Below are 72,089 nucleotides of genomic sequence, written 5' to 3' on the forward strand. Positions count from 1 at the left end.
AAAGTCCCTATTAGCACTTGGTTTGAAATCAATGAAACAACGAATATTTTATTTGATCCTACAGTCTTCGATCGGCACAGTGTAAGTATATCCAACAGTATAAGACAATAATCATCGTTGAATCCGTTGAGTTCTCACTTCCAAGGGATGATTTCTTTAATTTTAATTGCAAAAACTACATAATAATTTGAACTGTGATTAAGAGAAACAATAGTTATCAAAATTCTGAGGGAACCTTGTGACGTTCCACGACATAATCATTCACATTTCTTAAAGCCAAAGAGCTCTGAGAAAACTGAGTTTGAGTGTGGAAAAATATAACTGCACTAGTTTACTACTACAATTTTGTCTCTTTGTCTCACCAATAACTTGTGTTATGGCCAAATACAATATGACAAATAAAGTCTTTGACAGAGTCGTAGTTTTACTGGTATAGTGCAACTACTAGAGATGCCATGCTTTGTTTTAATCTCCCTTTTTCTTTATCCATTCAATCATAAAATGTCAACCCCTCTTGAGATCCCTCTATAAATTCCAACAAACATGTATTCATTCTTCAAAGTCATTCATACAAGAGAGAAAAAGGAAATCTTGTGTAGTGAAATGTGAGAGCAGCATTATGGTAAAGGTTTAGTTTTGTACCTCTCTAGTGTTGCTTTTGTATGAGATCAATGGAGAGTAGTGAGACACGTAGAGTAGAGGGTCAACGAGGGAGAGGGTTTGACATGTGGAGAAACCATTGCATGGGGGTTTTCTCAACTTCTGAACGTGAAGAAGATGAGGAAACTCTCAAGTGTGTGGCAATAGAGAGACTCCTTGCAAGGGCATGCACCAAGAGAAGTGTGCTCAACCAAGTGGAAGGGAAAGCAGAAGAGGTTGACATCAAGCAATTGGAGTTATCAGAGAGAAAGAGCCTTCTAGAGAGACTTGTGAAGATAGCAGAAGAAGATAATGAGAGGTTCTTGTTGAAGCTCAGGGAAAGGATGAACAGGTGAGTCTTTGTAGGATTCATCATTGACACTACCAATTGGATGAGATGAAAATGTTTTCTGTCTGTTTTTATTTCTTTTTCTTTTTACTTTAATTACAAAGTTGTCATATCATGTTGTTTGTTGTTCCATTTTCAATATTTCTACCTAGAGAGAAGTAGAAAACAAAATGAATTAACTCATTTTAACTAATGACATAAACTTGATTCATTTTGGAGTTTATTTTCTTTTCCTGTGTACTTATTTGAGAAGTTTATCAAATAGACATTTTACTTAATTTTCTGTTTTCAAACTTTTTTATAGAAAACACTAAAAGCAGGTTTGTTTTTCCATTTTCACAGTTTCTTATATAAATTTTTGAAAACTAGGTGACAATTTTGTATTAAAAGTAAGCTAAAATCAGAAAACATTTTCACAAACTCTAGAGAAAATTACCTCGAAAGAACTAAATTGTTTTGTGTGTAATTTGAGAGCTGAAGCATACAGTGTTTTGAAAGCATCCAAATCCTAAAGTTTTGCTATGTTAAACTAACTCAGAGTTGGGCTTGAAATTCCAACAATTGAAGTTCGATTTGAGCATATAAATGTTGAAGCACAAGTTTATGTTGGAAGCAGAGCATTGCCTACCTTACTCAACTTCTTTGTGAATGTGCTTGAGGTAATTCAAATCTCACATACGGTTCCTTTATTCATATAATAGTTTTGATCTATTTATTTTTTTCGGTCTTTCTTTTGTTCAGGGACTCTTAAATTCTCTTCACATGATTAAAAGTCCAAAGAAACCGTTACATATCCTGCAGAATGTTAGTGGAATCATAAAGCCTAAAAGGTGACTTCAAAAAAATCTTCTTTGTTTGTTATTTTGCAAAAGAAAAATTCTTAGCTGAAAAAACTCATGGTAAAAGTGAGAAATTCAAGTGTGGATGAGTGAGGTGAACAATATACAAAAAGAAAGAAAGGCATACAAATCTAATGTTTAAGGTTTTGAATTGAAGATGGTATCAATATTTATAGATTGACTCATGGCTCGAGACTCATTGGATCCATGTCTCTTAGGAACTCATCAACAATAAAGGAGCATCTAGATATTTTCTTGTTCTGATGTTGAGATTTTTGCAGAATGGCATTGCTTTTAGGGCCACCAGGATCTGGAAAGACCACATTGCTGTTGGCATTGGCTGGAAGACTTGGTAAAGATTTGAAGGTAAGGAAACCAATTTTAGTAATAAATTTTGAGAGAGTAACTGTTATATTTCTCTAACTATAGTAACCATAGTTTTAGTTGAGTACTTCCTGAATTATAGTAATTAATATGATTGGAGATGAAACCTCAGCATTCTGGGAGAGTAACATACAATGGACATGGGCTTGAGGAGTTTGTGCCACAAAGGACATCAGCTTACATAAGTCAACATGATAATCACATTGGAGAAATGACTGTGAGAGAAACACTGGCTTTCTCAGCAAGATGTCAAGGGATTGGACACAATTATGGTAGTTGTGAACAAAAGAATGCATAAACCTTTTAAATATATCTAAAAAAAATAGTGTTCTTAATCAGAATTTTGAAATTTACTACTTAACAGAGATCTTGACTGACCTACTTAGAAGAGAGAAGGAAGAAAACATTGAACCAGATCCTGATGTTGATGCATATATGAAGGTGAGAAATAAGATCGAAAAGGAAGCCTTGAATCTTTATGTTTGAAATGGAGAACACACTGAATTTTGAAGAAGCTGCATTGTTTCATTACTTGTTCATTGCAGGCAGCAGCACTAGAAGGGCAGCAGAACAGTGTGGTCATTGACTACATACTTAAGGTAAAAGTCCAGACTCATCAGCTATAAAATACTCGTGAAACAAGAAAAGATTTACATACTCTCTTATGGAATATTGCAGATTTTGGGACTTGAATTGTGTGCTGACATTATGGTTGGAGATGAAATGATAAGAGGTATCTCAGGAGGGCAGAAAAAGAGACTCACAACAGGTAAACTCTATTTGGCAAGAAAAAACATGACAAAATGAAACTTATAAGGTGATGTTGATTGAACAAAATTGTTTGGTGAATAATGCTTAGGGGAGATGCTGGTTGGACCTATAAGGGTGTTCTTCATGGATGAGATATCAACTGGTTTGGACAGTTCCACAACTTTTCAGATAGTCAACTCTATCCGGCAATCCATCCATATTTTGAATGGAACTGCACTTGTGTCCTTGTTACAGCCAGCACCAGAAACTTATGAACTATTTGATGATATAATATTATTAACAGATGGGCAAATTGTGTACCAAGGTCCAAGAGAAAATGTACTCGAGTTTTTTGAATCAATGGGTTTCAAGTGTCCTGAAAGAAAAGGAGTTGCTGACTTCTTACAAGAAGTATGAGTGTGATTCACTTAATCTTCCTTTCAAAATTTTCCCTTGCTTTTGTGAAGATAGAGTAAATTTTTCCCTCTTCATTAGGTGACATCAAGAAAAGATCAATGGCAATATTGGGCACATAAAGATGAACCGTATAGCTTTGTCACTGTCAAGGATTTTGCTGAAGCCTTCCAGTCATTTCACATAGGTAAACAACTTGGAGATGAAATGGAAAATCCTTTTGACAAGTCTAAGTGCCATCCAAATGCATTGACCACAAAGAAGTATGGTGTTAACAAGAAAGAGCTGTTGAGGGCTTGTGCTAGCAGAGAATTTTTGCTTATGAAGCGAAATTCCTTTGTCTACATATTCAAAGCCACACAAGTGAGTAACATTATCAAACTATATTTGAAGTTCAAAAATGCTTTTTTGTTCATGAATAAAAGGTTAAAAACACTTTATCATTTTCTTCTTTTTTATTTGTGTTTTATGTGCCCTTAAGCATGTCTTGTTCTGCCTTTTCAGCTTACTTATTTAGCTATCTTGACAACAACACTATTTCTCCGAACCAAGATGAGTCACTATACCAAGGCAGATGCAGAAACTTACATGGGTGCTCTATTCTTCACAGTCACTGTTGCAATGTTCAATGGAATATCAGAACTGAATATGACCATCATGAAACTTCCTGTCTTTTACAAGCAAAGAGACCACCGCCTTTATCCTTCATGGGCTTATTCTCTTCCACCATGGATCCTCAAAATACCATTAACCCTTGTAGAGGTTTCCATCTGGGAATGTATCTCTTATTATGCCATTGGCTATGATCCAAATATTGTCAGGCAAGAAGAAACTAAGGACTTGTTTGATTCTCTTATTACATTTTTGTTTTAGAAAGAAAACAATTGTTCTAAAACGAGTGTTTTGGAAACCAAAAAACAGAAACAGATGGAAGATATTTTCTCATCCTCTTTTTTTGTTCTCTCCAAAAGTTTTGTTCAAGTACTCAAGAAACAAACTTTTAGAAAACAGAAGTTTCCTTAGAAGGCAAACATTTTCATATGTGCTGGAGGGACAAATAAATTTTAGAAAATAGAAAACTGTTTTTGAAAACAATGAACAAGTAAGGCCTAAATCATTTGTCCTCATTCCTCAAATATGCTATTACTCACTTACTTTTGGAATCTAATGAGAAATCTTATTGGCAGGTTTGTAAAACAATACTTGGTAATCTTTTGCGTTAACCAGATGGCATCAGCACTGTTTCGGTTGATGGCTGCAATAGGAAGGGATATTGTCGTGGCAAACACTGCTGGCACATTTGCACTTCTTGCAGTTACAGTTCTCGGAGGATTTGTGATTTCAAGAGGTGAGAAAATGGTAGTGTAACTTCAAAGTTGGCTAATCTAGTGAACCTTTCTAATTTGAAAACTTTCATTTTTTGCATTAGAGGATGTGCACAAATGGTTTCTGTGGGGTTACTGGTCCTCACCAATGATGTATGGACAAAATGCTATAGCTGTGAATGAGTTTCTTGGGCATAGCTGGAGAAAGGTAATCAATACCCTTTGTTTTTAATGGTGAAGAAGCTCTATGAAGAAGAATGAGCTAAGGAAAATTATATTTATGTAAGATAATTGGCTGAGATATTTTTCAGGTTAGTCCTAATTCCAATGAAACATTGGGAGTATTGATACTGAAATCTCGTGGATTTTTCCCACAAGCGTATTGGTATTGGATTGGAATAGGAGCTTTGATTGGTTATGTTTTTCTCTTCAACTTTCTCTTCACCCTGGCTTTGCAATATCTCAGTCGTAAGTGCCATCTTTAAGCTGTGATCTTTAGTAGAACTTCTTTTCTGAACACAAATGCATTCTGATAATTGAATATCTTGCTTAGCATTCAGAAAGGATCAAGCAGGGCTATCCGAAGAGAAGTTGCTCGAGAGAAATGCTTCAATGGCTGAAGAGTTCATTCAGTTACCAACAAGAAAGAATTCTTCTGGTGAGTACTTAAGTTCTAAGCTATAGGTTCTGTGCTTATAACTTGAAGTTCTAAGCCATAAATAACATAACATGATGATAAACAGATACAAAGATGGACAAAGAAGCAAGTCCATCATCCAGGCCCTCTTCTGGAGAAGTTGATAAAAACAACAAAGCTAGTGATAGTGGAAGGAGAGGCATGGTTCTTCCTTTTCAACCTCTATTCCTCACTTTTGACGAGATAAGATATTCTGTAGACATGCCACAGGTACCTATGTTTAATATATATTTCAATTAACCTTTCTGTTTATGCTTAATTAGTCACATTTAAAAGGTTAAATTATTCATTTAGTCCTTGTAGGTAACACTCATTTAGGAATGTGTAAAACAAATTAAGTTTTAGTTCCTAAAAGGGTGTATAAGGATTGAAACATCAACTTTTTGAGATAAAACTTAAGAAGCATAGTAATAACACATACCTATCTTTACCAGTACTAGTAAGGTTGTATGAGGACTAAAACTCAACTCTTAAGTGTCATTTATGGATCAAATACTTAGTTTAACCTGTTTAAAAGTATCAAAAAAGCCAGCAATATACTCTATAATACACTTTTTGACTATGTTATCATAATTGTAGGAAATGAAAAGTCAAGGAATCAGTGAGCATCGTCTTGAACTTCTGAAAGGTATTAATGGTGCTTTTAGGCCAGGGGTGCTAACAGCTCTGATGGGTGTAAGTGGTGCTGGCAAGACTACTCTACTGGATGTTCTGTCTGGAAGGAAAACAAGTGGATACATTGAAGGAAGCATCACAATATCCGGATACCCAAAGAAACAAGAAACATTTGCTCGCATATCAGGATATTGTGAACAACTTGATATCCACTCACCCAATGTTACAGTTTTTGAGTCCTTGCTATACTCAGCATGGCTTCGTTTATCTCCAGAAGTTGATAAAGAAACTAGAAAGGTAGCTTTAGGACACTTTTGTTTTCAAAACTAGAGCCATGAATTTCATGATTTAAAATAAAACTGAATCAAATATCATATAATTGCTCAACAACAACAACCTCAATAGTCTCTGTTTATGTAGTACTTTGAGATTCTCTAACCTGATGGACTAGTATTTCAGATTAGACTCTCCTCATATGCTTAAGTCCTCTCAATTGATGTTTCCATTGAGAGTTGTACTATAGAAAGGGTTACCTATAGGCAGGATTATGGTGTAAACCGATATGTGATAGTAAAGTTGGCGAAGAGAAAAGGTTTAGCATCAAAGTAAAAGTTACCATGGAGGTGGATTCTTAAAGTGTGTAAAATAAACTACTTGATATAATAGTCTTTGAGACTCTCCACATAAAAGACAAATCTTTTGCTTTGAAATCTTCTCAAGTATTCAAGTTCTAACAGACTTGGTTAAGGTCCAAAATATCATAATATTGCTCAAAGTGCACAAAAGTTATTCAGGGATCAGCAACCTTTGACAAGCACTAAAATGTATTATTAGAAGTATTACAGCTTATTGACTTCAACTCACTTATGCAGATGTTCATTGAGGAAGTTATGGAACTTGTAGAGCTTAATTCATTAAGAGAAGCACTTGTTGGATTGCCAGGACAGACTGGATTGTCAACTGAACAGCGCAAGAGGCTTACAATTGCAGTTGAACTTGTAGCCAACCCATCAATAATTTTCATGGATGAGCCAACCTCTGGCCTTGATGCTAGAGCAGCTGCAATTGTGATGAGAACTGTGAGGAACACTGTGGACACAGGTAGAACTGTGGTGTGCACCATCCACCAGCCAAGTATCGATATATTTGACGCCTTTGATGAGGTAAGAAGTCTTACTGTTAGGATCAATTGCATGATATGCAACTTAAGTCCTACATTGAAAAGCATGAGATTCTAATGTAAAGTCTATGAGGTCTGAGACTCTCAACTCAACTATAGTAATTATCTTTCCTGATGTGATTCTTCCAAGGTTCTTACCATGCTACATATATGAAATAATAATTAAGCACTTCAATACCAACCTTTGCAGCTGTTACTTCTGAAATTGGGAGGGGAGCAGATATATTCTGGTCCAATTGGCAGCAACTCTTCCCATCTGATCCAGTACTTTGAGGTAAGTCTCATGTCAATGATTAAACATTGCTGGAGAATCTGGCTCAAATACCTTTTAGTGTAAATTGAGCATACTAGTTGCTGCTATATCATTAACATATTTACTTATTGATTACCATAGTCTGTTCAAGGAGTTCCTCAGATCAAAGATGGTTATAATCCAGCAACCTGGATGTTGGAAGTCACATCAGCGGCAAAAGAGGCAAGCCTTAAGATTGACTTCACAGATGTGTACAAAAATTCAGAACTACACAGGTTAGACTCCTTAGTTGCACCACTATCATTTATAACATATTACCTGAACAGCAAATATTTGGCTGGAAATAAGCAATAATTTTTGTTTCTTTAGATGTCTTGAGCCAAAGCTTCATAGTTCAATGTTCCATATTCATGAGAACATGAGGGGTTTTTTTCTCAAATTATTGCAAAATGTCATCTTATTTTACCTTCTCTGATTCTAAAGTTTTGTACAAGAAACATGCTGCTGTTGTTTTCACTGTCTCCTTACAATAAGATGACACATTTGTCAGAGATTGTGAAGACAGGAAATAAAAACAAAGTGTTTTCTCCAACCAAATTGGCCTTTTAAATGTTATATATTCCTGAGCTCAGGATCTCAATGCAAAAGTGCTGAAAGATCATGAATAGGTTCTGATGCTTCCCATTTATTAATCAGGAGAAATAAAAGAGTGATTCAGGAGCTTGGTGTACCATGTCAAGGTTCAAGAGATCTATATTTTCATAGTCAGCATTCACAGAGTTTCATGGCACAACTCTTAGCGTGCCTATGGAAACAACACTTGTCATATTGGCGGAACACATCATATACTGCAGTTAGACTCCTATTTACCACAACAACAGGCTTATTGTTTGGACTGATATTTTTGAACGTTGGCTTGAAAAGGTATTTGGAAAATAAAATAAAAACTCATCACAATGTACTATTGGTTCAAAGATCTCACATGGGTGTTCACTATTGGTTTGAGTAAATTTGAAAAAAAAAAATCCAAAACAAACTAACTTTTATTGATTCTTACTTTTCAATTCTTTTATCAGTAAAAACCTTCACAGGGTCGTTCTGTTCCAAATTAAATGTATTACTAGAGGGTGCATATGGATTTAAAAAGAAAAATTCTCAACATTTGAAACAAAAAATTTCAGGAAAAAGGAACAAGATCTTTTTGATGCAATGGGTTCAATGTATGCTGCTGTTACCTTCATTGGGGTTGTAAATGGTGCCTCAGTGCAGCCTATAGTAGCAATTGAGAGAACAGTCTTCTACAGGGAGAGAGCTGCAGGAATGTATTCTGCTTTACCATATGCTATTTCACAGGTATTAGTACTCCACTTCAATTGGCAAATAGTTATCACAATCTCTCAAAATAATAAATAGTTTTAGTCTTCAATTTACATCTTACACATAAAAATTTATTCAAAATGAGGTGTTATACATTCTTAATTTAATTTGGTCTAATTTAGTCCTTACATAAACAAATTGTTCCGACTCAAGTTCATTAAAATGATATAACAAGGGTCAATCAATACATCTGAAATATTATTCGCTTTAGAGTTTAGAGCTTCATCACAGTTTTGTCCTTAAAAGATATCTCAGAGATTTAAGGATGAAGGTAGATGAAGGTGTATTTAAATTTTTCTTAATTTCGTTTCGACTCCTAGGCGACGTGAGACTATTGGATATATCGGAACAGAAACAAAATTAAAAATGTGTTAGAGTTTATAAAGAACAAATTAAAAATATGCAAGGAGTTAACTCTGACACAAAGACTGAGTTGATATAGTATGTTTACATATATAGAAACTGATGTAGTAAGTTTTTACATACAAAGAATGAATTGAAAATCTGGTAGAAAATAAATTATATGTTTAACTTTGAATTAAAGTACCATGTAAACTTACTTTAAATCAAAAGTAGACCATACTTTCTGACCTGATACAATTTCTGGGACACATATGATGAGATTTTAAGGGTTGCATATGATGAAGTGCAGGTTATTATAGAGCTTCCCCACATCTTGGTTCAGGCTCTGATATATGGTATCATAGTATATGCCATGATGGGATTTGAATGGACAGCATCAAAGGTGTTCTGGAACCTCTACTACACCTACTTCAGTTTCTTATACTACACTTTCTATGGTATGATGACCATGGCCATAACTCCTAACCCACACATTGCTGGCATATTGTCCACCTCATTCTATGCAGTATGGTGCCTTTTCTCAGGCTTCATCATTCCCTTATCGGTTTGTTACAACTTTCCCTCTAACTTTCACATCTTTTCAAAGATATTTATTAGGCATATGCTAGTTAGTGCATCAAGAATATTGGTTCTAAAAACAGAACAAGTGAAATTTCTTAAAATAATTGACAGCAATACACATTTATTCGGATCTTTGATGTATTTTTGCATGTGAATTGTGTGAATTCTAATAGAAACTTTTGTTAGAGATCCACGTCGACTAGAAATGAAAATACTAATATGGTATCAGAGTCATTTAAAACCTATCATAACGAGTGTTTTTTGGGCTTATTGTGTCACTCGCTAACGGGTCGTTATCGGACCACCCATAATATGTTATCTCACACACGAGCTGTTATGTTCGGCGTTAGAAGATGTGTTGAAGATCCAATATCGATTAGAAATGAGAATATTAATATCTTTTGAATTCTCAGTAAAATCAAAATTTATTACATCAATACAACTATAAACAAAAACACTTAACTTTTGTTATTAAAAACACTGGTTGAGTTCATTTAGTTTTCTAGATTTCATAAAATAAAATAAAAAAATTATATAAATTACTCTGTTAAGTTTATTGAAGATGGTGTATAAGTTTAAACATGTAAAATCATTAAGTAAAGTGAAATTAGTTGAAATGTGTTTATATTTAAAACATGATTATTTTTTCTTCTATTAGAATATAAAAAGCATATCTTATATACAATGTTTTAAAGTAATTATTGTAAAATTAAATAATCTTATAGCACATTACAATCCTTGGATGTCAGTTTGAAGAAAATGGATATAGTTTATGCATTCTAATCAAATTTTAAAACTTATGTAACATCTTTTACCTAACATGAAATTCATTTTGGGAACAAAACTATATATGCAGAGAATACCAATATGGTGGAAATGGTACTATTGGATTTGCCCTGTTGCATGGACCTTGTATGGATTGGTGGCTTCCCAATATGGAGATGACATGAACACACTTGAGAATGGATTAAGGGTTGAAGAATTTGTGAAGAGTTATTTTGGGTTTGAACATGATTTTCTTGGAGTAGTTGCAGTTGTGGTGGCTGGTTTCTCAGTTTTGTTTGCACTTATTTTTGCATTTGGAATCAAAGTGTTCAACTTCCAAAAACGATGAAATCATCACAATGTTTCTCTCTCTAAGTTTCAAGCTATGCTCTCAAATCACTGAAAACTTAGGTGGCTGAACTGAATTTTGCAATTCATTTGTAAGATTCTTTCATAGTATGTGCATTGGTCCACTTGTATTCAAATTTTGGCTTGAAAAATAAAACTTCTACATTAGTCCAAACTCTAAGTTGTAAGTGAGCACCATTTTATTCAAAAGTGAATTTTAAGGTTAAGGTTAATTCAACCTCGTATAACTTATCATAAGATGATATTTGCATTCACTTTTATACTATGAAATGTCTTTCTTTATCATGTGGGATCTCCCACACATATTAAACTCATTGATTAACAAGAGTAACATTACCACTAACAAATTAGTCATTGATTTAGTAGATTAGTAAAAAATATGTGACAAAACAAAAAGAAAGTTGCATTGATGCTGAAATGGAAATTAAGAAAAATTTACACAATCAAATCTCTATATGTACCAATAGGGAATGATTTATAACACTTGGTATTGAAGGTTGTTCGACCGGATAAGGATAAAAGTCTCAAGGTAAAAAAGAATGTGCAACAAATAAGATATTTTCATTTTGATGATTATAAGCATTAAATATTGACCATCAATAATATAATCCATAACAAACTATATAAATAAGCACATCAGACAAAGCAAAGGTATGTAATCAATACAACACTCATTACACATCAGAGTACCTTTTGCATGTACATTTGCGACCGAGAACCAAAACTCGAGACTTGGGAGTGAAGGAAATAAAAAGTGAAAAACGGTCGAAGAGGAGAAATCAATTGTTCAACCGGTTACCTTTATTGTCTTAGTCCCATATACAAGAACATTATAAGTTCAGTCAAAGATCAAGACATAAAAGTACAATTCAAAATAAATATATATATATAACTATTTTGTTATACTTTTATATGACTTTAGAAGAAATTCAAGAATGAGTAGAATTAAGTTTGACATGATATATGATCGCATTAAATAATTTCGCATCAACTAAAAAATATATATGATCGAATTGTATTTTATAAATTAATTTGATGAAATTAGATTCAATTTTATATTATAAATTAATATTATATTATTATTTATTTAACAACAATAACTAAAAGTGATAATAGAGACAAATTATTAGAAAAAAAATAATAAATTCACCTTGTATAAGTTTCATATTTTGATAGATTAAGGTGAAAAGCAATTTTAAAATAATTTATTTTATTATAAAATGATTATCTTATTTTAAAATTTTAAGAAAATATGACTTATTTTATATTGGAATTGATAAATTGTATGTGATAAAAATAGAAAAAGTAAGAATTAACTAAAAAGTAATGTATTAACTGTTGAATCTTATATATGTTCTTTTTTATTTAGGCTAAAATTGTCATAAACTTTTCCATTTTGAATATTTACAAAAACACACTCAATACATCTCTAAAGCTAAATTTAATAATAAATTTGATTGTTTTAAATATGACAATATAAATCTCATTCATTGTTTTAAGAGTAGTTAAATTGTATGTATATATATAAAATCAATTTGTGTATAGTCAAAGTGATTAAAGTAATTATCAAATATTTTATTTTGTATAAAGAGATTATTAAAACAAGAAATGCAAAAATTAAACAAATATTCTATAACTTGAAAAACAAATAAATAATGAAACTTTAAAAGTAAATGCAAGAAATAAATTATAAGAAATATAAAGGCAAAGGGTGAAACATAAATCAGCAAAGGAAAATTGTAGATTTGGTAATTGATAGTAGTAACCTTTCCAAATTTTCAATTTTAATTTTCCCATCAAATAAATAGGCTTGGAAGATATTAAAAGGTTTTTTTTTTAATATTTTAAGGCTTAATTATATTTTTATTCATATGTGATTTAATTTTCTGTATAAATTTATATTTAAATTTAATTTTAATCACTATAAAAAATTCTTTTTGTCACTTTTTGGTTTATAAATCCCTAAGATTCTTCCTTTATAATGTTTAAAAATGATTACAAAATTACATTAAAAAGAAAGTTAAAAATTTAAACAAACTTAAAAAGCATTATATAGTCTGGAATTAAAGGATTCAACATGAGATTCTTTTTAATGTCTTGTGAAATTGAAATTTTGATTGATGAGTTTTGATTAGAACAAATTGAAAGCAAATTAATAAATTTAGATTTTTGTTGATAAAAAAGAGAATTCAAAATGTCAGGTAAAAAAATCTATTAAAAGAAATAATTATAATAAAATTAAAAATTAATTTTAAAAATTAAAATATGTAGATATTAATTTAAAAAAGTACTAGAGAATTGTAATTATAAGTTAATTTAAAATACATATCAAAAGTATATTCAAGACAAAAGAAACTAATGGGCCAAGTTTCTGAATTGGGTATCTGTGGATTTAAATCATGGAAGTTGCATTCCACACCCTCTTATTTTCAAGCTGCACTCCCATAAAAGTTAAAATTTTTAAATTTACATTTTAAGTTGTACTATTTAGAATATAATTTTTATTTTGTAATGTACAATTCAGAACACAATTTTTATACGTATATTCTTAAATATAAATTTTAAAAAAAAATTATTTTTAAAAAATAAATACATTGTACATTTTATAATTTATTTTTCATGAATGCATTTTGGAATATCAAATTTAAAATATATTAATATATGTATTCTGAAATACAATACAGAATTAAAATATATTTGTTCTGGAATGTGTCTAGGTCTATTTTTTAATGATGGATTCAATTTCAAGAGAGAGTAGTGCAAAATAATAAAATTTTATAATAATTAAATTAGAAAAGGCTTACTAATTTATTGTTGGTCCCTAAAACTTTTTTTCTTTGTTTTTCATCATCCCAAAATTTGAATTCACTTTTATACTCTTTTTGAAATATTTGAATTTTGGTTTTAGTCCCTAAAATTATTTTTCTTCAACATTATTTTTAAAAATTTTAAATTATTATTTTTTAACACCTAAAATTGATTTTAAAATGCTTAATTTAAGAATCTTAAGAGCTTTTTTTCAGACAATGCATACAAACATTAAGTATTGTTCTTTCAAAATGATGATTAAACCTTTCATTGAAAACATAAATAACTAATTAGGGTTCTTAGATAAACTAATGAGAAAAGGAGTGTTTAAGATGTTTATGGGAATTGAATTGAATGAGGGTTCCATTAAGAAAGGTGAGATGCATGCATGCATGCCTGAAATGGCAGGAACAAGGAAAAGCAAGATGAGTCAGTTATGGAAGAAGAAACAATTAAATTGAGTGATGATGATGATCATGATGATATCACCAACACTTTTTGGAACACTCCCAGATTATCTTTTTCCAATATCACAATCTTTTTTGCATTAATTCATCTTTTTTCTTTCTTCTTCACGCATTCTTCTCATCACAGGCCTTCCAAATTCCAATTCAATTCATTTATAACACCTACTTTTTTATACTCCTTAAACATCTAAGATATTAATGCTGTTCATAATTAATAATTAATGTCTCTTCTTCTACCCAACAAACCCTTCAATTCAACTACTTTAATTCAATCTTCATGTCATCTTTAAAAAATATATTAAAATAAACAATTTTTTTAAGAATAAACACTACTTTAATTTCTTATTATTCATCATTTTATATAATTTTTTAATGATTTTACCAAAATAGTGTAACGTTATTTTTATTATTTTTCTAGTGCTGAACTAATCACTTTATAATCATGGCAATGAAGACGATGAGAAAGAATTTCAAAACAGGTTTCTTAAGATGATTATGAAAATGTGTAGAAGAAGAAGAAGAAGAAATATGGTTATAAACACATTGAAGATAATTTTCTGAATTGAATATTTTGTCTTGTTATGCAAATATTCTCAATAAAACTATTTTTTTTATTATTTTGGCCATATTATAGAGATAGTAGATATAGTAGGATAAGAAATAAATCCTCACATAAAATTAAATTGAAAATATATCAGTTTTTAAAAAAGAGTTTATCACTTCTTTATCATTATTTATCATTAAAAAATAATTTATTTTATTTTTAATAACCACAATAATTTGAACACCTTGTATCCTATTATTAATAGATAATAAAAAAACATTGATAGTTTTAATTTACATATGATAATAAACCCATATTCCTTGTTATTTTTGGTGTGTGGTGTAACTTGAAAATAACAGTGTGATGGAGAAGAAGATAGAGTAAAAATTCCAGTGACATCACTTTCTGGGGATAAATGAAAATGCAATATTTTAATTTTAATAATCGAATTAATTTTGTCAGACCTATTCATAACCAGTCAATACTATATAGTATAGTTATTATATAATAATAATAATTAATAATATTATTTTGAAATAATAAATACGTAGCGTAGAATAGCATAGCACGCTAACTAGGGTCCAAGTTGGAGCGTGTGATGGCAGCAGGTAGAGTCTCGTAGTCCGTGCGATTGATCGCATCATTTCCATCTCCATCAGACGGACCCTATTCATGCATGCCTTTTGTGACGTCAAGATCCCTGATCCTCAGCCTCTGCGCGCAGTCAAATCATTCTACGACAGAGGAGGGAGCAAATGAGAGGCCGCCACGTGGAAGGGGTTGGAATTACGAAAAGGTCCCAGCGTCAAATCGTGGTACCCCAATCCTAATATGCAGAGGGATAGCATAAGGGTGAAGTTGCCGAGGTCGTTTTGGTCATTGTCAGTGCCAGTGGGACCTTCTTGACTCGTTCCACCACGCACGCATGTTTTCAAAGGGATTCTTCTATTGCAACTGCGTCACAGACAGGGGAGGTTATGTCACCTGACGTCACTCTTTTTTTTTCCAATTTATTTATCACTCCAAAAATATTATAATAATTAATTTATATTTAATTCTGTTTTACCCCTTCTCAAACGCAAGAAGAGTAGAACAAAACAACACCAAATAAAACAAACACATAAAATACTAAGATCTTTCAACCTAGGTCGTACAGTACTCTAATTCATGCTAAAAGTTTATGCATACGTAAGACAAATTCACATTCTTGAACTTACTATATAATATACAAGTTACAATAATTATCATTTTGTAAGATGATTTTGCCAAATAAATTATAATTAATCTTACTTTTTTAATATATAATTAAAGATATTAATGGTGAGGAAAAAAAAAAGAGTTGATATAGATTGGTGTGGGTAGGTGTGTAAGGTAATGTTTGGGGGGTGTGTGTAACGAATCGTGTGTCCTTATGGCACAGTAAGTGTGATGTTTTAATCATAACAATTAGGTTGATGTGACTGTATGGATTATGTATAGTGATGCATGAATGAGTGATTGTTATCATGGAACCAGAAGCTCGTCTCCCAAAATTTTCATTTTTTTTTATTCTTCAAAAATTTATTCAAAATTAACATTTTCATTTTAATTTTGTTCTTTTCTTTTCAATCTACAATTTTGGTTCTGTATATTTTATTAAATCTAGATTTTAATTGTCCATACTTTCTCTAATTTTTTTCTGTTGAAAGATAATTTTTTCTTATTTTTTTAGTAAATTATTAATTGTTTTTAATGTATTTATACACAGACTTAATAAATGGTATTTTTTTCATTTTTAAGGATAGTTGCTTCTAAAGTTACAGATTTAACAAAATATAAAAGTGCCAATTTTTTTTAAAAAAATTCAATAGAAAAAAATTAAAGATTTTTATAAAACTTAATGATCAAAATAATAATTAAGCGAATAATTAGTTATATTTATTAAAATTTATGAATTTCCACCTTCAAGTGTTATATTTATTATTATTAATTTCTTTTGAAATAAGACTGAGTTTCACTCAAAAAAAAATTGGTATTTCATACGATAAAAAAAATTGTGTATAGTAAAAAAAATACAAAATTCGTAGATAATGGGTTATATATATATTTTTCTTAATTTTCTATAAAATTGAAAATGACTATGTTTGTTTCCTATATCACCATTCCAAGGGACATATCATTACTGAAAAATCATGAAATAAAAACCAATTTTAGATATGAAAATGAATTAGTTGCTATACTGATTATATTAGAGATTATTTTAAAAATTAAAAAAAATCTAAATTAATTTTTATTATTGTTAAATGATTTCTAAATTGGTATCTAATTAAAGTTTTTACTACCAAATTTAAAATTCAAATAATTGATACTTAAAACTCCGGTAGCTAATTAAATATCAATTTAGAAACTATTTAATAATAAAAATTAATTTAAAAACTAATTTTTTTTAATTACTAAAATAATCTCTAATTTAATTATTATAATAACTAATTAATTTTAATATCTAAAATTAGTTTTTATTTTATGATTTTCTGATATAATGTTGACGTATTAGCTAAGGATAAAAGAAAGAAGTGATTAAGTTTAAAAGAATTGAAAAGTTGTTTAAAGGTTATTTGATTATGATGATGAGATTAGTGATATGGATGAAGAAATATATGAAATGTGAGGGATGCAGAGTGAAACAAAAGAAGTGATGCATGCATTCTATATATATGTGAGTGGGGGACCCTTTTGATTGATGAGGAGTTGTCAGCATCAATGTGCCAGAATCAACTGTGGCTAACAACTACACTACGTTTATGTGTTCAGTGTTACAGCATATATTCCCCCCTTCCCTTGCAAATTCCCTTCACGTGTTCCTTTTTTTTTTTCTATCACTCTCTCTGTTATCCTATTTTCTATATCCATGCATGCATCAAATACCTTTCTTCCTTATCTTCCTAATTTCATTTTCTTTCATTACCACACTCTCATTAAACACACAACAATACATGTTCTTCTGCATACAATGAACAATTTGCAACTTCCATTGCCATTTTCAATCCTATGCACCTCCTCTCCCTACAATATTATCTACTTTTGAATTATGTTTTGCATGGATGCTAATTTAAATTAATCATCATTCAACAAGATACATGTATAACTTATAGATATCAATCTCATCACACTATTAACATGTCACACGATATGAATAACGTGTGACTAAATTATTGGTTTAGGGTTTATTGGTTCATACTTTGTATGAACCAATAAATATAATATATATATATATATATATATACTTAATTAAATAATAAAATATAATATAAAGGATACTTTATAAAATTTAATATAACATTTATTTGCCAAAATAAAAGATAAATTTACTACTTAAAATATGATGATATATTTTTGTATAAATTATTCTTTTAAATAATATTTGTAAATCAATTATTCGTTTTTTATTATAAAATACTGATTTCTACTCTAATGAATAAAATGTTATCAAAGGTATCAATGTACTATGTTATATATAGCTTATGCGATTCAATTTTCAAAAAATTGAATTGTGATAATTAAACTGTTATGTTATTAAGTAGATAGAGTTATAGGCTAATTAAAAGTTATAACTACTACTTATAGTTTTTGGTGTAGTAATAAAAATCCAATCCAACATAAAAAAATCATATAAATCATATTATTTATATAATTCTAACGATACTAATATATTTTAAAATTGTTTAGAATGAAAAAAAAAATCATTTTATTTAATAAATATACATGTCATTTAATTAAAATCCAATAAATAAATAAATAAATATATACAAAAATATTTTCAAATATTGTAGACCTACTTGATTTATTCAAATAATAAGTAAATAATAATAAAGTTTACTATCTTTTAGACACAATCAATTCAATTCAACACACATACCACCTATACCACCTATGATATGATTGATCTCTCCCATAAGCGTCCTTACTTCTCATAGTTGAGGAATGTCTCCTCATTTTAGTAGTCTCACACTACTTAAGTGAGACAAATCCAAAGAGCATAGTTAAATAGTTTGATGAATCACTTAAAGGATAATGTTGTTGAATATTGATTGTTTTGATGTCGATTTAGAGTAATTATCCAACTCTAGCAGGGAATTTTTTACTTTGGTTTATAAAATAACAATTTGAATGAAAGTATGAGGTACTCTCGGGTCCATTTTCGCTCAAACGAAATGAGGTTTCGTTTAAGCGAAAATGGGGAAATTCTAGGTACATGTTGGTTCATTTTCACTCAAACGATTTTTTTTTCGCTCAAGCCATTTGTTTTAATATTATTTTTTTAAAAAACCTAATTCATTATTGGTTATTATTGTTAAGTGAATTTTTATATATATTTGGAGTGTTTAAAAAGTTCAAAATATAATGTGATTGAATGATGTATTGATGTGTTAAATGAAGCATGCACTAATGTGAAAGTGTAATACCGTGTTAAGACACATTATATTTCTAAACCTTTGGATTAAAAATAATCTACGGTTCTTATTTGTTTTCATGAATGCACACAAATTTATAATATATAAACTAGAGTCAACTTAATCGACGCTAACTTAAATAAATATTAACTCTATATTATATTTGTGTTGAACTAATCAATACTAACTTAAAAAATAAACAATAAGATGAATGAAATTACTGTCGAATTAACCATTACTAAAAATAAATATAAATACTAACAATAAATAAAATTAGTGGAAACTAGCTCAAAGATAACCTTATTTATTTTAGTTAATCTTTCAATAACATATATATTTTTACTTGTTAAAAAACAGTTATAATTGACTTAGAGTTGGTTTAGCCTATTTTATTAATATCTAATATTAAGCAGATTCTCTTATAGTCGGTTAAAACTATGTTAATCCGACACTAAAACAACTATTTATTTATTAGAAAATAAAAAATATTTAGCACCAACTTAAACTTGATTAAACCTACTCTATCAACAGTTAAATCATTTAAAAATAATTTTACACTTTAAAAAAAATCAACATTTGATGGTATATTAGACTTCAAGGTGACTTTAATAATGATACAAATTTAGTAATACTAATGTTTGAAAAAGAATTTGATGTTAAATTTGCCCTATTTAAGTGGATAAAGGATTATAAGAAAAAGAAGCTCTGATATAATTTTGAAAGTAGATTCTGAAGCTAGTGAATCCAATTACCTGTTCCTATAGATCCCCGTATCCAAAATGATATCATATATATTATATATACAGATTTCATTTCTTCATTTATAGCTTATTATATCTGCATGTTCTTTAGGTCTTCTTCTTCTTCTCTGAAGATCTACTAGCTTAGATGAATAGGCTTTTTATTGTGACATAGCAAGGTTAATGTATAGCCACATGTTGCTGCTTTTTCCCCTTTCCCATTATTCAGATCTTATCTTGTAGCTGTTATGTACGTGCATGCAAATTGTTTAGGATCCTAGCTTCTGAGTTTCTCTCTATAATATTTTTCTTCTTTTCTTCTTTTTACCATTTCTGATCATCTACATTCTTTCCTATGTCTATCTCTTTAAAAGGTTAGGTGGAGCTGGATAAACACATCTCTCTTATTTTAAATTGATAAACATCTCATCAAAAAATAATTTAAATTGATGAATTTAGTTAAATAATCTAAAATCTGTTCAACACTGTTCAATCCCTAAGAAAAACTCTTGTCAAGTCTTTCTTATCTTCATTTTATTCATTAGATTGTGAGAGAAAGAGAGATAAAATGTATAAAAAGTTGTGAAACTATCAATTTTAAGTATAATAAATCGTTTAAGAGTAAGTTACTACAAGAAGAAATAGTAATGATAGATTTATATAAAAAAAAAAGTAAAAGAGAGACGTTAAATTGTTTGACTAGTTTCTTTCTCTATTATTATTCTAGATATTTTTTGTAATAAGTATCAATTTTCGTATTTTTGTTTTATATAATTGTTTTGCTTCAGTGAAATTGTGGTTATATGTTTTTTTAATGTGAATTTGGTTTAGTCTTTTTATATTTTAGTATTAATTTTTTTATAAGTTATTTTTCATGTTTTTTTCTTAGTAAATAATAAAATAAATAAAAAAATACTGTATTTCAACCTATATAAAAAACCAAAAATTACAATAATAAATAAAAAATGCAGCTCAAAACAACTCAAACAACACCAAAAGTTTAACCATCCTAATATTTTAACTATTAATATAAATTTCATTAACTAAAGTTACAATGTAATGATATATGATTATTAAATTTGAAGTATGAGTTCACTTAGAATATTAAGATTCATAATAATATATAATATGTGAATTTTTGATAAAAAATAAATAATATTAAGTTAAAATTATAATTTAACATTTTCATTTATAATAAAATAAAATTATAATTTTAGTAGTGAAACAAGTGAACGCCAACAGCAAAATTTGTTCCATATATTTTAAAATAAATCATGTTTGATCATAAATTTATTTATAGGAAATAACAATTTGTTAAAATTAATAATGTAAGGTGCTTTGATTTGACAACTTTTGGTGTACTTTTTGAAAAATAGAATTGAAGGTAAGTTTAAAAAATTGAAGGTTTCAAATGCAACAAATAACTAAAAGCCAACCTTTTTTTGTTTTTTTTTTCTTTTGTCTGGAGTTTTGAACCTTTTAACTACATTAATGCAACAGGGGAAGAAAACAAATGTGTTTTCTTGGATTTAGCTCCAAAAGGTTTATTTTAGATTCATCATTTAAAATTTGTGATGCAACCTTGTACATCTTTAAATATAATTCCACATATAAAAAAAAGTTAATAATACAAGATGTTATTGTGGTTTTCTGTCCATATCTGGAATCCAACTTCTTAAACAAAATTAACTTTGAACTAATTTTGTTTTGGTAATATGACTGAAAATAAAGTAAATGATATTCAAATTTAATTATAAGACTTAAAATTAATAAGCTAGGTTGCATATTAAAATTTAATTTTTGTCCTACAAATGTGTGTATTAAGTTCATCTTAAATTATATCAACAACTTTACTTATCAAATATATGATATAATTTTCTAATGTGACTAAACTTTTTTTTTACATAAAAGTTTTCATATTAGGTATTACTATGCAACTTGACATCTCAATTAGGTTAACATCTCAAGTAACAACAATCATCTGCCATCACATAAAAAAAGTATTATTAAAAATCAGAAAAAGAAAGAAAATACAAAAATAATATGGGGACTATATCAAAACTTATGTTAATAAAAACGATACATAGATAAACTATACATATTCATAAATAATTCTAAGAACAGACTAGATGGAAGCCTATTATACCAATGAAATGATTCTCATAAATTATTCAACTTATCAGCACACGCATCCCCTTCACAAAAAATATGAGTAACTCTAAACCTGATTTTTTCACAGTAATTAATACAAGTATTTCATCGATTACAAAGCAACCACGGAACATTAGTCCTAGTAGAAAACGCCGCACAAACCAAGGCAGAATCACAATCAAGTCATACATTAGTGAGCCCCATCTTTTGAGTTTCCTCTATAGCATGTATAACTCCATAAAACTCAGCAACCACAATAGTCCGACCTTCAAGAAACGCAAAGAAAACACTAATAAACTTCCCCATACTCCCACGGGAATACCTCCACAAGTAGCAAGACCATGATATCCCCTAACAACCCCATCAATGTTAATTTTAACCAGTCTGGTGAAGGGAACTCCCATCTAACAAGAAAAAGACGTTGTATTAATACCAAAAAACTTAATCACGTTGAAATCCAACATATCATTCTTCATTGAAACTTTAGACGAATTTTCCACTAGATAAGTTAAATCTTTAATTACCGAAATAGCCCTAAAAAATCAATCTTATCCTAAAATCTAACATAATTCCTCATACGCCATATCATCCAAATAAAAAAAAGTTATCACAACAAACTTAATCAATTTAACCAAAGGACTACCATCACTCTTAATAAAAGAAAGAAAATCATTCTTATTAGAGAAATGAGAAGTAAGAAAAATATGTCGAACCCAACTCCAAATATGCAAAACATTAGAACAATCAAAAAATAAATGTTGAATAGATTTCCCGTACTTTACAAAGCGTACACATAGAACATATATGCAAACCTTTATTCTGAATATGTTGATTTGTAGGAAGGCGGAATATATGAAGACCAAATGAATTTACCTAAACCATAGGGAGTCCTGGTTCCAAGAAAAAAGTCATATCCTATTTAAGAGTGAAATGACCAGACTCATCTAGAATGCAATTAGGAATATCCTGTTCCTCCCTAACCATAATATGATTAAAAAAATGAGACATTTGTTGTAAAGACAATGGAATATTCCAATTACAATCAATCCAAAATTGGGAGACTGTATCTGGAATGCTAGCACCATCAGATAACCCTGCAATATTTGTTAAAGAAGTAGTAGAACATCATTTATCATTCCAAAAATTAATAAAACTACTTCGCAGTCCAAGAAGTATTATCAAGTATAGTAGAATAAAACTGCTTAATTTCAGGCCAAAGAGATGAGGATCTATGAACCATTCTAAACTCGTATTTTGATTTAAGAACCCTGTCTTTCCGGAGAAAAGACCAACGCATGTTGCTCTAAGCAAAGTTCCGGAGAAAAGACCAACGCATCTTGGAAATAATTTTAAATTTGAAATTAGCAACAACAATTGGTCTATAATCTTTAATGGAGTAAGCACCACGAATCTTAGGAATAACACATACCACATTACTGTTCATTCTAGGGAGAATCCAATTTTGTTTAAAAAACTATTGAACAATATTGCGACATCTGTCCCAATAATTTCATGACAAGAATGATAGAAAACACCACCAAAACTATCAGGGTCAGGAACACTATTACCATTAAGATTAAAAACAACATTCTTGATTTGCAAAAAATCAGGACATTTAATCAACATCATATTCTCCTAAGAGGAAACCAGCTCAGGAATATAAGTACCAACAAAATCTTCCATATTGTATTGTTTGTATCCTGAACATTAGAAATAGACCCAACAAAAATATTTTTATAAAAGTCCAAAATATGATCCTTAATGAGTTTAGAATCCTCAATAACCTCATTATCAATCCGTAGAAGATGAATCTCACTAGAATTATTTCTCCTCTTGACCACAACATGTGACTAAACTTACCAATCAATATTTAATTAAAAATACATCCAAAGATTAAATAAAAAAACATAGTTAAAAATAATATTTATCAACATAATATTTTAAACATATTCTCTATAGGTTAAACTTTACTAAAAATTACACAATTAAAAAATAAATACAAAAATTGTTAAAATATGTAATTATAAAAAAAAATAACCTCCTAGTGTAAAACATATTTTAAAAAGTGTATAATTGGCATTTTTCTTATTACAGATAAGTAAGTAGGGCTTAAAAACCTACTAGATTCAAAATAATTTTCTTTATACTTTAACAAGACTTCTATGTTAGTTATTAGAGCCTAAAACACTACTAGAAGACTTGTAAGCCTAAAACACCACTAGTAAATGATAGGTTCAATTCATAAAATTAAAAGATAAGAACATTTATAGTTAAGCAAGAATGTTTAATTGTGGATGGTAAATAAATTTGTATTAAGGATGTACATTGAATCTGTTTTGATTTTGACAATTCATAAAATTAAATGATAAGAATATTTTTAGTTAATAGTTAAGCAAGACTAATTGTAGATGGTAAATAAATTTATATTAAGGGTGTACATCGAATTTGTTTTGATTTTGAGAAGAAAATTTTTGTATTGATTAAGATAAAGGTATTTGTATATACAATACTTATTTTTTTTAATAAAATATGAATACTATGTATATATCATGTCTTCATCTATTTTAAATTATTAAATACTTTAGTTTTCTAAGTAATTTAAAATATTTATTTTTATTTATTTATTGTTATCTTTTATTTCGTTTCATTTAAATAACTTTGTTCTTACTATACAATTCGTTATTGTTTATCAATTATTTAACTAGTTCGATCATCACTACATTCACTTATATCTTCTTTAAAATATTTTCTTTCTTATCACAACTCCAATTACACATTTTTTTTACAATTTTGTTCAAAATAATATGTTATATTTTATAAACATAAATTTTAATTTTATTGAATTAAATGAAATTAAGTCATTTTTAAAATACATATTTAGTTTATTTCTTTTTTATCAAATAATATATTACATTTCATAAAATGTAAACTCTAATTTCATAAAATTAAATCATTTTAGATACACCATTAGATTTATTTATTATTTATTTCTCATTAAATCTAATCTTATATTCAATACAAAATCTTATGTATTAAGCAAAATACATAAAATTAAAAAAAAAACAAAAATCTCAAACACACATTACTTTATGGAAAATGATGGTTTGATAATTCTGAGAATTGTATACAATTTTAATGTGTAGATTTATATATAAATATATATAATAAAGGATAAATTTAATTATATAAAAAATATTAAAATGATAATATTGATGATAGTAATCTAATTGTATAAAAAAGATAGATTGTTAATGTATAATTATTTTTACTTTATTAATACACTTTTATCTAAATTATAAGCTTAAAAAACTATAAAACTAAGAGAGGGAAAAACAAAAGTCTCAAACAAACATTACTTTAATACACTCCTATCTAACTTATAAACCATTCCAAGATTGAAGTTGCACCGATGTGGGACATGTAATCCAACAAGTCATAGTTAATTTGAAGAAATTTAGTAGTGAACTATAGGGATTGATGAAAAATACATATAGAAAGTATAGAAAGTGAAGTAGAAAAAGGAGACGGTTGTCGCACAAAGAAAGTATCCACGGTGTTTCCCAACATGCAGCAGCAACTTTTTCATTGTGCCTACCATTCTCACTCACTCACTTAGAATCTCTTCTTCATCTACCACTAACACTTTCTTTCTCTTCCTCCTTCTCTTATGCACTTCTACTTTGACCCCACCACACCAACTCCTCTATCATTCTCCTTCCACTTTGGAACCTTCAATGCCTCCAACATCTTCCTTCTCACCCTTCAAACTCACCACCTTACAAACCCATTATCCATATATGTCACACTTAACTTATCCTTTCTTCCACTATTTCTAACTATGCTTTCATGTGTAGAAATTTTAAAATGCAGATAAGTTGGGGAATGAAGATAATATGTGAGAAGAGTATACATTCATGGTCACCTTGAGCAGTCATACAATCCCATTTACCAAAGCAAGAAGTTTTTACCATCACCTCAGTAAAAAAAACAAAAAAAAAACATTAATGTCTTTGTTACAACTTTTGAAATTACAGTTATTGAAAAGGGGTGTGAGGATAGTCCTAGATAGAATACAAGTTGTTAATTGAAAAATAAAAGGGGGCCACAGAAACTACAGAGTCCTGACAAAGCGTGACAAAGTTAAAAAACAAGACAAAAATTTAATCGTATGATGTGCAAGTGCCTACCTAGCTCTAGCTGCACTCTTTCAATATTCATTCCCATAATAAAATCAAATTTTCAAAAAACCATTCCCAATAGATAATACAACAATGCATCCTCAATGCAAACTTTTGTCCTTTCATAACAGTTCATTGATTATAACTTCTATCTGTTTTAATATAGCATTTGCAGTGTTTTATTCATCCAAACATATCAGAAAATGGTATTACTTTATTTAAGATAACTCAACTGATAAAATTGAAACTTGTGAGACTAACAACACAATTTACATATTCAATATATATATATATATGAGATTGTCACCCATTTTTTTCCTATATGAGTTCTCTCACAGCCTTCTGCATAGAAACAAGAAGAAAGAGCCTGGAGAGAAAGAGAATCAAATCCTTTCCTTAAACTTTACGCCTCCATAACACACCAGCACAAGAGAAAAGAAAAACAAAAATCAAAGAGTCTCTTCTTCTTCTCTCTCTCTTTCCCATGCATTAAAATCTTTTACAATTTTAACTTTCCCACTTTCCCACTTCCCCACTCACACTCTTTAAATTCCCACAAGAAACCGAGGTTTGGCTTCACTTTTCAGTCACCACTTCAAAACTCTCACCTTTTGTTCTTGCTCTTGTTTTGTTCTTCTTGTTGTTGCCTTTTTCTCTCCCTACAGCACACAAACAAACCTATCTACATGGGTTCTTGCAAACCCCAACAAGAGCATGTTCATGGGCCTATCATCATAGGTGCCGGACCTTCAGGCCTAGCCGTGGCTGCTTGTCTCTCAGAGCACAAAGTCCCTTTCGTGATTCTTGAGAGAAGCAACTGCATAGCCTCTCTTTGGCAAAACAAAACCTACGACCGTCTCAAACTCCACCTCCCAAAGCAGTTCTGTGAGCTTCCCTTGAAGGGTTTTCCCCACACTTTCCCCAAGTACCCCACAAAGTACCAGTTCATATCCTACATGGAGTCCTATGCTTCACACTTCAACATCCACCCCAGGTTCAACCAAATTGTGGAGTGTGCTGAGTTTCATAAAGGGTCACAGCTTTGGGTGGTTAGGACTCAGGAGTGTGAGTTTGTGTCTCCCTGGCTTGTGGTGGCCACTGGAGAGAATGCTGAGCCTGTGCTTCCTCGAATTCATGGAATGGACCATTTTTCTGGCTCCATTGCTCACACTAGTGTCTACAAGTCTGGCTCTGAGTACAGAAACAAGAAGGTTTTGGTCATTGGGTGTGGCAATTCAGGAATGGAAGTTAGTTTGGACCTTTGCAGACACAATGCCTCACCTTACATGGTTGCAAGAAATACAGTAAGTTCACCCTCATTTCTATTCATTCAATTTTTCATCACCACCCAACACAGATATCAGTACAAACAAATGCTTTTGCAAAGTTAAACATCAACTTCTACAACTCACCTTTTGACAGAAGTTAATTCAAATAAATTTCTTTAAAAACTTCAACTTATGTTTTCTTCTTTATGAACAAAAAAATACTTCTTTCAATGTGTCACATTACCATGAAGAGAGTAAAGACTACTAGTGACACTTGTGTTTTCTTTTTCTTTTTTTCATTTGGGTGACCCTGTGTAAATATTTTCCAAGTTATTGGAGTGAAAATTTCAATTTTGGTTAAAAAAACATGGATAAAATCACTTTTTTGTAGATGGACTAAAGAAGTTTTTTTTTTTTTTTTCCTTTGGTTAAATTTGAGTGTTAATAATGAGAGTGTGATGAAATTGACGTCATTTATGTTCTTTTTTCCCATTTGGGTAACTAACAATCAACTTTGGGGAGAGTATGCTCTTTGCTCACTTTGTTGCATGCTTTGAATGATTGAAGGTGCATGTGCTTCCTAGGGAGATGTTTGGATTCTCAACTTTTGGCATAGCCATGGCTCTTTACAAGTTGTTTCCAATCAAGATTGTAGACAAAATTCTCTTGCTTGTGACCAACTTCATGTTGGGAAACACCAATGACTATGGCATCAAAAGGCCAAAAACAGGCCCAATAGAGCTCAAATTAGCCACAGGGAAAACCCCAGTTCTTGATGTGGGTCAAGTGGCACAAATCAAATGTGGCAACATTAAGGTATGCTGTGTGTGGAAAATGAAGTGATCCCAATTTGTTGATTCAGGTGAATTTTGAGAATTGTTGAGGGTAACATTGAATGGGACTGTGTAGGTGATGGAGGGTGTGAAGGAGATAACAAGAAAAGGTGCCAAATTTATGGATGGACAAGAAAAGGAATTCGATGCTATAATCTTGGCAACAGGGTACAAAAGCAACGTGCCTACTTGGCTCAAGGTTAGAATTTGTTCTGTTGTGTTGTGTTACGTTTTTAGCTCTATCTTATTATCATGAACCACTCATGACATGTCACTGTCTGTGCTTGGGACACATGCAGACTGCACAAACCTACAAATCTCTTCTTTTCTTCATTCCAAAGATGAAGAATAAAATCAGTTCCTACCCTGTTCTTGGGTTCTACCACTCCCTTTTTCTTCATCACAAAAAACTTTTCTTTTTCACTTCTATTACTAAACAATCACCAAATATTATAAAAAAATGATTCTTTCTAAGGGAAGACACAGAGAAAAGCAGTAAAAGGTAAAACTTTTGCTTCAAATCGATTAATAATCAGATTATGTGTTGTGGGTAAAGGGTGTGCATGCATATTCCTAAAAGTAATGTTGCAAGATTCTATTTTAATTCTCTTTATGACATGTTTTTTTCTGTGTGTGAAAACTCAAAACTTTTTTTTGCTACTTTAGGGTTCTGATTTTTTCACGGAGGATGGAATGCCGAAAACGCCCTTTCCCCATGGGTGGAAAGGGGAGCAGGGATTGTATACGGTGGGGTTCACCAGAAGAGGAATACAAGGAACATCGTGTGATGCAATCAAGATCGCTGAAGACATTGCCTCACAGTGGAAAACCGTAGAGAACAAGAATCAGTGCAATTCACATGTCATCATTCTCACTTCATAGACCTCACTTACCCTCCAAAAAAAAAATGCAACTTTTTTTTTTATTTATTAGGAGAAAGGAGAAATACGAAGTTAGGAATTAGTACCCATGCAATTAGGCTAGTTTTTATTTATTTATTTTATTTTATGTTAATTTAATTTTTATTTTATTTTTTACCTTTTTACCCCTCTCTTTTGCTGGCATGTACATGCAATTTTGTATCTTTAGGAGCATAAACTTTAGCTTTGTACAAAACAGTTTCATAAATGGAATGGTAACTTGGTTAACAAAGTGTAGTTGTATCCAAAAGAAATTTGTGAATGTGAAATAATACTATATATGTTTCTTATTATTATATCTTTTTAATTTTCTGTGAAATGTAAATTAAATTTAATGTTCAATTTCATTTTTTGGTTAGTACATTTGTGACATGAATGTATTTGAAAACTAAGTGTAAGAAGTGGTACACACACGGCAGGCATATATTGTTCTGGTCTTTCATTGAATGTACCAATTGAAAAATTACTTAAAAAGAGGAAAATTTTCTAAAGTTAACCATAGTTAATACTAAAAGAGAAGCACTAGTTAAACTAATTAATTAATTTAGTGACAGAATAACGATAATGTAGTTTGTCTTATTAATGTTAGCATTGATATTTTCTAATCCTGATGCATTTTGGCTTAATACTAATTGTAGAATATGTACTTCTATGATAACATAATAAAAATAATTAATTCAACTTTTTTTTCTTTAAAAAGAGTACTATTAATGTACTAAGTTCATCCTCATTATCAAGTCTTCTCATTATTCATTGATAAATAATTTTAAAGGGAAAAATAAATCTAATGTTTTATAAAAATTATAAACAACTTATAAAATATCATGTATTTCTTTTAAAATGAAATGTCCTATATTAAGAAGAGTTCAACTCTTTTGCCTCAATCAATCACTTTTTTGTCAAAATCGAGGTTGATTGGGTTGACCCGTCAAGATTATATGAGTTGAAATTGGTAACCCTACTCGTCATGTCATAGGGTGAGTTGGTCGCTTGACTCCTCACTTTCCAAAAAAAAATCAATTTTTTTATTTTTATTTTTGGATCTATTTATTTGGTTGTAATCATTGATATCACTTTTTAGACAATAAAAATGTAAGGAGAACAATAAAATTGAATCAAACTTTAATATTCTAATAAAAAAAGATTTAATGTCTAACAAAGTAAAGTAAATATCAACAATACTTTATTGAATCAAATTATGTATAAAAAATTAATGTAAATAAAATTCTATATAAAACATTGACACCCACAAATTTTAATTCCAAAAACATGAGATTCCTCTTTAAAAGTATCAAAAATAAATAAGGGCGGGATGGCAGGCTAGTCCACCCTGCCCCGCCTGTGCTTGTCGGGTTGGTGGGTTAGGAGGGTCAGGCCAATGCAGGCTGGCGGGTTGACGACCCGACCCTTGTCATCCTAAATATTAAGAATTTGAGTACAAGAGACAATTTAAAGTCTTATTTAAAAAGACAAATAAATTTATCAAGTGATTTTGGTTTAAAAAGTTGAGTTAGTATAGCGTTACTTACTAGTAACGTTCTTTTTTATTGTTTTTTTAAGTATTTATTAATTTCTTTAGTTAACACCTATAAGATATCTTTAATATTTAGTAAGTACTTTTTATGAAATGAGAATGTATCTTTGTTATTATTTTGTTGTTGATCTAGTTGCCCTACTTGTTGATTTACTCTCTGGTCTCAAGAAGAGTGAAGATATCTGCAAAATGATCTCCAAACCTAAAATCAGTATTCGATGGTTGGACTATTTAATGTTATTAAAAACATAACTTTTACCTGGATGGTGTCAACATATTTATAGAGGTGAGTGAGGGTATCATTTAAGTAAACTTACATTAACACGAATTTCAAGGTTATTTTGACAGTACAAATTGATTAGCATATTCTAATCGGTTTCAGTTATTCTTTATGTATTTTTCGTTTTAGGTCCCCAATATGTGTTTGACGAGGTTTTCCGAGATTGTTTTAGGCTTATTATTTCTGTTTTGGTTTATCAAGATGGTGTTGACCAAGCATGATCTTGGTCAGGTTGATAATGTAAAATATTAACGGTCTCTGCCACGTACATTTTTCAAGTTTTCTAGGCTTCTCATCTCAATGACAACTTGTTTGTCGGGATTGACCCCTATGCCTCTATGAGTGAGTATAAAATCAATGAACTTTATATCATCCACCCCGAATATGCACTTTTTGGGGTTCAATCTCATGTTGCTTCTTCTAAGCGAGACGAAAACTTCACCAAGATCCTCCACATGTCGAACACAAAATTCAGATTTGACAACCATGTTGTTCACATACACTTCGACATTTTGTCCAATAAGGCCCTTGAAGACTTTGTTCATTAGTCTTTGGTATGTTGCTCTGTCACATCTTCTCGATGGCTTTCATGGATAGGTGATGTCCGAATTTGGGTATACTGGTTCTTCTCTCATAATTGTAACAAAGTAATATCCTCCCTAACTTCCACTAAGACATCATTTATCCTGGATCATGGTCAACCAAAGCAATAGTATGGTCCTTTCTCATACTTGTTTGATTCTGGTAGGCCAAATAATCTCAGCTAGCAACATAACAATCTTTCGTTGTCCTCTTATCCTCTTATACGATAATGATGTCGCCTGATGTTGAGGGGAATTTCATCTCCAAATGAGGGTAGAGACTATCGTTGCCAATCAGTTAAGGGTAGGCTTCCCCAGAAAGATGTTGCATGATGTGTTGACATCGATCAAGAGGTATTGTATCTTGATGATCAACTCTATAGTCCTCCCTATCTAAATAGCTTGTAAAGGTTTTTGTATCCTCTTGTGTCAACTTATTCACCAAATAATTTTACAATTTGATCTTCTTAGGGTTAGATCTCAGACACGAGTATCACAAGCTTCTTAAAGGTCTTCTGATGGTCTTCTTCTCCATGTTTGTATGTTTACTTGCATTTTGATTGTGAAAGTTGTGGAGGAATAAAGGAGACGATTCAAGAATTGGAGTGGAAAGGTGCAAGATTTCCTAGTGAAAGGTTAGGCCTATTCACTAAGAAATAGTCTAGGGAGGCTATCAAGGAGACTACCCTAAAGAGTGAGCTTAAGCAAGTGTTTAGGATGAAAAATTGGCAACATAACACTATCATTCATAAGATGATTTTACAAGTGGCTAGCACACTTATTTATAGTGCTAGGGTCAACCCAAAAGAGAGTTAAATTAAGAAAATTCAAATTCAAATGAAAAACCCGATCTAGAAGAGCCAATGAGAGTGTGTCATGTGACTAGTCACACTCTCCATGCCTTCTTCCATATGAAGCACATGTTAAATGATTTTTAAGTGCAGTTACTGTCCCCTTGTGTGTTTACTCCTTCCCTTTGATGTTTTAGGGTCTACATTAGGCTTAAAGAAGCCCAAATGTAACCCTAGATGGCTTATGCTACCTTATTCTACTTTAGACCCAAATACAAGGCCCAAAACCTATACTACTTAGCCTAACTACATGGCCTGATTATTATATGCTACCAAGAACAAGACCCCTTAAATCCTAAACTACTTTTAACAATTATTTAAATTAAATTTTGGGCCCAAAATGATGTTGACTCGTCTCTTCAAGTCAGTTGAAACTCAATCTTCTTGTGGCTTCTGATAAAAGCTATAGTTGAAGTTTTGATGACTTGGAGGTCTTCTTGGATGCTTTGTACATTCCTTCATCCTAGAGTTGTCCTCTTGATTAGGCCTACAAAGATAAACAAAAAGCCCAATTAGGCCCATATGTGTTAGTAAATGCTTAAACAAACTCTAGGTCTTCATCCTTCTTATTTTGTGGGTGTTTGTGGATTTTTGTGATTGGACGATTTCCATCACCCCCACCCTCTTGAAAGGATTTGTCCTCAAATCTACAAGGTTGGTTCTGGACAACAAGCTTATTATTGTTTTGAGGTTCATGTTTTTCCTCTAAGACCAAACACTCATAAAATAAACACCAAACAAATCAAGTGACATATATATAGAAAAGTCAAGAAGAACAAGGTTCTTCAAGGCGTAATTAAGAAAATCGTGTCTTCCAAATTTCATGTACTTCTTATCAAATAAATAACAAAAGTTCATGACTTTTGAAACTTTTTTTTTATTTGTTTTGTTGTCCTATGGTTGCTATATTTCTCGAAAATTCTTAGTTTTTATTGTCAACTCAATACAAGACTTAATTTTCTTATGAGTGAAAGTTATTTTATTAGTACAACCTTCATGAATGGTTTTATGATCAACATTGATTGTGTGGTTCTTCTCATTGCACAAGAAGTCACATGTGTATCTCATTGCACACAAATTTTCTAACGAGTGTTTTTTTATTAGTTGCTACACTGGATATAACATTTTGAGGGGTCGACCAAGTGCAAGGTACCAGAAGCTGATATGGTTGTACCTTAAGGTTATTTGTAATTTTCATTAAATAATTTCCTTCTTTTATTTGTAAAATAAATATCTTCACTAAGTTCGTAATTATTGAATTGTAGTGCAATAAGAAAACGTGTGACTATTATGTAATGCAATGGATGACAGTCGTTGTATGAGCCGATATTGAAAGAGGTTAGGAATAGATAATCACATTTAACTAATTCTTTATATCAAAAACTGTGTTTAGTTTATGGTCTAATTTTAACTTATTATGTGTTGCGGTATTTTATAAATAGTCAATCACTCAATTTCGAATCAATTGATTATGTGACGAGATGATCTTACAATTGATTTGATGTTTTATTTACTCTTCTTATGTTCTTCAATCTTAGATTTAGTTTATATGTTTTTAGTCTTTGGAAATTTAGACTTTACATATTAGTTTACAATTTCATTTGTTGTTTTATTTATTGTTCTTATGTTCATTAATCTTAGTTTTAAGAAATTTTGACATTACATATTAATTTACAATTTGATTTGATGTGTTAATTATTTTTTATGAGTACTATTTGTTTTTATATGATATTTCTAAATTCAGCTAGTGGTTTTATTGAATACATGTTAATAAAGAGAATAAAATTAAATAAATAAACTGAACTAAAAAAACACAACATAAAAGATTGTTCAAATCAAAATTTCCGTCTATATTATACATAGATGACAATTTTGGTCTTAATCGTCGTCTATATGGTAATTTTTTTTGTTATTCGAAAGTCAAACGATGACAGTTTTTGCTCTAACCTTTGTCTATGAGGTGAATTTGTTTGTTTTTTTTTTTTGTGTCTGGTTGAGAAATAGGACGATAGTTTACCCAAAACTTTGTTAATTTGGAAGTCATAACAATGATGATTTGTGTTATTAATCGTTATCTTTATGAAAGAATAATGATGACGGGTTAAACCGTCATATAATTTTTTAACGACGGTTCCATAAACAATGGTTTGGAAACTATTATTGTAAGGCTTTTAAAATTGTCGTCTTTAAAATCTTTTACAGTAGTGCAAACTCCATTGTCATCGGTATGTAATGTGATTCTCATTTTTGTAATTGAATGTAAGACCCTACAGCTTTTAGAAAAAAACATTTTTCATAATCTATTAACACAAATAAATTAAATCTATTATCTTAAATTTAATAAAATTTTAGTAGCATTTCACATTTGTCTTCAAAGTATACCAAATGAAAATGGTTATAAAGAATGCACCAAAATCAAGTTTGCACCCAAAGAACAAATTAAATGGTTTGGACCAAAACTACATCAAAGTTATGGCTAGATTTAATGTGTAAAAAACTATGAAAAATATTTTTTCCAAACTATCCAAACGGACAATTCAACATTTAACACAAATGTTTAATTTAATCACTGACCTTAAATCTAAAATGAAAATTAAGGTTCGCTAAATATATAGATAGAAAAGAGATGAAATTAAATATAAATAAAATTACTTTAAATAAACATACAAATTTCTTAAACTTAAATTGAAATAATTTTGAACGATAGGTTAGGTGAATTATTCGTAAAATTTATAATGAAATTTTATTCGTAAATACTAAATATAATTTATTAAATATTTTCAATTACTTAAAAGGTACTATCTATTATATTTCTTAATCTTTGATTGTTTAAAATTTTTCATAAAGTTTAAGGAATATTTAAAGAGTCAAAAGTCCTAATTACTAGAGTTATAAAAGAAGAATTTTAAAGACTAGATAAATTTAGACTAAAATACTTTTATTTATAGTTACTAATTTATATATTATTTTTAACAACCACATTTATAATTCACTTTAGTTATTGGAAAACAATTTGAATAATATTTTTATGGAGTCTTTTGATGGGATAATAAATTTTTTTCAATCACTACAAGAAACAGGACAACTAGCGTGAGTCATATACAAACACAAATAGTCAAAAGTCAATGCAAAATCGTTTTTTTCATAAGTCTAGTGTTCTAGAAAAATTGAAGCTAATACTTTGGAGCTAAAAATTTAGTGTGAGACTAAATGGCTGACAATATTTAAGTAGACTAAACTTACACAAAATGTTCACATAATAGTTTAGGGATACTTAAAAGTTACGATTTTCAATCCAAGTCCTGGCGATGATCTAGGCTTTTGGGAGAAGAACGCACTTTGTGCATTTTAATATTTGTGAGAAAGCGAAGATGTGAGACAGATTTGGAAGAAGAACACGTTTTTTTGTGCATTTTAAGTTATTTCATCATATGAGCATTTTAATAGTTTACTTGTTTTTCTCGATAAATAATTTAGCGTGAGGTAAACTAACATAAATTTTCCCGTCAATTTAGTGTTGGTCAGACCTACATTACACATAACAAAATATAATTTAATTCTCTAAGCTAAATATATTAGTGTCCCAACTTACACATTTACATTAAATACATAGGTATCCCAACTTGTGTTCCGATTATAGAAAATAACTTGTTTTAATTTCTTATAATTATTGGTGTGGGTTAAATGTTTCAATAATTGACACAATATTTTATATTTATTTTTTATGACCTACACTTTTTGTTGTCTTTTTTTATGAGCTACACTTTCAGCTAAAATGTGTTTTTTTAGTGAATGCAAAAAAATATATAATCATAAAAAACACACATCAAGTTTTAAAATAAAACAGAAATTATTTTCTTTTTTATAATAATTTCAAATAAAGAGTAGTAGATAAAATATTTAAAAAAATCATTAAATAGAAGTTAATTTAAAAAATAAAAAATAACTAATTATTATATTAATTAAATTAAATATTATTTTATATACTATAAAATTATTAGTGTCTAAAATATTTATTATTATTAATAAAAAATTTAAATTAATTTTTAAATTATTATGTAATTGTAGTTTGTAATTAATTAGATATTAATTTATAAATTTTTATTAACAATAGTAACTATTTTAATATTAATAACTTTTTAATTTATAAAATAGTATTTAGTTTAGTTTAATTAATATATAATTAATTATTTTTTATTTTTAAAATTAAATTTTGTTTAACAATTTCCTTGAAGTGTAATAACATTTTGTTTCTCTTGCCATAATAGTAAACATAGCCTTATGTATGCATTTGGGTTGGTGGAATTTGGGGTGCACGTGCGTGGCACCTGATTTTCACACAAACATGACAAGTTTGACACAGAGAGGAGCAGCATCAGCATCTGTGTGCAGCCATTTTGGTGCTCTCACTGTGTTCATGCAGCTTTCCTTCAACCCACCATACAAACCCTTTCGTCACACTTTCAATGCTTCAAAAACACTTTCAACAGTGAAAACCATTACTTTGGGAAAACGTGTGCTACACAAAAATGCCTTCTTTCGGAAACTCCATTTGGAGCCACAGCCTTTTATTAATTGCCTTTATAATTCAATGCCAAACTCTTTCTTACTTTTAAATGTTAGGGCAAAACACAAGTTATTGTTTTCTCTTCTTTTTTTTCCTTTAATGTCATTTTTTTATTAGAATAAAAAATAAAACTAATGGTAGTAAGTGTAATGAAGACATAGTATTTTCAGGAAAGGAAATACTTTGCTGAGATTGTTATTAGGGTGTATTGATTTGTGAATGTCCTGTGAATGAGACGATCATGACTCTACTGATATAGTGTCACATAGATGAAGTTATTCAGTTAGTGAGAGTTGAAGGAGATTCATTTGGCTGAGTCTGAGGTTTGGAAGAACTAATTAGAACAGATCAAATGGATTTTCCCTGTCGAGATGATGAGATATTGAGATTGATTATGCGCATAACTGTGTGGATTCACAATGAGTAGTATGACAAATGCAGGTCTCTGGATGCTAATTTCAATACACGAGTCTTCCGAAAGTAGAGTCGAGTATGTGAGTCAGTAGAAATCTGACAGAAATAATGTGGATGATAAATGTGATATACAATTGATGACTTTGTGCAAATTATGAGAATTTGATGAATTAAGTGTTTTTAGAAAGCAAATTTATATTAGAATTCTCAAAAATAGCTAGTTTACCCTGTCTTTTGTTTTGTGTTTGTTTTCTTTAAGTTGCACATGTGATAGAGCTCTTCAGTGAACAAGAAATGTTTTATCTGTAGACTTTTGTGTATATATTAAATTCCTATGAAGAGAGATATCTTTTTGGGTACAAATATGAGAAAATACTGTATGTTTATATTTATATATTAATTAGATATTGCAGGCATAATATAGCAAATATAGATAAAAATAGGGATGTTATAGTTAATGATTACATACCAATTTAAAAATTATTTTATAAATTTTTATTAATAATAAAAAATATTTTAAATATCAATACTTTTTTTAGTTTATAAAATATTCTCTAATTTAATCAAATAATAACTAATTATTTTAATTTGTAAAATTAATTTTTATTTAATAATTTTTTTAATGATAAGATTCATAAAATTAAAATGAAATTAACATTCATTCAAACAATCACACATTATTTTGAAACTTATTATGAATGTTAATACTAATTGTATAATATAATATCTGTACAATTTATAAATAAAAAGTTTCTTATTTTATAAATTATGTTGGGAGTTTATTAGTAGTTACTTTGATCAAATCAAGCTAATATCATATTCACGCAGATTTTTTTATTTTTTTTTATAAATCATAAATATTTTTATAAAAGAAAAATAATGTTATTATAATATAATAAAATCTTTATACTTAAACATACACTCAGACATACTCATGATATATTATTATGGTCATCATTTTTCTCTCTCTTTATATCCAATCCTTTAAAGATATTAATTAAATAATTAATTTTTTTATTAATAAATTTTTTAACGTATAAATGTATAAATTATATTATAAAAAAATTATTAAATATAAATTAATTTTAGATAAAAAAAAATTAATTAGTTATTATATTAATTAAATTAAAGACTATTTTTTTAAAAAAAATAATTTATTTTTAAATTAATTTTTATTATTATTAAATAATTTTTAAATTGATATTTAATTAACTAATAAAATTTTAAATATCAATTATTTAGATTCTAATAAGATATGAATTTAAAAATTATTTAACAATAATATAAACTAATTTAAAAATAATTTTTTTTAATTTTTAAAATTGTTGTAACTAAATATTTTTTACTTTAAAATTAATTTTTATTTAATAATTTTTTAATATTGACAAACTTTTTTCTAATTTTATAATTTTCTACAAATTTCAAACTATTAATAAAGTATGTATTAAAACAATATTAAAGGGTATACTACTAGTCTACTTAATATAAAAGTAATCAATCACATCATAAAACAAGGTCAAATTTTTCTTATTTAGGAAACTGCAGCTTATAAGGAAAGAATTAAGTTGTTGTTTTTTTATGATTTTAGGTATTTGGTATGGGTGATTTAAATTTATCTGTAAAAATGGGAAGAAAGAGAAGATTTTTGGATATTATGTGTAAATGACAAATTTGCCCCATTTTAAATTATATTTATTTTTATTTTCCTTTCTTTTTTCAACTATTATAAAAAAACTTATAAATACCCATCAATAACAATATCTTGACTTAACATAAATATATATATATATATATTAATTTTTATTAATTCAGTCAAATTAATTATACAACCTATAAACTTTATATTTAAATTTAATAATTAAATTTTAATTTTAAACTAAAACTATTCTAAATAATTTTTATTTTTATTTTTAATTTGAAAGCTGGATTTGACCAACTTAAACGTGCTATAATATTATAGCTTACTATAACACATCACCGAATATCAATGTAACTCTGCATCATGCTGACTACTATCAGAAGCAGAAAACTGTGGCAGGTTTTTTTGTTTGTTAGCTAAAGAATGACGCGTCACATATTATATAGATATATACATTTATATAGATACAGATATAAATATATAGATATATATATAGATAGAGTTGTAGTAGTATATGTATGTTGATGTACAGGTACTCTCTCTCTCTCAGTCACGCTGATAATTGAGACAATGATGGGCCTCTGACCCCTCCTTTACACATCCACCTCTCTCATCAACTCCCATGTCGACACCTCTGTCACAGGTTTTTGAATATTTTAACATAAAAAGTTTTGATGATTTGAAGTTGTTTTGTTGTTGGTGAGATGAGATATGAGAGTTGTGTGTTGGATGGGGTTTGCATGAATAGGAAATGGTTTGGAGAAAGTGTTGGCACTCTATCATATGCGTTTCTGCCGCCGTATTGCATGTTACCATTTCACCAGAGGGGTCCTCTTCTGTGAAGGGACACTGTCACTGTGACTGTCATGAAGTTTTTCATTAGATAAACAAGTGTGGAGAAAAGTCCTGTGCATACAAATGGATCAAGGTAGAAGAAGAACACAATTATAAAAATGTTTAGTTGGTGTATGTTGTTAGTGAACTACACTCACACGTTATTGGAATCATACGCAAAGACAAATTTGTGTCTGGTTTTAGTGGAAGGAGAAAACTTGTTAGAGTACCCATACACGGATATGTGACTGTTACTCAGTGAATTTTAAAACGTTGCAATAAGAAATTAATAAGAATGAAGAGGGTGTTATATCTTCTAAGAGAATTTGAAATGTTTTGTAGTAAAATATGTTTTTGAGTTAAGAATTTTTTAAAGAAATTGAGAATCTAGAATATTATTAGAGTAATTGAATTATTTAGAATTAAAGAATTTTAAATTCTACTTAGAATTTGTAATTTTTTATATTTTTAAATTCATATTTTGGTCTCGATCCAATCTAGTTCGACATGACTTTAATATGATATCTTGTCTGATTAAACTCAACTTGGTCAAACCTGATTCGATTTTTCTCAATGCCACCTAAACCCATCTCGACTTGAACCTAATCCAAGTTGGGTCTAGCTCAAGTCAGTTAAATGTGATCCTGTTTAGAGTTAACTTGATTTGGATCTGAGTTGACTTGGTTCAACCTAAGTTCGAGCTAACTCGCTTTGATCTAGCCCGGTCTGACTTTACTCGACCTGAGCATGGTTTGACTTCATTTTACTCGACTTGATTTGGTCTTAATCGAGTTAGACCAGACCTGGTCTTGATCACACTAGGATCGACCGAGGCTTAGTCCAACTCAATGGACTCGCCCCAACTTGACTCGATCTAGGCTCAGACCGACTTGACTCGACTTGGGTCCAGGCCGACTTAGTTGGACCTGGGCTTAGGCCAACTTGGTTTGATCTATGTCTAGGCTTACTCAGCTCAATCTAGATTCATACCAACTCGACTTGAACTGACTAAGGTTGACTTGACTTGACTCTGACTTAGACTGACTCCGTTTAACATTGCATGAATTTGATTTTGTGATATCTTAATTGGGTTTAGTCAAATCTAACTTTTCATAACTTGAAAATAATCTCATTTAATATAAAATGAAGAGTGGCAAGTTGTTATGATTGATTTCCTCTTATGCCATACTCTAACCATTAAAAACATAACGGTATTATTGTAATTGAAAAAAAAAATCTAAGAATTTATTTCTACTTTTTCATGTCACTCTTATTCTATCCATCATAATTTTATTATATTAGATACATGATTTTCTTTTTAAGTAAATGAAAACTTTTATAATTAATTCATTCTTTAGTTTATCTAAAATTCATCTTTCTAGAAATATAAATTTTCTTTATTCTCTTTAGAATTTTTAGCTAACTAGTCAATTGGTTTACAAATAGATTATACCACTAAGGAGTTAATAATTGATAGGTAACAAAATATTGGTTAGAATCTTGATTAAAGATATGTTTTCATTTCCCTCTACTATTGATTCTAAAGATCGAGAAAAACAGTCTTAGAGTAGGAGTGATACAATTAAAATGACACCTGAATAATTTATTATTAAAGTTAAAATAACATATAAATCGAAATTCAGTTATTTAGATTTCATTTCTAAAGAACCATCATCTCTCTAAAAACTTATTTTTCCTTTTTTTTGCCTTCTCTCTAAGATTCTGACCTTCTCGCTCATCAGTTTTACGATTGGAGTCTGCCATTGGACTCCTGATAGTGAACTCTTTAAGATTGTCCGATCAAAATCTTAGATAGAGTAAGTTCATTCTTGACTCCTTTTCCTTTGAGTTAGTTTTGATCTGGTTAGGTTTGCCTTTAGTTTAATCTTGCATGTGATGTTTTTATCTTCAGAAGTAGTCTTTGTTAGCTCAGAAGTAGTGGTATAGTTAGATTTGTTATCAGGACTCTTTGGTGCAGGTTAAGAGACCTTTAAGCTTTTGGTAGATTTGGAGTTCTTAGTGAGTATCTGCTCAAGTTCAGGTAAGGGAAGCTAGTTTTATTCTTTTCTATAGAACCCTAGGTTAAAAGATCTGGATGTGGGGGTGATGTGGTCACTAGTTCCAATTTTTGTTTGCAGGATTGTATTTTTAAGAGTAAAGTAATATATCAATTGAAATGGTTGATTTTGAATGTTATATATTGATTTTAAGGCAAATAAGTTATTGAAAGTGTTTGAATGGTAATACAAATGAGTTGAAATGGATTTGAATAGTTTGTTAAATTACTTAAAATGTGATGTTAGATGAGAATTGATTGTTTGATCTTAGATGATGATTGACTTAGAAAGCCTATATGAGCAGAAACTCTCAATGTAATGTGTAGATTTATAAATTTATCGATTGGAAATGTTGATTTAGAATTTAACAGGTATAACATGTTTATGCAGAATTTTTCTGCATATCTCGCTCAGGCGAGATAATTCTCGCTCAAGCGAGAATAAAATGAAAAATGAGGTGCTCTCGAGTCTTTTTTTCACCCAAGCGAGAAGAAATCTCGCTCAAGCGAGACCTAGGTCGAAATTTTTGGTGCTCTCGGGTTAAATCTCACTCAAGCGAGACCCATTCTCGCTCAAGCGATTAAATTCTCGCTCAATCTAGACTCTATAAAAAAAACTTAAAATTTTTATTTTTGCTTTCGAAAGCCTAGTCTATTATTACATATTGTTTTTAAGTGAAAATTCTAAATTTTATTTAAAAAATATGATTAAAGGAAATTAGTTATGTGTTTAACTGAATTTTGAGATATGTTTGGATTGTTTAGAAAAGTTTAAATTATGATGTGATTGAATGGTGTATTGATGTGCTACATGAGATTTGGAATGATGTAAAAGTGTGATCAAAACATAGTATTTTCAAGAAAGGAAATACCGTGTTGAGATTATTATTAGGATGTATTAATATGTTAGGTCCCGATCCAATGAGACGATCCTGACTCTATTGATATAATAGAATTACATAGATGAAGTTATTCAGTTGGTGAGATTCGATGGAGGTTAATATGACTTTGTCTACGGTTTGAAATATAATTTGGTCTTTCAGGTCATATGAATTTAAATGATGAGATGATGAGATATTGAGATATTTATGTGCATGGTGTGTGGATTCACAATGAGTAGTATGACAGGTGCAGGTCTCAAGATTCTAATTTCAATACACAAGTCTTTCAGAAATAGAATCAAGTGTCTATGTGTTGTGAGTTAGTAGAAGTCTGACATGTGAAAGATTAATTGTGAATTTTAATAGACACTTGATGATTTGAGAAATTGTATGAGACTTGATGAATTATGTTTATTAATTTGAAATTGAAATTATATTGAATTTTTTTATAGCTAGCTTACCACTTGCTTTGTTTTGTGGTTGTTTTCCCTTAATCTGTGATGATCGTGTATTTACACGGGAGCAGATGATGTTACAGATGATAGATAGTTTCTTGGTGAGAAGATGGATGATGAAATTTTTTTTTATTTTTTTTTAATATTTGTTTTAATTTTATGTACATATTTAAAGTCCTATGAAAAGAGATATATTTTGAAACACTATATTAAAGAATTGTAGACATATTGTATTATATTTATATATTTATTATGATATTTCAAGCAAATTATGGTTATTATATATGGGAAAAATATAGGGATGTTACAGTTTTAGATGTCTAAAACTTGTGAGGAAGGTTGAAATTTAGTAGTGAATTGTGTACTCAATTATTCATTATTGATTTGGTTGTTTTCTACAACTTTCCTTGAGCATCGAGTGGTCGCTCGAGTGACACTCAAGTGGTAAGCAATCATTGTTTATACTAAATGTTTTATTTCAAGTTACACCATGGTTGCTTAAGCAACATGATTTCTCACCTAAGTAATGATTTGTGGCTCGAGCGAGAGAGACCGAATCAACTCTTTCTCCTTTAGAGCTTTTTTTTATTCAAATAACATATTTTCGCTCAACTTAAGGAAATATTTTGGAAGTTGGTGACTTGCAGGAAGTCACATCGCTCAATCAATAAATGACATTCGAGTAGGAGAGGTCAAATCAACTATCTCTCTTTTTGACATCTTCAATAGAGAAAGTTTTCTCCTATTTAAATAAAACACTTTGCTCAAGCAATAAAATGACATTCGATCTAGGGAAGCCAAATCAAATATCTCTCTTTTAGACCTTTTTACGCTCAAGAGAGAAAGTATTTCCTTTTTTAGACAACACATAACTCAAGTGAGAGTATCCCTCTCAAGTGACATACAATACTATGAGATGATGTATTGATGATATAGGATTTGATATATGTTGATATTGTATGTTTTATGTATGTATTGGAGTGTGTGCATGTGGAAAATAGGAAAAATGCAAGAAGGGAGGGTTGAAATGTGTTTTAAAAACTTTGTAATAGTTTTTGTAAGGTATTGTCTGATATTGCATAGTCAGAGCGATTGTTTGTGTGACAGACGATATGTCAAAGAGTTCTCGGGAATTTTTTTCACAAATACTCTTTTTTTATTAGTACAAACATAATAACATGTAATGTAACAAGGTAATGAAAGGAAGAAATTACTCAAGATATTATTATACTGGTTCGTCTGATAGTGCAGACTACGTCGAGTTCTCTATCAATTGATAGAGTTCTACTAAGCATACTAATGTTACAAGATACGAAAGAGTATTGTTTCAACTCATGGTCACTCCTAAATAATCCATACAAACATTATTTAACAACAAACAAATACGAGTATTTTTTAAACAACAAATCATTCTAGCTTAACATGATTATTCTTTAATCAACTAGTCACTTTTGGATTAAGACGAGTATTATTTGAACATGTAGTCACTCTTGATTAACAACTAGAGTATTGATTAGGAATGTAGTCACATCTGACTAACACATTAAGTATTCTTTCACATGCTGATTAAAAAAAGAGTATTTTTTCACAAATAATCTCTCGTGACAAAGACAAAGAATATGTCACAATAAGGATAATGTCTCACAATAATGTATATGTGACAACTTATTTTTTTTTATGAAATACTATAATAAACTCTATTTATGGATAATAGTTTTTTTATATAATTATATAAACACCCCACTAATATAAATATAATTTTTAAGACCTTAAAATTATAAACTTATTCATTTATCTAATATTTTTATTCTCTTTCATTAAATTCAAACAATTTTATTTTTCACTCCTACGTTTCTACTCATCCAAATACATCTTTTTCTCACATATTCTCTTTCTCATTGAGCAAGCAGGACACGAGTTTGTCTATGGAACATGTCAATTAACTGACAAGAGATTGGAATCCTAATATAACTTGACAGCAAATATTGGAAGAAAGAGGTCAAATAATAATGAGAAAGAAAGAAAAACGGGTAAATGGGGTTTCTATTTTATTATTATATTATTTGATGTGTGATGTGAGGGCATTGAGTTCCAGAAGATGATAGATGACAGGCTTGGAAGGAAGCATGGTGTTGCAGTAGTATTATACTCATTACGTCATGCAAACATATATATATATATATGTATCACTCTTTCTTCCACATACACACACCACCCACATTCAAATCTTTTATTACTCTAATATAATCTAATGTTTAATACATTCTTTAATTAATGACCTAATAAAACCACTTAACAGAACCTAAATTAAATATAGTTAAGTAAAATATCAGAATAAAACATGAATTTAACTAAAAAAATGAAACTGATTCCTAAGTATCCGAGGAGGACAACACTTGTCTATATTCATTCACTGTGTGGCTAATGAGTTGTTCTTGGATAGATAGATTCATTTTTTCTTTCTCTCTGTGCTTTTCATGATGATGTCATCTTCTCACTGACTCTCCCACGCGTCTTCTCTCTTCAGCAACTCCATCTTCACGAAAAGGGCAGAGAGAAGGAAGAGAAAAACGAGAGGGTAGAGGGATGCACGCGCTGCGGTGGTGGTGGTGGTGTAAAAGTTGCAGGTGGGTGCAGAGTTCGATGTGTATAAGAAGAGGGAGCGTATGAATGGAAAGTAAAGATTGGCATGGCATGGCATGCATGGGCACTGATGGTATCAGATGAGAATCAGAGAGAAAGGTAATGCATGCATGGCACAGCATAATAACAAGAAAGAACAGCATATGAAGCATTAGGGTGTTCTCTTCTTCTCCCTTCCATGCATGAACTGTGTGATTCTCTGTAACTTTGCCACAGAAAGAACCAAGAAAAATGCAATAGTGTTGTAAAGGCATTGATGTTGTTTGAGATGGGAAGAAGAAAGGGTCCCTACTAGAGAGTGTTAAGCTGGCTGACACAAACAACACATGGAGATATATTGTTACTGCAAAAGAGAAAGACTTGTCAATGCCACCTCCTTTCTGTAGCCTCTCTTCTCTTCTCTATCTCACTCACTCTCTCAAACCTTCACACCTTCCCAAAATTATTATATTAATTACTATATCACACAAAACCTCTTATTTAACTCTTTTTTTTTTCTTTTAATAATACAAACTAATTAATTACTATCCTATTTATAGGTTCATTATGTTTAGATTAATGGAACTCATCAAATTTTTTACTATTCCTTTCAATATCTGATTTAAATTTACAAATACAATATAAATCTTAAAACAATATAAAACAATTCTTACTATCTAAAGTATTTTTTATTATTGATAAAATTTATAAACAAATTAGTTATCAATTATTTTAAATTCTAAGATTGATAATTAAAATTTTAATAATTAATTAAATATTAATTTATGAATTTTATTAATAATAAAAAATATTTTAAATATTAATAAAAAAATAGTTTTAAAATAGTATCTAATTTAGTTAATATATTTTTTCAAATAAAATTGGTTTTTATTATATATATATATATATAATTTTTGGTCTATATTGTGTAGTTTACTTAAATTAATCAGAATAAAAATGGTTATTTATTTATTTTTAATATCACAAGTATATGTGAATTTTTTAATAAAATTGTGTATTTTTTTCTTAAAATGTCATTTTTTTACCTTTTTTAATGTTTGGATCTAATTAATCCCAGTCAGATTGATTTGATTTAGATTTTTAAATATTTTTACAAAATTTGAATGCATCGAAACCCATAAAAGTTTATTAGTTCAAATTTTATTTTCTTCTAAATTTGATCCCAGGCATGAATATTCATCTTAAATGTTTTAGATTATCCTAAAATGAAAAACAAGGATGAAAAGTTATTCTTAAAAAATAAGTTGATACTCTTTTTATTATAAATTAATGTATTATTGGGTGTAAATTCCAATCACGGTTCAATCATTATTTGTTCATGATGAAGAATGTTTGGGACAGAAATATTGAACTTTGTGTTGTTTTATCTAAAGCTATTTTACCTGTCTTTTCTTTTCAATCTGTTATAAATATGTTAAAAATGTTTTTAAATAAAATTTTAAATAACAAAATTAACAATGAAATCACTAATATTTTATTATTGAATATTACTCGTCGACTTTGTGCAGCTAAATCTTGTTTATTAGTGTCTCGTTTATAAACAAAAATTAATTCGTTTCCACAGATTTTTTCACAGGCACTAATGGAATTTATAATCCTTTGTATTCAGTAATTTCCTTAATTATTATCATCAATAGGTGAGGTTAATACTTTTTGGTTGTTGATAAGAATGTGTGATTTTCTAAAATTGATATTGTCTGTAAAAATATAATGGTGATATCTTCTATTGAGACATTGTTATATTTCTATTTTGTGTGTTATTATAATTTTAAATTATAATATTATAAATTATAAATTTTTATTTTTATTTTTATTCACATTATGGATTGTACACATTAAATATAAAAAAATACATGTATTTTATTTAAATAAATATATAAGATTAAAAGTAATATAAATACTAAATTCTAACTCATTAAAATAAGAAAACATGATAAAAGAAATATGAACAGGTAAATACAACAGTGCATGCATTTCTAACAGAATAAATACAACAAATTTGAGCTAAATAAAAAAAATAAGGGAGTTTAAAGAGAATGCAATTTGTTTTTGCACTAATCGTTGCATTGCATTGAATATTATTTATTTTTTAAAAATTCATAAAATAAATTTACATGTAAATTTAAAGGAAGAAACTCGAAGTGTGACCATTATCATTTATTTTTAACTGTTAGAATATAATTCCATGGTGAAAAACAAAGTTGAAGAGAAAAATAAGACTCTTTCTTCCTACACCTCCATACTTTTTTGTGCCACCCCATACTAAATATGAAAATACCATTTTATTCTTTTTTTTCACCCCCTTGGATTTAAAATAATAAGTCTATGGATTATGTAATCCGGAATGTAATCCGGATAAATTCCGGATTACATAATCCAGAAGTCAATTTCATATTTAGAAAAAACTTCCAGATTATGTAATCTGGAAGCTAATAACACATCTGAAAAAAAGACTTATGGATTACATAATCCGGAAGCTAATCTTATGTATAGAAAATACTTCTGAATTATGTAATCCGGAAGTTAATCACAAAAGACTTCCAGATTACATAATCCGGAAGCTAATTCTGAATCTAAAAAAAGACTTCCAGATTATGTAATCCGAAATATTGAAAAAGGTATTTTTGGAATAAGAAAAATTTATGGGGGTGGCACAAGAAGGTGTGGAGGTGCAGGAAGAAGCAGCCGAAAAATAATGGGGCTGCTTAGTGGGTCGGGAAAGCCCAGAAAGATAAGTATTTCATTTCAGTATTTTTTTTTCTTGCACTCCCATAATTACTATCTTCACCTTTTACTAAGGGTGTGTTTGTTTGGATTAAGATTTTTAAGGGAAGTGAGGGTGATATTTTCCTATCTCATATGCTGAGAAAGAATAAGAAAGTTATTAGATAAGTGGATTTTAGTAGTGCACTTTTTCATGGTTTTATTTATTGTGTGTTTTGCATGGATAAGTATGTATTAGTTTGACACTATAAATTTGTTTTTATTAACATAAAGTTTATTCACAAATAATAATATTAAAATGATAAATACGTATACTAATATATAAATCAATAAATTACGTTTTTAATAATATATATATATATATATAATTTATTAGTGTTTAAAAAAACTTATTTTCTTGATATTATTTTAATAAAATATGTTAGATGAACATCAACTTAAATTTAATATTTTTTTAAATAAATAATTTTATAAAAAAAAAATTGTTATTTATGATTGCTTTTAATAATTTTTATACTATCAACATTATACATGTTGTTTTTCTCATATAAAAACTATTTTTTACATCCAAATAAAATTAATTATTCAAAAACTATTTTCAATAATTTTTTCATAAGAACATTTAACTCCACTTTAATAAATTATAACAAATATATATATATATAATCAATTATTTAAATAATCTAACCTTTTTTTGTACTTGTTCCTCGTACAATGTTTACTAATAACTTTTTTTAAATACTATATTAATAAATATATTTTAAAATGAAACGAAACACAAAAATAAGGATTTGTTAAGATATGAAATTTATTTTGTAAGTTTATTAAAATATGTAATTAACTAAAAGTTATAAAAAAATGTCTTTTATTTTATTTTTAATTATTTTTAAAAATAAAATAAATTTGTAATTTTGCATTTTTAATATTTTTTAAAAAATAAAAATTCCGATAATCTCATCCTATCACTCACAAACTACAATAAACTTTTTTCACAAATTCACTTTATTATATTCAATCCAAACAAACTTACTTGACACTTTTCTCTAAAAATTCTCACACATTTACTTTATCAAATTTTCACACATAATCTAAACATAATTTAAGAGCAAATTGCAATGTTCTAGATTATTCTGAGACACTTTTCTATATTTTCCAATGTTTTTGCGTTACAAATTCTGAAAACTTATTTTAGATTGAGTGTTTCATGATAGTATAGAATATATATTTTATAAAACTGGAAGGTTTCTAAAATAAGTATTCCAGAATAATGTTATGTCTCATTAATGAAATAAATCATAGAGAATAGAACCATGATTAATTTAAAATTATGAGAGTGCAAATAGTAAATATAGGGCTGCAGAAAGCAAATGCCTCTTCTATAAGTTATTGTGAAGTGGAAAAGAGGCTTTGTGTGGTTATTTTAAGTTTCTATGGCCCTTTCACTAGGACTGTTTCTTCCTGCACCTCCATATGTTCCTCTCCTACCTTCATAAATTTTTGTATTTAAAAAAATATTTCTTTGCAATATTTTAAATTACGTAATTTGGAAATTATTTTTCACGTTTGTAATTAGCTTCCAGATTACATAATCTGAAAGTCTTTTTTATATGCATGATTAGCTTTCGAATTACATAATCCATAAGTCTTTTCGGATTATGTATTCCATAAGCCTTTTTTCAAATGCGTGTTTGGATTACATAATCTGAAAGCTACTATCAAATTTAGACTTCCGGATTATATAATCTAGAATACCATTCTGAATTATGTAATCCAAATTATGAAGGTGGCACAATAAGGATAAAAAAAAGTATTTTTCATGTTTTGTATGGAGTGACAAAAAAATATATGGAGGTGCAGGAAGAAACAGTCTTTCACTAGTCTTCGGTTTGACATATGAGTGATCCATACCAACTAATATTAATTTACTTTTTGCACCCTATAATTAGCCATTCCCTTTTCTCGCTTGTTTTCCCCTTCAATTTGAACTTTTTTTGTTAAGTTAAGAAACTAATATTTTGAAGTTGATAATATGGTATGAAAAAATGAATTTTCAAAGTAAAAAATTTTCTTTCTGAAACAAATCTTTTAATTTAAACTAACTCATTTAAAAAAAAAACATTTTTTTATTGAGAAACTACTATATCTCCTTTGCATTCTGAAACTAAAATGTAGTTCAACTTTCTCAACCCTCTTCTAATGCTTCTCCAACTATAACTATTAATTGAAATAAATTTCATTTCTCTATAATCTAATTAGACTAGTTTTCAATCTCTCAACTTTATCCCTAGTTTTATTCACAAAATTTTAACTGAAAATGTCTCTTCAAAAAATACTTCTTGAATATCTCTCATGTATCACAGAAAGACTCATTTGCTCTTTATTTGAACATAGATATTTCAAACTTAGCTTTAATGTAATGAGAGATTTGGAAAAATCTTTGCAAATTTTTTTCATCCACATCCTTCCATATGGTTAAACTCTTATTAGGATGAGATATAAGGCACTCATTTGCTTTCCCTACAAAAGAAAAAGGAAATAATCACATGTATACACTCTCAAGATCACCTAACTGGAAACCCATAATTACCACCAATTCATAAAAAGTAGCCAACTGTGTATGAGGATCCTCATAATTCATCGTGATCCATCGCCGTGAATTGATTGGTACTAATGAGGGTAAGGAACGCAAGCTTCATCTCCAAGGCTTTGTTAGTTGCAGGCACTACAATGCTAGAAAGTATGGGCTCTTGATGTATGGCGAAATCTCCAAGAGTTCTCCTAGGAGATGGTGTTTCCTCCCCGCCATGTTGTTGTTCTCCTAAAAAATATCAATGGAAAAAGAAGAAGATGTTGAAGAGTCCTCTCTATTATCTTCTTGATTCTCTTTTGCCTTTGATTTTCGATTTTTTCTAGTCACCTTCTCAATCTCTGCTTCAAATAACAAGTGATCTTTTGGAATCTGGCCTCTCAATATCATATAAAGGTTAGCAAGAAAAATTCACAAGTAGTAACCGAAATTTTATATTTAAAAAAAAATAAACAAGAATTTAAATAGCTAACTAAAATAAAATCAATAACTGCCTAAACTACAAATTAAAACTTAAAAGATAAAATAAAACAAAAACAAAACCCTAAAATAACGTTAAGAGAAAATATAACAAAAATATTCAGAAAAGAAGAAGAAAAATAAATAAATAAATAAAATAAAACTTACGTAAAATAAAAAACTAAAAATCAAATAAAAAAATAATAAAAACTAAAAAGTAACTTACTTACAAATATCAAATAAATACAAGGAATAAAATAAAAACAAAATAAAATAAAGCTAAGACAAAATAAAACTGAAAACTATAATTGTAAACAACTAACTAAAATACTTTAAAGATAACTAAGTAACTTACGTAAAAAATAAGAACTAAAATTAATAATGATAAATAATTAAAACAAATAAATAAAAACTACCTACGTAAAAAATTCTGAAAAAAATAAAAAATAAAAGCAATTCAAAGAAATAAAAATTAGACCAATAAAAACAGAATAAAAAATCATTAAAAATAAAACAATGAAAACAATTAGAATATTAACAATATTTAAGAAACAAATCAAACATGTTCCCCTAAAAACTTCAGTACAATAAAATCATGAAATAAAACCAATTTTTAGAGACAAAAAAATAATTAGTTGTTATAGTGACTAAATTAGAGACCATTTTAGATATTAAAAAAAATGTTGGTTTCTAAATTAGTTTATATTATTGTTAAATGGTTTTTAAATTGGTACCTAATTAGCAACTAAGGTTTTTGCTACCAATTGCTAATTAGACACTAGTTTAGAAATCATTTAACAATAATACAAACTAATTTAAAAACCAAATTTTTTTTAGTCTCTGAAACCATCTCTAATTTAGTCACTATAACAACTAATTATTTTTTTTCTCTAAAAATTGTTTTCTATTTCATGATTTTCTTGTAGTGTTTGATGATTTTTTATGACAAGTGCATCACGTTTGTCAGAAGTAATAATTGTCCCTAAGGACGGATATCGATCCCACAAGAAATAATGAATTATCGAGTAAAGTAATTGCTAAATATAAAAGAAAATAATGAATAGTGTTGAATTGGTTATGTTGGTAATGATCAATAAGAAAACAAACAAAAAATTAGTTTTCTCATTTGAAAAAATAGGGATTATATTTCATCTCTCACTCTCATGTATTTGATTAAAACTGATGTATGTAGAAAATTAATTTATATCGATCTCTTGCACATAAAATCCTTAAAAATGTTTCCTAAATATCGATCTCTCGTATACTTATAAAAACAACTTAGAATCATACTTAGACGTTAATGGAAATTAACACTTCAAGTCTATCTCTAGCACTCAAATATGTTAAGTATTACCGTTTAGGTCCGAACCCTAAAAATACCTCTCGGTCAGATTGAAAATTCTCAATTTGTCACGAAAAGTTAGAAGTAAAGCAACAATACCAATAATCAATCAAGAATCGAATATTTTAATATAAGACATCACCTCAATACATAATAGTTTAAGCAGATTACTCTCAATCCCAAAGGGTAGACTTAGCCACGCATACTTCTAACACCTTCCATTCTCCCAATTGAGTTACAATTCACTTAATGGTATTTTCCTCTCAATCTGACACCCTAGGGTTGAGCCTCTAGCCCCCTATTTATCATAATTTTCTAAGGTTAGGTCGCTTCCTATGTCGCGCTAATGAGTTAAGTAATAAAACATAAAAAAAAAGTTCAATCTTTCTAACGCATTCTCGCTCAAACGAGATACTCCTATTGCGAAATAGTCTTTTTCTACATCTTTTTTCCATTTTGGGACCTTCTAACTTTCTCTTTTTAGCTCAAATTATTCTCTTTTACTCCAAATCTTCAATCCTCACTAAAAAATTGCAATTAACATCAAATTTGGGAATAAAATGCTCTTATTCAAATAAATATCATATAAAATGTATAAGATATAAATTCATAAATTAGGGATTATTTTATATGTAAATTAACGATAAATCCTCATAGGTGCCTATATTTTAATATGAAATATTACTGAAATTATACATTTATCCTTGGAACAAAGAGAGAAAAAACTTAATTTAACCACACTTTGAATTTGGTTTGGTTTGGTTTGAATTGACGAGGCTCCAACCAAAACAAAAGTGGGGAAGATTTAGTTTGGCTTGGTTAGGTTGAGATTACATTGGATTGAATTGAATTGGAGTAAGAAATGATAGAGGAAGAGAGAAGGAAGAAATGGAAAAGGGATGTGAATAGTGTTGGGTCTATTAGTGTCTAAGTTCAAGAGGGGAGGGGTGAATTGAACTTATAAAATTTTCGCAATAACACACAATTTTCAGTATATCAGAGGCAAAAAGAACAAATTGTTTTTACATGAAACAGATTGATTCTTCAGAGCAGTCTAGCACAATTTGAATTTGTTCAATATAAAATTGTGATCAACAGATAATTATAACAGAATCAGATCAGCTGGATATTATGAGGATGAAGGATACAGCTATGCTTAGAAATCAAACAAATTCACTCAACACAAGGTTTTAAGGAGAATGACTCTTTCTCAGATTTTAATGAATAGACTGTTTGTTCACAGATCACTTAAAACATCATATACAACTGCCTTGTTTGTGATTAAAGAGCTTTAACAAATAAGGAAGAACAATTTTTACTTAAACCCAGAATTAACAGATTCAATTTCAAAAGAACAGATTAAGTTCTTGACAGAATTAATCAAAACCAGAAATGAGTGCAGGGATGAGAAGAAAAGGCACGCAAGTTTTTATACTGGTTCACTCATACAGAGCTACGTCCAGTCTCACCTTACCCCAAGGTGGAATCCACTAAAAACAGTACCAATCACTTACAAACACATCAGTTCTTGAACACTACAAGAACAATACAACCAATGCTGAAAAACCCTATTTCAGTACACCTTGCACTCCAAGAAACCCTATCAAGGAGTGACTAACACTTACACCTTTACAAACCAGAATAAAGGAAAGATTACACCTGAAAAGAAGATGCAAGAACTCAAAACTAGTAGTTCAATTTGCTGCAGAACTGCACTAGCACCTTCACCAAGATCAAAGGTTTCCTATAACAAGCACACTTGAAAATTCCTTTGGAAAACCTTTCAATCCTTCTTCTCACATAGAAAATGTTTGATCTCTGTCAAAAACGTAATTGTTCAGCATCCTTTCATGTGAGAGAGGCTTTTCTTTATATAGAAAACAGTTTCAAACTTCTTTTCAAAAAACAGTTGAAAAGCTGTTATGAAAACAACAGATTCAATTTTAAACTTAACAGATTTATTTTGTGAAAACTGCCAACTCAGCTAACTGAAATAACTGTCTGAGTTGTACCTTTGGTGCCCTAACTAACTTTCGAAAAATCTTTCAGCTGACCAAAGAATAAACCTGTTCTTTCACAGAGAAACATATTTAAAAGATAACGAACAGACCAGCTCAGCTTAACTGAAATAACGAACTAAGCTTTACCTGTGATGCCCTAATAGAATGTTAGAAAAAACCTTTTAACAGAGAAGAAATAAATTGATTCTTTCTCCATAAAACAAATTTATTTTTGTACTGATTTAAATCTTTTATGAGCACTTTTAAAAGCTTTTCAAAAACCATTTAACCACATCATGTGCTTGATCTAGGCTTGGTTAGGCATCTAGGATAGATCATGTAGCAAAAGGCAACCTTACACAACCACAAGCCTAAATACAAGATCATCTAAGCCTATTACAAACTTTACAACAAACTAGCATTTTCTACATCAAACACAAACTAACACTAGGTAGAGAAGAGGCTTCATCCATCTTCAACAAATGGTACTGGAGGGGTACTTATTTTGCTTAACTTTATGGAAGGAGAAAAAGGAGAGTAATGTGTGTGAAACTTACACTTAGGGTTCTACGACTATTGAGCACTTAGTAGAATGAGAAAATGAAATTAGTGCAAATAATTATGAGAAAAATAATAATTGTGACACTACTTATCATAATAAGTCATACTATGATGATTATTGCAATAATTAACATAAACTTTGTCTTACTATGATGGTTGTGACCCTACTTATCATAGTAAGTCATACTTTCTATAACGATTGTGACCCTACTTATCATAGTAAGTCATACTTTCTATGACGATTCTAAAAATACATGTTATAGAAACTCATTTACTCTGACGATTCTATAAATACATGTTATATAAAGTTACATATGTAATATATACTATGCCAATTATTATGAAAATTGTCATAGTAAATTAGATTTTCTATAATTATTCTCACCAAAACTGTCATAAAAAGTGTTGCACAACTATCGTATTTTACATTAACTTTATACATTTTATGACGATTTATATAAATAGACATAATAAATTTGACTTACTCTGATGATTTTCAAATTGACATAGAAAGTGTAAATTTTTTATATTACTTATATTTATGCTGTCTTTAGAGCTGACATGAAAAGTCCTATAGAACCGTCGTAAAAAAAGTTTTGTCTATAGTAGTGGCTATAGTAATATAAAGATCAAACACTCAAGTTATTTCTTAATTTAAAAAGGAAAAAAATCTATCAATTGAAACCACAAAAAATCAATCTAACATGATGCTCTTTGAGCACTCATATCCTTATTATCATCATCATTAACTCGAGACAAACCATTGCATCATTAACTCGAGGCAAACTATTGCATCCTTAAACCAAACATGAATCAAGATTTAAACCTCTACAAAACTTCATCACCACCAAATAAAGTCTCGCAATTTGCCTCTAAAATAAACATTTGTTGCAAACCATTAAACGATGTAACTTCCAGTAGAATAAAAGAAGGTTAAATGTTCATGCATACATCTTGTTACTTTCATATCAAACTCTCAACCAATGATAATATTATCCATCAAAGAATTAAGAATAATGACCTTAGTTAGTTCTATGATATCCCTTCCTATATTTTATTGTGTTTGTATTCTTGTTATGTTTGAAGGGTTTAATTTTTTTTTTAATTTCCATATTGTTTGATATTAATGATGAAACATGAAAATAAGTGAATGGTAGTAGATTTGATGTTAGTAGAAAAATGAATAAAAAGACTATCAGGAATGTGTTTTTTTTTGTCTGAGAGTTAAATGTGTTACTAAATAGTTAATTTAAATACATAAATTTATTGATGAATCAAACTTGCTAAAACAAATGTCAGTGTTGTTTGGTTTTAATAAAAATATAAAAAAATCACAACACTTTGAAAACTTGTGGACAAAATGAATAGAAAAAGGTCAGAGTAAATTCACAAGAAAGTAAAAGATTGAAAATAGGTGCAAGTACAATAGTAAGTCTTAGTGTAGAGAAATTTGATAAAAAAAATTAAACTAAGTATTTGAAAATATATGTAAAAATGATTTAATTATAAATAATTACAATTTTAGTACTTGACGATAAAGTTAGTAAAGAGGAAAACAGGTTAAAAAGTGAAATAATATAAATTTTTAAATATTGTCTCACTTAGTTTATTTTTTATTAATTGTTTAACCAGTACAAAAAAAAATTCAAAACAATTTTAAAAAAATAAATAAATCAAAACAATTTTTAAAAAGAAAAAGTTACTTTGACTTTATTGTAGGATTTCAAGGCTAAATATCAACCTTAAATTGAAAACTTTTATTACTTTTTCAGCCTAAACAAAAGTTTTCAAAATGTTTTAATTTGTTTCACAGCACCTTAAAAAAAAGTGAAGAAAAAAGCACAAGTCAATTCCTTTCATTCTTTTGTTTTTCTACTTTTACAAAATGAATGAATATCCATTATTCTTTGTTCTATTTTACTACTTTTACAAAGTGAATGAATCTCCATTATTGAATTACCCAATTCCTCTTATAACATTTCATTCACATCCTTATTTTTAAAAAAAAATTATTATTCAAAATTCATGAAATGATGCAAAAGATGGAGAGAATAAAAAAAGATGCAAGACATTATAAAGTTATCTATAATCAATTTAGGAAAAATGTTGATAAACTTTAAAAAAAAATGTGACACTTTGTAAATAATGTCAAATAAACTATTTTGTCTCATTAAATTCATTGCAAATTTGTTCAATATAAATAATTTATAAGATATTTTTCTAATTCTTTTTATATAATTATATAAAATAATATTTTTTTTATAAATGTATTGATATGCCCAATAATTTTATATCACTTATAAGTCAAAATCAAACATAATTTAAAATATTTTTCTTTATTAATCCATGGAAATATCACAAAATCATAAATAAAATTTTGAGTTTCAAAACAAATAGTAATTAGTGATATAGTGGTCGAAACAATGTCATAATTAAATAAAAATAAATTTATTATTTTAAAAATAATTTTATTATTTAATAAAATATATAATAATATAAATTTTCCAACTAAATATATTCACTCAATCTTTCATAGTATATACTTCCTCAATTCTTATTCTTATAAAATTATTTATTTTCTTTTAAAAATATAAAAAATAAATTAACTGTTTTTAGGATTTTATATGACAAAGAATCAAAACTGTGAAAAGATTAAACATTAAAATAATAACAACCTTTTAAATTAAGTATAAAAGAAAATCTTAACCAAATAGATATTCTTTACACTGTACAATAACAGCACTTTTCATTCACCAAAACCCCTAAAAATAAAAAATAATTTCCAGAACTCTGCATTGTAAGCTGAAAAGAATAAAAAAAGAGAAAAAACAACAATTATTCAATTTTGGATAGAAAAGCATCTGCACCAATCACTTCACTCATTTCTTTTTTTTTCATATTTCAAATATTGACCAATGATTCCAAATTTTACCCTTGTTGTTCATTACCTTTTTTTTTAATTATATATATTATTTTATTACATACACACCACACAATTTTTCCTTCAATAAAAAATAATTAATATATTAAATTAAAGCTTTATCAGTAATTTTATATTTTTCTGAGTTTCACATGTAAACAAATAATGATGTATACATAAATTATTTGAATATATATCTATTTAAATAAAATTTTAATATTGTCCTTATGTAATTTAGTTAAAATGATAATAATTCATTTAGAGAACCCTTTAACATGCAATACTTTTTGCTTTTATACTTTTACACACACATAAATATATATATATATATATATATATTTTTTTTTTTAATTTTCAAAGTAAAAGTTGATTTTCCAAACATTCAATCAGAAACAACTTATTTTACATGGAAAACATAGCTAGAAATGGGAGAATATATCTTTTTACGAAACATATTCTGTTTTATTGTCTGTATGATATTTAAATATATAAGCCAAAATAGAAATAATATAAAATTCCAAAAAATTACTTTTTTTGAAAAATAATCTATTGTAGAATATAAAAAACGAAAAAAATATAAAAATTCCAAAAAAATGTTTCTTTTCAAAAATATTTTATTCTAATGCACGTATATAAAATAGCAATAATATACAATTCCAAAAAACTGCTTCTTTTATTTATTTTTATTATAATGTATAAACAAATGATTTAAAACAGAAATAATATAAAATTCTAAAAAAACTGTTTCTTTTTAAAAAATAATTTATTATAATATATCCTATAAAAAATAAGTTGAGAAATCATATAAAAAACTGTTTCTTTTTGAATAATAGAAGACATTAACGTTAACATTATAATAATTTGAATACTTTGGTTCTGGTTCTGACATAGATATTTTTGGTCATCATATAGTTTATCTTATCAATAATAAATTAAAGGATTAAATAAATTATCATTCCTCTAAATTTGATCCATATTAAAATTTTATTTCCAGAAATTCTTTGTTATTTCTATTATCCAATATTTAATTAATATACTAATCTTAATAATATCACATACTAATATACTGCAAACACAATACTTACTGATATGTTACAAATATAATACAAAGTCAATTAAAAAATAATATAAGAATCCTTAGTACCAAGTTAATATGTTTATTAAATATGAGGATAAAAAATAATGAAATTTTGGTGGAATAACGGATTTCAGATAATTTGGAAGACAGTGAAAATTGAATTAGTGATAAATTAGATGATATTATTGTTATTATTATATATAATGAGAGTTATGCCTAGAAGAAGACTTTGAAGCTTGCTCTAGTTGTTTACCCTTTTGATTTTTTTCTCCTAAATCCTCTCTCTTACTTGCTTCTTTTTTGTGCTGTGCCTCCCTCGTTTTCCCTTTCTCTCAGTTCCCCTTTTTCTCTGTTCTTTTTTCTCATCCCTTCTGTGTCTCTTTGTCCCTCTGCTGCATCAAAAGCTCGTGTCTTTTGCAATTGCAACTGTTCACTTTCATAAACATTCACAGAACTAATTCATTCCTTCATTACCCATCAGTATTTGTTCTGTCACCATGTCTCAGACTAACTGGGAAGCTGATAAGATGTGAGTGTTATTGCTCTATTCATGTTTCTATTTCAACTTTCAATTGCGGGATTGAGTTTTGAAATATGGGATTTTGTTCATTAAAAAAAAAATAATATTTTTTTATTGATTTGGGTTCTGGGTCTGTTTGTTGCTTTTGTTTCTTTTGGGGTTGATTTGGGTTGGTCTATTTCCTTTGGGTTGGTTGTGTTGTTGTGAATGTGTGAGGATGTTTTGATGGGTGTTAGGGTTTTTTTTTTGCCTCTGCAAGTATAAGGGGTCTCTTTAGATTGGATGAAATTGTACCCTTTGGTTCCTGCATTTAGGCTTGTTGTTGTGTTGACGTGGGTTTTGGTCTACTGCTTTGTATGATATGCATGGTGTAAAGATCCAAACTTTGGTTCTCATAGTTCAAACTTTGCTTGCTTGCTTGCTCTGAAAAATTTTCAGGTTAGATGTTTACATCCATGATTACCTAGTGAAGAGGGATTTGAAGGCCTCAGCTCAGGCTTTTCAAGCTGAAGGGAAAGTGTCGTCGGACCCTGTTGGTGAGTTACTTAGAAAGGAAGTAGTTTAGTTGGATTTAATGTTCCTCTTTTTTTATATTTTATTTTATTGGTTTGGCTGCTTTTGTTAATGGGAATGTGGGGTTGCAGCTATTGATGCACCCGGAGGATTTCTGTTCGAGTGGTGGTCTGTTTTCTGGGACATATTTATTTCCAGGACCAATGAGAAGCACTCTGAGGTTGCTGCATCTTATATCGAGGTTGGTTGATTAACTTTGTACTGGTTAGTTATACCTAGCATATTTCTTCTTGCACCGTAAACCTGAGTAGTTTGGTTGTGCTAGTAAGTTTAGTGAAGGAAAGGTGGCATTGAGATGAACTCCCAGTTGGTATTCTTTTGTTGTATTTCTTCATGTATTTAATGAGGAAGTGTGTACATTCAATTAATTATAACTTTAAATTGTGCTTCCTACTAATGCATGGCTCGGTTTAGCTGCTGGGGAATTTCGGATCTTTAGATTCTTTTTTGATTAAATAAGATCATAGTTAGATCTTTATTTTTTAATTCCAGGATGCTGACTAGGTGGCTGTATGATTTTGAAAAATATCTTGTTTGAGCCTGTGATTATTTGTTCATTGGTGATTACTTATTAATGATTTTTGTTTTTTTCTGAAATAAAATCATAAATTATATGCCATGCTTCCTATTAATGCATGGCTCGGTTTAGCTGCTGGGGAATTTCGGATCTTTAGATTCTTCTTTGATTAAATAAGATCATAGTTAGATCTTTATTTTTTAATTCCAGGATGCTGACTAGGTGGCTGTATGATTTTGAAAAATATCTTGTTTGAGCCTGTGATTATTTGTTCATTGGTGATTACTTATTAATGATTTTTGTTTTTTTCTGAAATAAAACCATAAATTATATGCCAAAAATTTATTTTATTTTGTTGCCTGTAAATTTATGTCAATACTACAATTGCATATTTATATAAATCTAGGAAAAGAAATTTGAGAAGTTGATTAATAAACTGGTTAATGAGTCTCTAGGCATAAATGTGTAATAGGCATCATGTCCTGTTATAAATTCATGTTCCTCACTTGGTTAATAATATTTCTCAATTTGTGAGGACTGCTTGCATTTCCTTTTCATCTCATGATTCTTTTTTAAAATTTGTATTGTGCTCATGGTAGTAAGTATCCTGCGATACACAATACGAATCGTACTATACTATTCTTCTCCCCCATGATAGGAATTGTCAAAACACTTGTTTTTCTCCCGAATAAATCTTGGAATTGCATGGATTGCGATTCTTGTTTGAATCGTGCCCTGAATCATGGTGAAATTGCCTTCGGGTTTCACCCAAACTGGTTCAGGTCGTGCAACCTGGTTTAATAAAACCCTAAATTTGCTTTGTATTTTAGTGTGAACTGAGCGGAAATAGATGCTTAATGGTTTGTCCGTGCTTTCCCTTCAACCATTAGCACGAACTGAGCGGGAAGAGCATAATATCAAGAATTAAGTGGGTAGTCCTTTCTATTCTTCAACAACACGTGTTGGTGCAGTGGTGTTATTCTGTTACAGCTGGTCCCATCCCATGCTTTACATGTGCTAATGCTGCCGAGGGAGTTTTCTGCTGGACTCTTGCTTTATAAAAATGGGTGAATAGAAATGGGAGCCTGATATTACTTGGAAGCTATGATGCACAAATATGATACATGTATCAGATACGATGTGCATCCTATATGGCGATATGTTTATTTTGAAAATATCAGGATACATATCTGACATGTGCATGTTTAAAAAATGTATAATTTTTTTTAAAACATAATAAATATATAATTGCAATATTGCAATTCCAAATTAAAATCACATTTATTAGACCCTATCAAAATAAAAAAAGTTTAAATTATTGTCATCATAAAAGTATTAGTGTTTACAGATTAGATACTTCACTGATAAGTGTCGATAAATTATCTTAAGAGGATCGGATACAGATCCGTGGCGGATACAAATATATGGCACAAATTGAAGTATCCGTGCATCATACCTTGGAAGTATTGTGAAAATATTCCTACAAATAGCAGCAGCAATAGCACTTATTTTTAGATGGCTATAATGCAAAATTTGTTTAGTAACATGTAGCCATGGTTATAGGAATCTCATGCAGCAACAACACTCTTTTTTCGAAGGTTGTGTTGCTGAACTTATGTAGTAAATAATACACATTGATACAACCACTCCTTTTGACTATGTGGTTGTTTTGTTATTAATTGTATCTTTGCATGTTTATATGTCTTATATACTTAAGTATATGCTACATTTTTTAATGTTTATGAATCTTACGATTTTCTATACGAAACGATACCTAATTCAAAATATAAGCTCTCTGATACATAACTTGTATCTCAATTCAGCTACCATTTATAATGATTTTATGTATCTTTTATCTTTGGAGAGGCCTTTGCTTGTTAGTTGTGGTTCTAAACAGGAATACTGATCCATGCAGGTCTGTTTGTTTCTTTTGGTGAATTGCAGAAATTTTTATAGTACATACTAATTTTATTGTTTTTGTCATAGGCAAGAATAATTTTCAAACCAAACTCATGAGCTTAGGCATAGTAGTCAATTGCATGCTATAGCAGTGTTTCAGAGTGTCGCAGCTACAAGATGCTCTATGGAGCCTGTTGCATTGCAGTTTGTTGTTGAGTCTTGAGTGACATGAATCATGGCTGCTATTGCGGCTGTTGTGACTGTTATTGACTCTGACAAAAATCCTTCCCCCCTTGAACGATGATGTTTGGTGCTGTTTAAGAGGGCAATCTTGTGATTTTGGCTCCCCTTTTTTCATTTGACCATACATTTCCAATCCTCACCCCTTTCGAAGGTTGAATGACACTGGTCTCAACTTTCTTTGACACCAATCGTCTGACCCATAGCTCCCAGCCATGATTCTGTGAACCCATGGAACTTCAGTTAAGTTTCTGGTCAACACTCAACACAATGCTGCAACTCTGAAATATCGTTCTCTGATCTCTCTCTGTTCCACATCCTTTGGGATGTTTTTTGTTCACGTTGAAAAGGCTTCTATGCTTTATTTTGTATTTTCATTGAGTCTAGATAGGCGATCTTATGTATTTCTTTTCTTTAAAATAACTTACTCTTTGAACTTGTCGTCATAATATCGGTCATTTTCCTAGCTACTATCACACTGTAGCGATTTTGTGGTTGGCTGAGTGCTTTCTTGGACTGGTAGCTGTTAGCAGGATATAGCTGTTTTTCTGATCATATTATGTTTATGCTTCCCTAGTAAAATTGTTGGCATGCTGATCTGTACATTTTAACAAAGGAAAAATGTGAGTTACCACTTCATGTTTATGGTTTGTGAAACTCTTTTTGCAGACACAATTTATGAAGGCTAGAGAGCAACAACAGCAGCAGCAACAGCAACAGCAGCAGCAGCCACAACCTCAGCAGTCGCAACATCAGCAGCAACAGCAGCAGCAACAACAACACATACAGATGCAACAAATCCTGTTACAGAGGGCTCAGCAACAGCAGCAGCAGCAACAACAACAGCAACAGCAGCAACCACAACAGCAACAGCAACAGCAACAGCAGCCACAACATCAGCAGCCACCACCTCAGCAGCAGCAGGGTAGGGAAAGGACTCATCTCTTAAATGGTGGTACCAATGGGTTAGTTGGAAACCCTAGCACTGCAAATGCACTGGCAACAAAGATGTATGAGGAAAGGTTAAAACTTCCCCTTCAAAGGGACTCTTTGGAAGATGCAGCAATGAAGGTTAGGAGATGTTCTGTTGCCTATTATAAAGATGAACTACTTTTTTTAATGGCATATACAATCATAACTATCTTTTTGGTATTTTGTACAGCAAAGATTCGGAGGCCAACTCTTGGACCCAAATCATGCCTCAATATTGAAGTCATCTGCAGCTACCGGCCAGCCTTCAGGGTAACTTTTTAGAACTTAGCTTTTATTGTTTCTTGTTTTAGTCTTTAAGTTAGTAAGGTATATGCTTGGTAAAGAAGGTAGTTTTGCTTGTTTAGTCTTGGCTGTAGCTGAGCTAATTTAAGTTCGATCTGAAATCACATGAGCTGAATCTTACTTCACCAACATGAGACAAAAAAGGGATCTTGTATGCTAGGCAATGTATAAAGCCAGATTGACCTTTCTGGAGGGTAGTAGGGACCGTAGCTGAAAGGGTCTTCTCCTTCCGTGACTTTGAATTAGTAGTTATTTGCTTCTTTATTTTTTTTCTAGGTTTTGAAATATCTATTTGGCATTCCATTAATTATATTAGCTTTTGTTATTCTTTAATCTTTATAGCTATGCATGTGACTTTGTTAGTACTAAATATCTTGAATTCAGCCAAGTTTTGCATGGTGCTGCTGGTGCAATGTCTCCACAAGTTCAAGCACGTAGTCAGCAATTACCAGGGTCTACTCCGGTATGCAAGTGTTCTTAAATTAAACTCATTACATCTTACAATATTTCTTATGACCCGTTTAACCCTGACTTTGCTAATCAGGATATAAAGAGTGAGATCAATCCTGTTTTAAATCCCAGAGCTGCAGGTCCTGAAGGATCATTGATAGCTATGCCTGGTATTATTTCATTTAATGTAACTGGTTGTTCTATTAATTTGTAATCTAACTTGCATGCATTTATTGGGGAATATTTTGGGTTTAATGTTAAAACTGATATTTTTGGGATATCATTACACTTGCACACAGATTGAGTTAACAGGAGATTTTTCATGTCAGGTTCAAATCAAGGTAGCAACAATTTAACTCTAAAAGGGTGGCCACTAACGGTGAGTATTCTTTTTATTTTAATGGTTATTTTGAATTAGATGGTACTATTATTGGATAAAATCATGTCTTCCTAAACTTTTTTTTAAACTTGAGAGTTTGTTTTTATATTGTACATTGGAATTGAACCAATTATCTTTTTATCCTAACCATATCCCATCCATACTGCTTGAGCCATTGTCAGGTGGCAGAAGTAGCCTTTTTTGTTAACCCTGCACAGCCTCCGTTGTTTGATAGAAATAGTGGCCTCTTATCTGAAGTCTCGAGCAACCACCCTGCAAACTTTGTGTCTTTGACATCATTTAGTCTTTGTTTAGGGTGATTTGGATAGAGGGATTTCGAAAGGAGAGAGTTAGGACGAATATTTAAATATTTCCATTGTTTGTTTACTAGGAAATTTGAAAGGAGAAGTGATAAAAAGTCCATGAGCCCCACATATTTTTAATCTTGGTATATTATTATGCATCCTAAAGACTAATTTTAAAAGGCATGAACTAAATAATACAAGTGTTAGTTAGCCATATTTTTGTGTTAAAAAAATTATTATAATCTAATTTAATTTAAAGAACATAAATTAGAGCAAGAAAATGTTTTTTTTTTAAGTAATTAGTTTTAAATAGTTGTTTTAATTTTAATATACTTTTATTAGAAACTAATTAAATATAAAATAAGTAAACATGTCATAATTATAATGCATATTTTGTGAGATTTGAATTAAAATTATATTTGATTTAAAATTAAAATTCATCATTTAGACAAAATTATATTTTTATAACATTTATCATTTGTTTTCCTTCATTTTTCCGTATAACCAAACAGATGAAATGAAATCACCTTATATTGTTCCCTACTAATTATACCAATCTACACAATGCGAAATTCTACTAAAAAACCACTTGAATTACTATTCGTTCATTTTTCTCCCCTAATACTTTCTTCTCACTTCTCTTTCTATCCCAATAGAGTGCTAATGATTAAACTAAAAATTGAGTTATTAAGCTGCTCTGTTTATCCTTTTTTTTATTTCTTATTAGGGGTTGGAGCAACTACGTTCTGGTCTACTTCAGCAACAGAAACCACCTTTCATACAGTCTCCTCAACCATTTCATCAACTTCCAATGTTGACACCACAACATCAGCAACAGCTAATTCTGGCACAGCAAAATTTGGCATCACCATCTGGCAGTGATGATAATAGAAGACTCAGAATGCTGCTGAGTAACAGGAATATGGGTGTAGCTAAGGATGGTCTTTCGAACCCTGTTGGTGATGTTGTATCAAATGTTGGATCACCTCTTCAAGCAGGTGGCCCCGCTTTCCAGCGCAGTGATACAGACATGCTAATGAAGGTGTTTGCTCTCTTGAAGTTGAAATTTGTCTTTCCATATTCTTAATCATTCTTGCATAATTTTTTCAAATGTCCTACTTGTAATTGCTTGGAGTTGCCGCAACTGTCATGAGTTGCATCTTAAAAATGTTTTTGTTTGTGTAGTTGAAACTGGCACACTTACACCAACATCAACAACAGCAGAATGCCAATCCACAACAGCAGCAACTGCAACAGCATACTCTATCAAATCAGCAATCTCAGTCTTCAAATCATAACATGCATCAGCAGGATAAAATGGGGGGAGGTGGTGGTAGTGTCAATGTGGATGGTAGCATGTCAAACTCCTTTAGAGGCAACGATCAGGTCAGTCCTTTTATTGTTGCCATTAATATTAGAGATTGAGGCTTTGTATAAACTATCATTTGCTTTCTTCTTATCAAATCATTAGTGTAATACACCAATATATATATATATTATGTATTTGTGGGGAGAGATTAAATTACATTTATGTGACTTTTACCAGTTATTACTCTATTCAATAACTTTCTATAAGATAATATATATTATGTACATATATATTAAAATTGACATATATTTACTTTTCAAAATATACTAAAATATGAAACATTTGATTAACTTTTTATTGTTGTTCAAATTTGACCACAGTTGACATAGAAAATCTTGATAATATAAAATTCTGACTTGTAATATAATGCAGAACTATTGACAGTTTGACATTGAGCGACAGGTGAATTTCTGTAAATAATTCATAACTATTAATTTCTGTAGTTCTTTTGAATTTCTATAAGCATCTAAATTTAAATTTCATGTGTATAACCGAGTTTATATTTGATTGTCAAACCTCTCCTATTAAATATTGGCATTATCTTATTTGGACTGAAAAAGTTGTTAAAAAATATTTTATAGAGATTTTAGAAGTATTTTTTGAAATGCAAGATAATTTTTTTTCGTAGTTACCCAAAGAATAAGTTAGCGACTCGTTAAAAAATCAGCAATTATAGGGGATGATTTTTGTTTTATCTGTTCTACAGGACATGTTTTTGTTTCAGGCTTATATACATTATAATATGACACTTTGCAAATTATGTTATAGGTTGTCATTGGGAGATAGTGTAAAAAGAGTTTTATAACATAATAGCTTTCATGAATTTTACTGTTTATGCAATTTTGTTAATTTTATGTAAACTCATTCTTGGTCATGTTTGATAACCTTTTTTTATCACATTTTAAATGAAAGCTTTATTAAATTTGTAGTTTCACTTTTCCATGTATAAATCATTTTAAGATTGACTAAAAGTATTTTATGCTGAAAAGAATTATGTGCTTTTTAGTTATGTACAAAATATATTTGATATTTTAATATTTGATTAATTGGATATATATAATAGTGTCATTACTTGATTCTCATAGCTATTATTTTTCCTAAATTAGTGGTTAATAGTTTGTAGCTTGTTAGTTTCTTTAATGTTTGAATGGAATTTTCATGTGTATGGGTATATAGATTCTTGGCAATTAACGTGTAGTAAATAGTGATTTTCTGATGCATGGATTTGTCTCTTATGCTGAATATATTGAAAAGCCATTCATTTTATTGTTTTTGTGTTCTCCTTTTCTCTTAATTTTGGACACTGCGGATTATGTTTTATGATTTTTATAATTTCACTGCAATTGGATTTCGAAGCTGTTTTGAAATCCATCAGGGATGGTGTATTTGTTTGCTTGTCAATTCCTGAATTGGTTGAGCTCAAGTATTATACATTAATTTCTTTAACCTCAACTTTTCTAAACTTGAGTAGTAAGAAAAGGATTTTGTGATGCTTTCAGATGAGATATACAATTGTAAAATGCAACTTCCACTACTTGTTCGTTTCATTGAGTTTTGAACCCTATGTATAAATGGATGGTGACTTGTTGGATGATTTTGAATTTAATGAATTTACTTATTTCTATAAGTTTGATCATCTGAGCATAAATTTTGCCCTTGGATTTGGTAGACATTAATCTGGTGTATGTTTATAGTCTTTCTTTAATTTGATTCCTAACATGGTTTCTTCTAAATGCATTTTAAGGTTTCCAAAAGCCAGACTGGGAGAAAGAGAAAGCAGGCTGCATCTTCTGGTCCTGCCAATAGTTCTGGAACAGCTAATACAGCTGGCCCATCTCCAAGTTCAGCACCCTCGACTCCCTCGACACATACACCCAGTGATGTGATGTCAATGCCTGCTTTGCCTCATAGTGGTAGTTCTTCAAAGCCATTAATGATGTTTGGCGCTGATGGTGCTGGAACTCTTACATCACCTTCAAACCAGTTGGTAAGTGGCTCCTTCAATTGATGGAAGGAATAATAAGTTCCTTGCATGTAGGCTCATTGTCATTCCATTTTGGCAGTGGGATGATAAGGATCTTGAATTGCAGGCTGATGTGGATCGCTTTGTGGAGGATGGATCTCTAGACGATAATGTTGAGTCTTTTTTATCCCATGATGATAACGACCCGAGAGATACTGTTGGTCGTTGTATGGATGTAAGCAAAGGTGCAGTACCATTGTTTTTGTTGACAATAAAATCTTCTAGCATTCCCATTGCAAAGGAGGTTCTGAAGTGCATGTATTATTTTCCCTTGCTTGCAATGCAATTTTTTTTTCTTTTTCTCCTTCATAGGTTATTGTTTATTAGTATTAGACTTTTGTGAAGTATCTTAAATATTATTTTGTTCATATGCCTTCACCCAATAACTTAAGCTTTTAGCATTTTGGATAGTTGGTTCATTGATGGTGTCAAAGCCACTGATAAATGTGGTCTAGAGTTTAATCCTTGACGCCGTTTGTTCTGGTAAATAAGAAGTTAATTTCATCATAAAGGTAGGTTGGGAATAGACTAGGCAGTCAACAGTGCTCGTAGTTGTTGCTATCATATTAGAGTGGTGCAAAGTGACACTTTAGCATGACAACAACTTCATTAGGTTGTGCTTTAAAGTCGCAACCGTGTTTTCTACAGTTGGAGGAAATTGTTTGGGCGTTGACACATGAAAGTTGGAGGAAAACCTGACTCAACCCTGTCAACATTTGCCTCCAAAGCTTCTAATTGTGAAGTCATTCTTGTGTGCATACACCATTTGATAGCAACCAACTACTATCAGTATTGCATATATTTCTATCTGACTAATCAAAGAAAGGAAAATAACAGAGAGCAGTAGCTCCCAGGTCAGAAAAGAATCTATGGCCCTGACAATTCCATTCCTGACAACATCTCTCTCTCTCTCTAACTAACTCATCACCTCACCTATGAGCTGTTTGGTAATAATGAGCCTAATTAATCTTAGGCCTATGAGTATACACTTGAAGGGGTTTAGGGGCTTTTGGAATTAGGATTAGGTTCCTATGAGTTTCCAGGGATAAAACACACTGAACAAGAAACAGGTAGGAGGTGACTCTAGATCTGGAACAAATGATGCATATCTGGTCAATACCACCCCCTGGAGTGGGTTGGGATGGCTTTGGTGAGTCTGTTTGGGCTCAACTGTGCCATTACTCAATTCCTGAAGCTATCTGTTCAGAACAAATCTCCTTTCTTCCCTCTTATTGTTTAAGCTAAACCCCTCTCTAATAATATAACCATGTTGCTATTTCTATTGGCTTTTCTATGGAATCGAGATGGGATAAAAAGTATTTACATAAAAGTTGTATAAAAAACTAATAAAAGTGGTATAAAAAGCTGTTTACAGAAGGGGTGATTTTGCATGGGATAAGAAAGAGGCACTAACAAAATTGGCGCCAGACTGACTGACAATTTCATCAGAGCTGCAACAGCAGAGATGCCACTTTGGTTTTGGTCAACCAAGGCTCGAGATAAAAATTAAAAGCATGGAATCCAAAAAGGTGGCCCAACTATGGTGGCACTTCTGCTGCTGAGCTCTGATGGCCTTGTGTTCGTCAATCCGTGGCACCAACTTTGTTAGGGCTTGTCTTATTCCATGCAAAACACCCACTTCTGTAAAGAGTTTTATTTTATAATTTTATGTAAATACTATTTTTCCCTCCTAGATTCCATACAAAAGCCAAATATTTAACTACTTTGTAATTAGTTATATAACTTCTGGGGTCCTATCAACCTGCATGTCATCAGTAATATTTATATTAAGGGCTGTATTTCTAACTTCAAATGAAAGGCTGGGCCATAAAATGTTTTGGACAAAAACACCCTAGAATGCTCATTAGGCCAAATTCATTTATGCCAAAAGACTCTATTAATTGATTGTATTGAAGCTATATACTTTGTTTGTGAAGGTGGGTTGTTGCTCTTTAATTTATTGACTGGCATAAATAGTTATACCTGCAGAAACTGAGGCCATGGGTTCACTTTATTTTCAGGTTTCACATTTTCTGAAATAAATTCTGTACCTGCAAGCACTAACAAAGTTGTCTGTTGCCATTTCTCGTCTGATGGGAAATTGCTTGCTAGTGGTGGCCATGACAAAAAGGTTAGTTAATGCATTATTCTGGGAAATAATTTTCTTTATTTTTTCGTTTTTCAACCAATTTTACTCAAATTTTCGTGAACGTAGCATTTAATCTGCTTCGAAATTTAAAAACAAAATTATAAATGCCTCTATTTTACTTAATCTGTTTATATATAGAATGTGACATTTTCTCTGTTTTTTTTTTGTAATGCAGGCTGTTTTATGGTTCACAGATTCTCTAAAACAAAAGACTACTCTTGAAGAACATTCTTCTTTAATCACTGATGTCCGTTTCAGTCCAAGCATGCCTCGCCTTGCTACATCTTCATATGACAGAACTGTCAGGGTGTGGGATGTTGATAATGTTAGTTCATAATGTTTATTTTACTCTAATATTTCTGCTTTTTGAGAATGCCCCCCTAAAGATTTAGTATGTATATTTTGTAATAACTTGGCTATGCATGTCATACAAATAAAATTTTCTCTGATTCTAAAGCATGACACAAAGGTGCTTACAAAATGTGTTTGCTTATCTATTCCTGAAAATATGTACTTATTGAAATAATTACAGTATAACGATTTTGTGCTTGTTTCTTATTATAAATATAATTACTTACACTATAAAGGAGGACAGAATATATCAAATTACTCCTGTCCTTGGTGAATTATGGATTTGAAACATATTGTGTTTGCTGATGAGTTCCTGGGATATGATTTCTTAAACATGGTTCTGCTGTAGTATAATGCTACAAGGATGATGCGATGGAAATGTTTATTCATGGCTCTGGATAGGAATCTTAATTG

At 29.7% G+C, this 72,089-nt stretch overlaps 3 protein-coding genes across 6 annotated transcripts in view; all 3 read left to right on the top strand.

Moving 5' to 3' along the window:
- Positions 1-474: 474 nt before the first annotated feature.
- Positions 475-11,107, top strand: LOC137813355 (pleiotropic drug resistance protein 1-like). The gene is made up of 24 exons (XM_068615538.1): positions 475-991; positions 1,527-1,647; positions 1,730-1,818; positions 2,109-2,193; positions 2,324-2,483; positions 2,576-2,652; positions 2,757-2,810; positions 2,890-2,980; positions 3,071-3,372; positions 3,457-3,738; positions 3,880-4,196; positions 4,563-4,723; positions 4,805-4,908; positions 5,012-5,168; positions 5,254-5,358; positions 5,444-5,607; positions 5,977-6,309; positions 6,885-7,175; positions 7,383-7,466; positions 7,587-7,720; positions 8,142-8,369; positions 8,627-8,798; positions 9,475-9,729; positions 10,603-11,107. The coding sequence occupies exons 1-24, from the start codon at positions 663-665 to the stop codon at positions 10,858-10,860; spliced, it is 4,353 nt and encodes a 1,450-aa protein (XP_068471639.1). The 5' UTR covers positions 475-662; the 3' UTR covers positions 10,861-11,107.
- A 15,649-nt stretch (positions 11,108-26,756) lies between these two features.
- On the top strand, positions 26,757-29,448 carry LOC137815419 (probable indole-3-pyruvate monooxygenase YUCCA4). The gene is made up of 4 exons (XM_068618557.1): positions 26,757-27,502; positions 28,034-28,282; positions 28,376-28,498; positions 28,966-29,448. The coding sequence occupies exons 1-4, from the start codon at positions 26,885-26,887 to the stop codon at positions 29,179-29,181; spliced, it is 1,206 nt and encodes a 401-aa protein (XP_068474658.1). The 5' UTR covers positions 26,757-26,884; the 3' UTR covers positions 29,182-29,448.
- Positions 29,449-59,821: 30,373 nt separating this feature from the next.
- The window catches only part of LOC137813356 (transcriptional corepressor LEUNIG-like), a 14,514-nt gene continuing 2,246 nt past the window's right edge, over positions 59,822-72,089 (top strand). The window contains exons 1-14 of one of the 4 annotated variants that reach the window (XM_068615541.1): positions 59,822-60,154; positions 60,584-60,681; positions 60,790-60,899; positions 64,044-64,445; positions 64,537-64,616; positions 65,034-65,112; positions 65,194-65,269; positions 65,429-65,478; positions 66,511-66,825; positions 66,969-67,169; positions 68,897-69,139; positions 69,243-69,360; positions 71,197-71,306; positions 71,500-71,649. In XM_068615541.1, the coding sequence (XP_068471642.1) occupies positions 60,123-60,154; positions 60,584-60,681; positions 60,790-60,899; positions 64,044-64,445; positions 64,537-64,616; positions 65,034-65,112; positions 65,194-65,269; positions 65,429-65,478; positions 66,511-66,825; positions 66,969-67,169; positions 68,897-69,139; positions 69,243-69,360; positions 71,197-71,306; positions 71,500-71,649 (2,064 nt within the window). In that variant the 5' untranslated portion in view covers positions 59,822-60,122. Of the gene's footprint in view, positions 60,155-60,583; positions 60,682-60,789; positions 60,900-64,043; positions 64,446-64,536; positions 64,617-65,033; positions 65,113-65,193; positions 65,270-65,428; positions 65,479-66,510; positions 66,826-66,968; positions 67,170-68,896; positions 69,140-69,215; positions 69,361-71,196; positions 71,307-71,499; positions 71,650-72,089 lie in introns of all 4 variants that reach the window. The other 3 variants (XM_068615539.1, XM_068615540.1, XM_068615542.1) reach the window with 3 other exon arrangements.

The sequence above is a fragment of the Phaseolus vulgaris genome, chromosome 1 (assembly GCF_000499845.2).
Source record: "Phaseolus vulgaris cultivar G19833 chromosome 1, P. vulgaris v2.0, whole genome shotgun sequence".
Lineage (NCBI taxonomy): Eukaryota > Viridiplantae > Streptophyta > Magnoliopsida > Fabales > Fabaceae > Phaseolus > Phaseolus vulgaris.

Coding starts and splice junctions, on each gene's coding strand:
- LOC137813355 (XM_068615538.1), top strand. CDS start 663: ATGAGATCAATGGAGAGTAGTGAGACACGTAGAGTAGAGGGTCAACGA. Junction 1,819..2,108: donor GGAATCATAAAGCCTAAAAG/GTGACTTCAAAA, acceptor AGATTTTTGCAG/AATGGCATTGCTTTTAGGGC. Junction 2,981..3,070: donor GAAAAAGAGACTCACAACAG/GTAAACTCTATT, acceptor AATAATGCTTAG/GGGAGATGCTGGTTGGACCT.
- LOC137815419 (XM_068618557.1), top strand. CDS start 26,885: ATGGGTTCTTGCAAACCCCAACAAGAGCATGTTCATGGGCCTATCATC. Junction 27,503..28,033: donor ACATGGTTGCAAGAAATACA/GTAAGTTCACCC, acceptor GAATGATTGAAG/GTGCATGTGCTTCCTAGGGA. Junction 28,283..28,375: donor TCAAATGTGGCAACATTAAG/GTATGCTGTGTG, acceptor GGGACTGTGTAG/GTGATGGAGGGTGTGAAGGA.